Genomic DNA, 71,425 nt, shown 5'->3' with positions numbered 1-71,425 from the left:
TTTCTCCTTATAGGGGACCCAAGTTGTCTCACAAGAATTAAAACTATGCAACAAACACAAATTTTAAAAATGCTATTAAAATTATATTTTTTTAAAAACACAATTAAACATTTAACAATAGTAAACCCACAAATTAAAAATATTCAAAAAACTTTTTTTTTTTTTAAAAAAAAAGTTACCTATAAAGATATGAGTAAGGTAAAGGTAAAGGTTCCCCTTGACATTTAGTCCAGTCATGTCCAACTCTAGGGGGCGGTGCTCATCCCCGTCTCCAAGATAGAGCCAGCGTTTGTCCGAAGACAGTTTCCATGGTCATGTGGCCAGCACAACTAGACACAGGACGCTGTTACCTTCCCACCAAGGTGGTACCTATTTATCTACCTGCATTTAAATGCTTTTGAACTGCTAGGTTGGCGGGAGCTGGGACAAGCGATGGGTGCTCACTCCATTGCGTGGATTCAATCTTATTACTGCTGGTCTTCTGGCCTTGAAGCACAGAGGCTTCTACTGTTTAACCCGCAACACCATCATGTCCCCGGCACTGCCACCACGTCCCCATCTACTCGTAAAGATATGAGTAGATTTGCCCAAACTCTTGGTTTCGGTTCTGCCCCTAAACAAGGGGACATCACCATATAGGAACAGGGCTGGCTTGTTTATGACATTTGCTTCAGCCAGCAGTCATGAAACAGTTATAACTACTATGAACTTGATGTGGATGGGAAATTACAAGAATTTGTTGCTGTGCCTCAGGCCATTTAACATTTCCAAAGCTTATCCCGTGTATTCATCGGGACTTCTAGTAAGTATACTTAGCATTTACAGAATAAGTCTCCCCTCCTCATGGACTCCCTGCTGCAAGCAACATTAATATTTCTTTGTTTGTTTGTCTGTAATGAGCAATAATATGCATTTATCAATAAGAGCCAGGGCCAGAAATTAGTAAAACAAATACCACTTTGCTCTTTGAATTATTAGTGCCCAGGAGAGCACCAATATATTGTGCTGACAGCAGGATTCAGTGTTCCATAAGCCAATTCAAAAAAATAGGGTTGCACCAAATTTGAAAGGAATTGAGTCATTCATAGCTGTAATACACACTTTGAAAGCAGCAGTTTTAAAGTGATAAAAACTATGAGTTTGTGGGCTTTCTCTTATAAACTACCTGCATTCTAAACAGACTAAACTTTTTTACACTGCCATTCAGAAGGCCATTCAGTGACTGAAAGAAAACATTTAACTCCTTCCTGTGAAAATGTATGAAATATTTAAAATATTTTAAAATATATATTTTTAAAAACAGAATAATATTCAGAAGCCCACTCATTTAAGATGTGAAATTACTGGTGTTTTCTTTTTGTTTGTTTTATGGCTGGGGATTATCTTAAAGCAAGTGCTACCTGATTTACTAGTGAGTACGTTTACCTGGTTTACTCACAAGTAAGGAGATAACAGCCAAAGACAGCTGCAGTGTGAGGGAAGAACATTGGGGCGAACGTTAGGCAGACAGAAGGGACCCCTTCACTGCATTTTCTCTCAGACTTTATTCCAGAGCAGGGATGACTATATGCCATGGTAGACAGGCTCTGTATGAGTTACTGACTTCCAAAATGTCCTATCATGAACAGCTCTGCTCAGATCTTGCCAACCAATAGCATCTCACATTAGGTTATTCTCTACAGTACCTGCTGCCTCCCTTCTAGCAATATTGTCTTTTCCATTAAGTTCTGCTCAGATCTTGCAAACTAACAGTAGTACCTCCTTTATTTTTGAACAAAATAGTATCATAAAGCACTAGCTAATGTTTTTGTAATGACTTACCCTATCCACATAATTAGCCAGTTCAATGGTTTCCTTTTGTACAGCTTCCTCATCAGATTGTTTCATCACATACTGAAACAGTTCAAAATATAGGATGTTCTAATATTTGCAATTCAAACACTGTAGCAAAACATACTATAGTGAAAGAACAATTACCCTGTTTTTATCAACAACCATGTATAGTTCAACATATCTTTTCTCTGGAAGGACAGCTCGCCTTTTCTGTAAAATGGAAAATAGACCACATTACTTGCAGTTATTTACAAACATTACAGAAATTTATTTGAGTTCAGGCAAAGTATGGAAAATTACTTTTTTGGATTACATTCTATAACGATATTGAGAATCTTTCAGGCTGCTGAGGGAGCAGTCCAGAAGAGTAATTTTTCACCCAGCCATTTTTGCATTTTATCATCCATTATCCCTTATTCTTGGCATTATTTAAAACACATAAATGAAATAAGATAAACAAAGAAATAAAGATGAAATAAATACGGGCTCCCCTTGTCCATGGAATTAGTATCCACTGATTCACTTATCCATGGTCTGAAAATATTAAAAATATTAAAAGAAAAATCCCCATATAGATAAAACTATCAAGTTACCAGAACTGGCCAGTAAAGGGAGCCAGAGACCATACTACATAAAGCATTCTTTATTATAATAGTGTTCATTATACAGTACTCCACTTTTTTCAGCATCCACGGGGGACTTGAAACTGAACCCATGAGGATACAGGACTCCTACTGATTTTTTTTAAAATATTCATTGCAGAGTGCAAGAACAGATAGATTCATCATGGTATATAATTTTTGAGAAACAAGGTAGAAATGTATTTACCCTTAGAAGTGTACCCTTACTGAAGTGACTATAGTTTATAGTTGAGTATCTGGAAAAAATGTCCATGCTCTGCTCATGGAACAAGTCACCATCTGGCACACCACATACAAAGGTCTGTTGGTTAGAATTTTCTAATACATAGAAAAAGTGTTCAAATTGATTTGATCCATTGATTGGTTCGATGCCATAACGTCTCCCGTTAATATGGACAATTCCCCTAAGAACAGAAATTCAGATGTTATATGGTCAAAGCCCAACTACATGAATAAAGGTTGTTGTGGGTTTTTCGGGCTCTTATACATGAATATACATAACACCAGCATGTACTGCTAAACAGTTCACAGCAATAGCATTTGTAAACCTGTATGTCAAATCTGTTGGTTCCTCAACAGGTGAATAAACAATTAAAATTATAAATATATGAGTCAAAATCCAGTTTTGAGTCACAACTAGAAGAGATTCATTAAATGAATACGAATTATGTAAATCTAATTGATTCAATGGGTCTGCTGCCCACTGATTCAAATGTCTACATTATGGATGGGCAACACGTGGCTATCCAGCTGTTGTTGGCCCCCCAACACTGGCTATGCTGATTAAGGCTGACAAATCTATACAAACATACATTTTGAAGGACCCAAACCCGAAAAGTATATGCCATGATTTTATACTTACAAAGGATAAACAGAATAGCAAGAGGATGTAATGTACTGCCTTATGGTCAAGCCAGGCTCCTGCACTTGCAGTCAATATTCAAATGTAATAGTACTACACATATTAGCCGAATCTCTAGCCACACTGGTAAACAGAACACTACTCATCTCAAAGTAAGAGATAGAATGAAAAGAAGGTACATACCTAAGGCCATCACAAGTACTGAGAGCAAGCTGAGAGTCTGTAATGCCTTCAACTACTCCATGATAATAACAGTGGGTCTGAAACCAAATAATAATTATTGCTTTCTTATAGAAATGACAAATTTGCCCTCTAATTTTACAGAAACAGCAGTACCATGCTAACTCAAACAACCATTGTATTCTTAAATACAGTTGTTACGTGGTTCAGTGGATTTTTATGCAATATACATTTCTATATCACTGCACACAGCATGGAAATCATAAGGCGTGATCTAACCCTATAGAAGCAAAGCAGTAAGGAAACTAAAATGGGATACACTGAAATCTGCCTTTGCCTTTTTGTCCCCAACTCACACACAGAAACATGTCCACAAAGTGTGCATCACAAAAGGGTGTACACACCACATCCCGACAACTATTGCTTGAAAAGGAAGTCCAATATATATGTTGTTCCCATATATATAACCACCCTTGTCATTCCCAGAGTCTCTAGTTACTCTGAATATTGATCATACCCAACATTTAAATTACTCAATTAAAGATGATAATGCAACTAGAGTTTACCATAGCAATTGTTCACTTTGTTTTATCTTATACAGTACAGTGAATACATAAAATTCCATGTTATCATTCAGTCCAGTTAAAACATGAGAGTTTTGTAACCCTTTTTTAATATAAAACATACAATCCCGTGAAGCACTCACATCTTGTTTCAAACCCTGATAACTTGGCCACCCTAACAAGGTTACGTAAGATCTGACCACAGTTTTCCTAAAAAGTGCGGTATGTAGATGTTGACAACAGACCCTTATATATATTTTCCCTCCTCCAAGATGAAGGAGGTATCCTGCCTTGCAGGAGAAACAATATGATGGGTGTCAGCAAGATACCTCTGTCGAACAGTTCTGACAGAGAACACCTCCCATCTGAATAGGTAAAAGTGTGAGTTAAACAGGATGGCCAAACTCTCCTCCGGTGAGTTGTTTGCAGCACTATCTTTCACATTCATACAAACCACAAATGTTTCATTTTAAAAATGGCATAAAGTTTGGTTTTTTGGACCAAGGCTGCAAGCAACACAACCAGTAATAAGAGATTATGAGACAGTCTAAAGCAGTGGTTCCCAAGCTTGGGTAACCCGGGCATTCTTGGACTGCAACGCCCAGAAGCCTTCACCACCAGCTGTGCTGCCTGGGATTTTCTGAGAACTGCAGTCTAAAAACCACTGGGTTACCCAAAGTTGGGAATCACTGACCTAAATCATCTAGAAGGCCAAACAGTCTCTGGGCGCCCCCCCCCCATGTATAAAGACTTATCTGTAATCTTCTACTTGCTTTTGGAGTAGAATTCTCCCAGCCTTGCAATACCCTTTCCTTTCGGGGCTACTAATCTTGCAGAGCTTCTTGGTACTTGGACAATGCGTGCCATATCATGCCAACATAAATGATTTATTTTGAACAAAGGAATTTGTCCTTCAAAATATGGAAGTAACTGTTTATTTATAAATTACCTGTAATTAATTTTCATTTAATTACGAAGGCATAGTTATAAGCATTATAATGGCCAAAACCCTGGCAGTGTTTACATAAGGGTTGCATAGCTTGCTGTGATTAAATGTGGCTAATTAACAAGGTGCAGGGGCACATATCAGTTGCACATCTGGTAGCACATCCAGCCAACTTCCAAGGAATATGATGATGTCTGGACCAATGACAGACACAGTCCAACAAATCTGGAGGGCAGTGAATTAGAGAATACTCCTCTAAGGTAGGAGTGGAGTAAGGACTATGTGCAATTTAGAGCTCACCAGTTCATTGAGGATATAGGAAAAAAAATACATCTCCATGGGTCATATATGGACACCATACCTTAGTTTCAAAAGGAGTGGTCTTTAATGTACCATCTTTGCTGTAGGTATGTATAATGAAATGTTCACCAATAAGGTTTCTGAAAGTAAAACAATATATGTACTATAAATGTCATACAATTCACATATAATTAATATACTAATATATTTCACTGTATGCAACTAAATATGTTGTTCCAGAAACAGTATTATTCAGTAAGCCACAAATGAATTCACATCTATTCAGTATTTTAGGCAGATATGCCATTTGAACTGAAGCAGCAGCTAATGGAATAACCATTCAGAAGCAGAAAAATTAAAGCCAGACTGGCATGCATCTTTTCACACTACACCTTGGTGTAGCACTCTTACTACTTAGAATGCAGTTCTAGGATATAATGTCCCTCAATAATCCTGAGATTGTATCCTAATTAACAGAAGGGAGTCAGAGATGGCAAAAGGATTGGATGGTGGTGGTTGTTTTTGGAATACAACTGGCCACTCTAGCCAAGATGTTTTGGAATTTGTAGTCCCCAAAAAAGTAACCTGTCCCATCTCTGGAAAAAACACCACTAACATAATCCAAGAACACTGCCAAGTAAAATTTTGACACAGTGTTGCAGAATTGTTACTGTATATTCAGACAACCTGCCTCCATTTCATGGAATATCGTACTTTCTTCCCCTTTGCATTCTGTCAGTCAAAGTGCTTGTTCAAATGAGGTTTTGTAGAAAACATAATATGAACTAAAGAGACAACTAGAAATGTCTTAGAACCCTATTTTACATACGTATTTTTCTTTAATTTCAGAATATGTGTTCTATTTCCAGTCTTAATCAGGTAGGACAGTTGATTATCTAAATGTTTCTGAAAAACAAATCACATACATTTTTAAAATATTTTTTTAATTTGTTGAAAAATCCACACAATCTCTTATCATAAACAGACTACGTACTACATATTCCATTGGCTCCCTCTTCTCAACAGAAAACAAATCCAGAGAGTAGTAACCAAATACTACTCCACTCTCCACCAAAATTCTTGCCAAACATACAATAGACCCTCTCCATAAATAGTGTGGGTGAAGAAAGTTGCATGTTTGACTGCTAGACCTTGTAGCTGCTGCACAACAGTTTGTCCTGACAGTGCTAGAGCAGAACCCTCTGCAAAGAATGGCGAGTCCATTCAGCTTAGCAGCCTGTCACCTAAAATTCTATTGTGGAAGATGTACTGTAGGTGGCTCAGTAAACCCATTCAAACTGTAAGCAGCTAGCCTTCATTAATTTATATTTTATTCAGTAAGGCTACAGATCATGAGCAGAGTATGGCATTCAGCAAAATGGACAGATGACTTGTTAAAATTAGCTACTGTTGTGTCACACACAGCATCACACACTGATTGTGATTGGGAACTCTGTGTGAAATGTTACCGATAGTGACAGGCTGGTTTGGCCTCTCTTTCACCCAATCCTAGATTCTGCCAGTACAGCAGGGATGAGATTGGATCTTTCGTCAAAAGTCTGACCACTTCATTTACAGACATTGCTGAATATAAAGAAATCGTTTGGACCGCATTAAAGTGGAAAAAGAAAATCTGAGAGAGTAACAAACCTCATAAGAATGTGTCCATCGCTCCTCCCTCTCTGCCAATCTTTGAGGGATTACAATCTCATATGTGTAATGCTCAGAGCTCTGATGAACATGCAGGCCTAAAAAAACAAATGGTGGTTTTTTCCTATTTTTTTTCTAGAAGATTTTCCAGTTGGTTCATATATAAATTCATTTGATATGGTGCAACAACAACAACAACCCAACTTAGAATTTTCATTCTAAATGCTTAGAATGAATAGTGTTAAAAGAAACCACAAAACCTAATGTGCTTAACAGCTCAACGGGGATTTTCATCAAACTAGACTTTTGATGAATCAGGCCTGTCAGCAAAGTTATTCATTCGTTTATTCCTTTCAGTGTATAGCTTGCTTATAACCTTATGGCCCCAGGGCAAAGTACTTACATAACAATAAAGCAACAATGACATCACAGTTACAGCATAAACTGTCTATAGCTACATCAGCAGAGTACTGATTAAAACCTAGCATACCTCTGGTATGAAGGACTACATGCCTACAGTCTGAACACCAGCAGAAGGTTGGCCACTGTATGACAATCCAGTCACAGGAACTATGAACAAAATGATGGGGTGAAATAATTTTCATCTGCCTTGGTGGATATCCATACTGATAAAAATCCTGGATATTTGATGTATTCAAGACAATTTCAAAAATAGGAAATTGGGAATTAGTGAGAGTTGCAGGCCAAAAATACGTTATTTTTTCCCCAAGCTCTGCCGATCAGTTACCGGGCACAATTCAAAGTGCTGTTTTTAACCTATCAAGCCCTAAATGGCCTGGCTCCAAGCTGTCTCAAAGACCATAAATCCCATTATGAGCCAGCTTGAGTGTTAAGATAATCAGGAGAGGCCTTTCTCTTGGTCCTGCCACCATCACAGGTGTGTCTGATGGGGACACAGGAGAGAGCCTCCTCTGTTGCTGAACCCAGACTTTGGAACTCCTTCCCACAAGAGTCCAGGCTGGCTCCATCTTTGCTGTCCTTCCAAAAGCAGGTGAAGACCTTTCTCTTCAGGGAAGCCTTCCTTCAGTAACCAGCTACCAGTGTGTGATTTCTAGATAGACTGTTATGCGTTACTGTTTTGACTGGATATTTAGTACTACTCGTGTTTTCCATTTTTGTGTTTTCCATTTCTTAGACTGACATTTTAAAATGTTTATATACTTACTGTATTGATCTTTGCCTTAATATTGCCTGTTAATGCTGTAAGATGCCTCCTTATTCGTATTTTTAAAAAACATTGTCTTCTAATTATGTCAACTACTGTTGTATACTCATTGTTTTCAACTTTATATACTGTTTTCCATTGTTGTAAGCCATCTTGGGTCCTTTCCAAGGAGAAAGTGTGAGACAAGAAGCGAGAGGGTAGAAGCTCTTGCTGGAGTGTCGTCCTCCCTCAAAAAAAGAACAAGAGGCACAGACAGACCTGCCTACACCACCCATCAAGACTATACAGCGGGGAGTTGATACCCAGGAATTAGAGCGGGAACTGTCAAAGATGACAGTAGCTACTCAGATGGGGAGTGAGTTGGTGGGAAGAGAAGAAAGAGGGAGGTCCGTCCTGGAGGCGGGAATGGGAGATATAAAAGGAGAGGTGGACATAATACCAGGGGGGTGGGAAATGATATGGGTAGAACACCCATGAACAGGAAAACGGGAGAAGGTGTGGGTCCCTAGGGAAGAAGCTGATTACAGATGAAGGAGGGGGCTGCCACCGCGTCCTTCCTACTGAGGTGAGTCAGAAGCCAGAGAGTGCTGCAGGCAGCTCAAGGAAGAGAAGGAGGCAGTAGAAAGGGAGGAAAAGGAATGTAGGTTATGGCATCTGGAGGAAGCCCAGAGGAGGGGATACCTGATAGACCGTGGACCCCTCTTCGAGGAGAGGAAGACCCTTATGAGTTGGAGAGACGAGATGAAGAGACCACCCCATTACTAAACCCTGAGGCAGGAGCTGCTGAGATGGAAAGCACTAACCCGTTTGCGAAGGGACCTTTGAATGACTCAAACTGTAACCCCTTTAATAAAGACATTTGGATGCCCTTGTGGGACCCGTTGGTGACGAGAGACAATACAGAAGTTGAGTTTGGCATTGTAGTGTTAAACCCTATTATGTTAAGTAGTCATTAGTATTCATGTTGCAGTCTAATGTTGCTAGGAGGCGGAGCCAAGATATATGTAATAAAGAGGCAGAGTCAGAGAGCAAACAGTCAGAGTCAGTGAGTCAGAGAGATAGAGTGTGGCATTTGGGAGATCTGAGGTGTGCTTAGAGTGAAAAGTGAAAAAGACCTGTAATGACAAATAGAAGGTTGAGATTGATGATAATAGAAGTTACCTATGATTAATATTCAGACATCTGTAATCAATAAAAATGTTTTATTTAAAAGACAGTGTAGTTTGGACCTGCATCTTCATCCTTCCATAATGTTGATTTAGTGACCAACTGGTGGCAGCGGGGTAAAAAGGAGTGTTAGTTTGCCTTCGTGTGCTCTGTGTCAGGATGGTCAGGTAAGGGGCAGGAGGGGCGAATGCCACAATTGGTGTGCAGAGGTGGGATACGAAGAAAATTCAGTCAAGCCTGAGTTTAAAAAGACAGGGGTCTGTGGCAAAGAAGTTTGGTTCCTCACTAGAGCTTTTGGGAAAAGCTTAGTGGTGGGGGATTCTGAACCCAGATCTGGGGTGTGTGTGTCTAAGATAGGGAATGACTCAGAGAGATAATTCCTGTGTATTTTTGCCTCAAGATTTGAAGGCCCAGTGGGGTAGTTTAAGAGACAAGGCTCTAAGAGTTTAGAGAGCGCTTGTGAAAAAAAGCAGAAGCCAAGGATCAGAGCAGATCTGAGGGAAGAGAAGAAAAAGCCTTTGCTTAAAATAGAAATCATTTCAGTGACTGGAAGTAAAAGAAGAAAGACAAGTCCATTATAAAATCTGTAGAAACACACTCTAGAAAAACTAACTCAGATAAATATGCCTCCCAAAGGAACTAAAAGACCAGTAACAGTGGAAACTGAGTTTCAAGAGGCATAAAGTTTAGTACCTCAGAAATGGAGGGAAATGGAGACCCTTTAACTTCAGGAGAACAGTTAGAGACTGAGGAAATTCCTCAGAAAGACCAGGTGTCCTAAGCTCCCTAGATTTTCAAAAAAGGAAATTACAACAGGAATTTCAATTGAAATAATTGGAAATCAGAGAGAGAACCGGGGAATTAGAAATTAGAGAAAAAGCTCAGGAATTACAGCTCAAGGCTGAGCAAGAGGCCAGACAAATAGCATTTGAGCAAGAGGCCAGACAAATGGCATTTGAGCAAGAGGCCAGACAAATGGAATTAAGACAAAAAGAGATGGATTTTCAAATACAAATGAAACAATGGTTGTTGTGGGTTTTTCAGGTTCTTTGGCCGTGTCCCGAAGGTTGTTCTTCCTAATGTTTCGCCAGTCTCTGTGGCCGTCATCTTCAGAGGACAGCACTCTGAAGATGCCGGCCACAGAGACTGGTGAAATGTTAGGAAGAACAACCTTCAGAACACGGCCAAAGAGCCCAAAAAAACCCCACAACAACCATTAGATCCCGGCCGTGAAAGCCTTCGTGAATACAAATGAGACAATTAGAAATAACCTCTCAAAATAACAACCATGATAACAGCTCCAATGAAGGAATTCTGGCTAAAATTGATCTTAAGAAATTTACCCAATATATGAAAGGGGACTGTCCTGAATCTTTTCTTATCGCTTTTGAGCGCACGTGCTCGGACTTTAATATCTGAGATAGTGAAAGGATGATTGTTTTGAGGTCACAAATCAGTGGTGAATTGCTGGAGATTTATTCTCAGATTCCCCTAGAACAGGCTAGAGATTTTGAAGCCTATAGAAAAATAGTATTTTCCAGATATTGCATAAATGCAGAACATCTCAGGCGAAAATTTCATGCCCTTACTAAAAGATTTGAAGAATCGTATGCTCAAGTGGTGTCTAAGTTACACCAATATATGAACAAATGGATGACACGTGAAAAAGTTACTTCTCTAGAAGAGATGAAAATTGTGATAGGCTTAGAACAATTTTACTCTATTTTACCTGGGGAATTCCGCTATCTAGTTAGGGACATCATCATCATCATCATCATCATCATCATCATCATCATCATCATCATCATCATCATCATCATCATCATATCATCCCACCTATCTGGTCGGATCAGGACCACTCTAGGTGGCTAACAACATAAAAATAACACAATACATATATATAAAACGATTTTTACATAACAGAAACATTAAACAAGATGGGAAAAACAATAGGAAAGGGAAAGAAAAAGGGCATCAGGAGTTATCTGATGGGAAGGCCTGCTGAAACATCCATGTTTTTAATTGATTTTTAAAGATACCCAGCGAGGGAGCCATGCAAATGTCAGGGGGAAGGTTATTCCAGAGGCGAGGAGCCACTGCCGAGAAGGCCCGATTTCTTGTCTTTTCCTTCCGGACCTCCCTCGGCATTAGGCTTCTCAGCCTCACCTCCTGGCTCGCACAAGTGATACGGGTAGATCTTGGTGGGAGAAGGCGTTCCACCAAGTATTGAGGCCCTAAACCGTTTAGGGCTTTGTACGTAAGCATCAACACTTTGAACTCGATGCGGAACTGGATGGGTAGCCAATGCAATGTGGCCAGAGTGGGCAAAATATGTTGGTATTTTTTCACTCCACTAAGTAGTCTGGCCGCCGCGTTCTGCACCACCTGTAGTTTCTGCAACAATTTCAAAGGTAGCCCCACGTAGAGCGCATTACAGTGGTCTAATCTTGAGATTACGAGCGCATGCACCAAGGTAGTGAGCGCCCCAAAATCAAGGTAGGGCTGCAGCTGGGCTATCCGCCTGAGATGAAAAAAGGCAGTACGGACCACCGACGCCACCTGAGATTCCATAGTAAGTGCTGGGTCCAGATGGATTCCCAAGCTGTGGACCCCATCCTTGGCGGGCAGAGTCACCCCCCAAAAAGAGAGGGAGTTTCCCAAATCCCCAACTGTGGGGGCGCCCACCCTCAGTACCTCCGTCTTGTCCGGGTTCAGCCTCAGCCCGTTCTCCTGCATCCATTGCAGTACAGTCCCCAGGCAGTGCTGAGGGACAGAACGGCATCTCCTGCAGTTGGTGAAAAGGAGATGTAGAGCTGAGTGTCACCGGCATACTGATGACACAAGGCTCCACACCCCCTGGTGACCTCACCCAGCGGCCTCATGTAGATGTTAAACAGCATTGGGGAGATAATCGACCCCTGTGGAACCCCACAATTGAGACACCATGGGGCCGAGACACTCTCCCCAAGCTGTACTCTCTGGGAATGGTCCTCCAAGAAGGAGCGGAGCCAGGCCAATGGCAGGCCACCTATTCCCAACTCAGAGAGCCTCCCCAGAAGGATACTGTGGTCAATGGTATCAAAGGCTGCTGAGATATCGAGGAGGACCAGCAGGGACACTTTGCCCCTGTCAGCCTCCCTCAATAGGTCATCACACAGGGTGACCAATGCCATTTCTGCACCATGGCGCGGCCTGAAGCCCGACTGAAATGGATCCAGGGCATCTGTTTCATCCAAGAGCGCCTGAAGCTGATCGGCCACCACACTCTCGACCGCCTTGCTTAAGAAAGAAACATTGGCGACGGGCCTATAATTGCCAGTTTCGTCTGCCGCCAAACTAGGTTTCTTCCTAATGGGCCTAATGAGTGTGTCCTTGAGGGCAGATGGAAATCTGCCCTCAAGGAAAGACTCATTAATTATTGCAGTGGCCCATTCCGTTGTTGTAGGCCTAGCTGCTTTGATTAGCCAGGCCGGGCAAGGGTCAAGGGAGGAGGTGGTGGCACGACAGTGGTCAGGCGCCCTGGCCACAGTCAGGCGTGACAGGCTGAAAGGAGTAAAAAATCACCGGGCAGGATGGAGTGCTGGACATCTCTGCTTGACTCACTGTATTCAAAAAAGGAGAGAGGTCCTGGCGGATGGCCTCCACTTTCAATTTTAAAAATGCTGCAAATTGGTCTGGTGAAAAACTAGGGGGAAGCCCATCACTCAGACCAATTTTGGATAGGTCGTGTACTATACGGAATAGTTCCGCCTGCTGGTTGGACGCTTCGCTTATCTGGTTAGCCAAGTATGCTTGACTGGCAGCCTTTACCTTGGCCAGGTAAAGGTTAGTAGCAACCTTGACAGCTATCCAATTATAATCCGTTGGGTCCTTCCTCTATTTACGCTCTAGCCATCTCCTGACCCGCTTCAACGCCCGGAGATCCTGGTTAAACCAGGGCGCCGGGCGGTCTCTGCGACGGAGAGGCCATTTAGGAGTGATTGTGTCTACAGCCCTAGCTGTGGTGGTGAACCAACCATCAACCAGAGCCTCGACAAGGAGCATCAGTCAGGTCAGCCGTTATACCTCTCATGGCCTCCTGGAATCCAACTGGATCCAGTAGCCTTCAAGGATGGACCATAACAATAGGTCCCTGCTCCCTGCGAGGGGGGAGAGCCATTTTGAGGGTACATTTTATTAGGCGGTGATCTGACCATGACAAGGGTACCAACTCAAGGTCAGTCACCATCGGACCACTCTCGCTCCCATTGGTGGAGAAAACCAGATCCAGTGTATGGCCACCCACGTGGGTGGGGCCGTTGACATGTTGGGACATGTTTAAGAAGGCCATGGTCTCCAAGAACTCAAGAGCTGGCCCAGAGGTCTCTGCCCCCGCATGCACGTTGAAATCCCCCAGGACCAATAGGTTCGGGGATCCCAACAGTGCCGTGGAGACAAAGTCCGCCAGTTCCAGTAGGGAAATGGCTGGGTCGCGGGGAGCACGGTAACCCAGCAAGATCCCAATACCGTCCCTGGCCCCAATCGACACGTGGAGAGCCTCAAGTCCCGGCTTTACCACCGAGGAGCGCCTAGCAACCTCCAAGATGGATTTATAGACAATGGCTACTCCCCTCCCCCAGCCCTCCAGTCTGCCCTGGTGTTGGACAGCATAACCGGGCAGACAGATGAATGCTAGGGGGGACCCCCCTCTCCACCAATCCACAAAAATCCTAAAACTCTAATAGAAATTGGTGAACTGGCAGATCATATTAGAGAGTACAAAGACCCCAGACTCTCAGAGGTAAATTTTAACAACAGAAGTGGGGCGACAATTAGAAGCCCTTTAATAAAAATTACCTCAGCAAAACAACAGGGAATGAAGGCCAGGGTGGTGCCTCAGCTAAATTAGTATGGCCTAGTTCTCAGAACCAAATGAATCTTTAGGAAAAGTTTAATGCATCTCCTCGGGATGAGAGAAGGAATTACGGATGCTGCAAATGTGGCGAGCCTGGTCATTTACAATTCAATTGTACAAAAAAATAAACCTAAAAATGTGGAGAATAATGGCCAGAACAAGAAAGTATACTGCTTGGGAACTGTGGAAGCCTCTGAGGGAAACTGTGGCCAAGGTTCTGACTCCATGGCAACCACAGCAACTGAACAAGAAAACATTCTTATAGCCCCTATGGTCCAGTGTTTTAATCTCAAAAATGACAATACCCTTCTCAAAAACACTGGTGAAGAGATATTAGTGGGAGGAAAGAAATACATTGCTATAAGGGACACAGGATCTCAAATTTCTATACAGTGGGGTCTCTACTTAAGAACGTCTCTACTTAAGAACAATCCAACTTAAGAACAGCTCCATTTGCTAAATTTTGCTTCTACTTGAGAACAGAAATCCAAGATAAGAACAGGAAAAAAAACCTTTCCTGCTCTTATTTTAACCTTAGGTCATCTTAGGTTAAAAAAAATAAGTCTCCCCCTAGTGGTAGACTACATATTAACCAGCTTTGCATTAGTTCCTATGGGAATTAATGCTTCAATGTACGAACGCACCTCTACATAACAAAAAAACAGCCAGAACGGATTAATTGGTTTTCAGTCCATTCCTATGGGAAATTTTGCTTCAACTTAAGAACGTTTCAACTGAAGAACACCATTCCAAAACGGATTAAGTTCTTAAGTAGAGGTTCCACTGTAGTTTCTATGGACGGAAAAGAGCAGATACGGATTAAATGGTTTTCAATGCATTCCTATGGGAAATGCAGATTCAACATAAGAACTTTTCAACTTGAGAACCACCTTCCAATACGGATTAAGTTCTTAAGTAGAGACCCCACTGTAGTACATTCTGATTTGATAGCCCAGGATGTCATAATTCCAGGCAGAACTATGACCTTAAAAGGAATTGGGAAAGAATCTGTAGTGCTGAAAGTGACAGAGGTTCAGATAAACTATGGGAATTCGCCTGGAAAGTGGCAGGTGGCAGATTCAGGCAAAATACCAGCTGCTTTTCTAATTGGTTGGGACTTAATACAGCATGTCAAGAGTGCTTTTGTACTTACACACTCAAAGGGGGGGCAAACACTACCCACTGCAGCAGAATTGGATACAGTAGCAGGGGAAGGCCTGGAGAGAGAGAGTCCCTTGAATAATCAGATTAATAGTGGTGCTGAAGCTGATTTCATGCTTTTGAAGAATCTCAATAAACATTATTTTGCCCAGGAGCAGAGGGAGGACATTAGCTTGGGTGTTTGCTTTGAAGCAGCCAGAACGCCATTGTATTGTCTCCTGAATGCCCTGAGAGATTTTGCATGGAAAAAGACCTTTTGTATAGGGAAACTTTAGCCACCCCATGCAGAGGAAAAGGAGAACCCCAAAGGCAATTAGTGGTCCCAAGTAAATACAGGGAGATAGCTGGAAAGAACCTAAAGGCTGCCCATACCAAGCAGAAAACCTGGTATGACAGGAAAGGCCAGGAAAGAACTTTTGGGCCAGAAGATGAAGTACTTTTACTTAAGCCAGTCAAGGGTCACAAGCTACAATTAGCTTGGGAGGGTCCCAATAAAGTAGCGTCAAAATTGAACAAGGGAAATTATGTGATTCAGAAGGAGGAAGATGTAAGCCCTGATACCTTAAAGAGGGATGCATCTAAAGGTGTTCAGGAGGAGGAGAGGGAACTGCCTACCCTTTTCCCACCTGAGAAAGTGAAGCCCCGAGCCAGACTTAAAGCAGACTTCACTATAAAACGACCAGCAGACGACATCCAGTGGTCAGCTGAGTGACTGATAACCACCAGTCGATGGAAAAGGTTGCAGACGAAAGAGCCAGTGATCAACAGAGCGATTCCTGAGTGCCAGCAGATGGGTGTCCAGCTGAAGGAGGTGATAACAACCGGACCAGTCCACAGCGTGCCAGACTACAACAGGAAGGTGAAAGACTTGGACTTTGCAAATTTGAACTTTGCAACAGAGACTCAGATCGTGCCTCAAAAACCCACAACATTGTTGCAGATGCGGTTTCCAGGAGGCTAGATGAATGATGCAAGGACTTTTATAATAAACTGAAATGGACTATGATTTGCTGAGTATTTATTTATGCAAAAGTTTCCTGATTGTGATATTTCTGTATGGTTGAAAATGTTAAATGTAAATGATAAGGTAAAGTATATTACTGAATAGTAGTGAAATGTTTAGTGTATAACAGGGGTCAGGGAACTTTTTTAACTTTTACCCCCTAAAAATCTATATACGCCAACATTACCCTCTTGATTTGAAAGGAGGGAAATCATACATTATTTGAATTCAAAATTTTATTGAATCTACACAGGCTGTGTACTGAACAAGCAGGATATATCATCAGTATCAATGGCTGCCAGGCTATGTACTGAACTAGCAGGATGCACACATTTAATAAATATGTGCACTATTTTTGCTGGAACACATTACACACAAGCCACGGGATGGTATAGGGACTAGTAAGGTGTCCAATGTGCCTAGCAAGTTGCATTAAATTTTTGCTAGCTCGCAGAGGATTTAATCATCATCAATGGCTCCAAGAGTCAAGAGTGGTGATAGCAATGACATGCTTGCTAGAGACAGCCAAGGCAGAGTTGGGGGGGGGGGCGGCTTTTCCTACCACTTTAATCATTCTATGTGTGATGTGCAAAAAGGAACAAACCAGGCTAAAGGTCATGTCACCCACCCTGTTGCCACAGCCCAGTATCAAAGGACCAGTGCACTATTTTTTTAAAATCATCAATGGAAAACTCAGCAGTGGCCAGAGGATTGGAAAAAATCAGTCTACATCCCAATCCCAAAGAAGGGAAGTGTCAAAGAATGCTCCAACTACTGTACAATTGCACTCATTTCACATGCTAGCAAGGTTATGCTCAAAATCCTGGATTTCGAATGGGCAGAGGAACTAGAGACCAAATTGCTAACATGTGCTGGATTATGGAGAAAGCCAAAGAGTTCCAGAAAAAAACATCTACTTCTGCTTCATTGACTATGCAAAAGCATGGCAGAAAGTGAGGAGGAATTAAAGAACCTCTTAATGAGGGTGAAAGAGAAGAGCACAAAAAATGGTCTGAAGCTCAACATAAAAAAACAAAAACAAAAACAAGAACATGGCCACTGGTCCCATCACCTCCTGGCAAACAGAAAGGGAAAATATGGAGGCAGTGAGAGATTTTACTTTCTTGGGCTCAATGATCACTGCAGATGGTGACAGCAGCCACGAAATTCAAAGACGCCTGCTTCTTGGGAGGAAAGCAATGACAAATGTAGACAGCATCTTAAAAAGCCACCCTTTCCCCCTGCCTTAATTCAAGCTGTTTTGCTTAATTCAATTCTGTTTTGCTTGCCTGTTATTTTTCATAGTTTTGAGTCTCTCTCTCTCTTTCTTTCTTTCACACACACACACACACACACACACACACACACACACACACACACACACACACACACACACACACATATCCACCTTCCCTCCATTTTCTTGTTTAAGCCCTAAAGACGTTTGGATGCCCTTGTGGGACCCGTTGGCGACGAGAGACAATACAGAAGTTGAATTTGGGCATACGGACTTGCTGTTACATCGTCCAGTAAAACATAGCTATGCTTTTCCAAAGCGAGTATCCTCAATGTCTCTGTTAAAACCAGAGGAGGTAAAATTTGAACCCTCACAGAAAGGCAGGGTAAAAATATTTTAAATATATACAGTAGATAAATAATGAAAGCATTAAATGCACCCTGGAAATGGAAAAAAGCCTCTACAGAAAAGACCCTTCCATTTATCACCATCCCATTAACATATGAGGGAAGGTCCTACTGATAACAGGCCCTCTCCTGGTCATTTCAGGAGCTAGCCTGATCTACAGGAGAAGAGGTGCTCTTGCAAAAACCTGGGGCCCAACTTGTTATAGTTTTATATGCTGAAGTCAACAACTTAAACTGGTAAACAGAAAATAAGGTGGAAGAAAAAGATCATGTGTTCAAGATCAGACCCTAATGTTGGTGCCTAGGCCCAATCTCATTAGATACTCCTCCCACACCTTTTGGCGAGTAGACAGGGAGCGACCGTCATGCCACCACTCTTGGATACGTCCTGTAACAAAGTTGAATGAAATATTCTAAACCAAGCAAGTGGGAAGAACTCTTGCATCCTGCAGACGTTGGGCCCTCTGGGACCCTGAACTCCCAGAGGAAAGGGGGTCTGTACCTGGTGGGAAAGTTGGACCACCTCCCAGCTCATGAGAATACTGCAGGATAAAGGAACAAGACCCCCCCCCCCCATGCAAAGCGTTTGGCTGCAAGGAAAGAGCCCTAACTGACCAAGTACTTACAGCTGAGCTATATAAACCTCAGGCTGTAACTGGGGCACTATTGGAGACAACGTTTCTTGCCCCCTGAGCTTGTCTACCTTGTATCTTATTTATTTATTTATTTATTTATTTATTTATTTATTTATTTATTTATTTATACCCCGCCCCTCTAGACCATGTCTACTCTTAAACTTTGTTGCTGATTTCTTGCTGTGTATGATTTTAGAATGGCTTCACATCACCTCTTAAATTCTTCCTGTTTGTTTGCTGACAGGACTGGTGTGGCTTGACTTTTGGACCATTCAAGGACTTCGGCTTCAGATCTCTCTCCACCTTAGCTAACCTGACTCACCAGCAGGACTCCTTTTTTTCTTTTTTCTTTGGTTAGAGTTCTGATTATTGCCACAGGTGTCATGGCCTGCACAGACTTTGCCCCGGGGGCCACCTTGCCTAGAAGTAGGGCAGTGAGTTTCATCTGAAGGTAATAGCAGGGAGTGAGAACTGTAGGAACACCTGTTTCCTTTGGACCAGAAAAGGAGCTTATGCTGTAAATTAAAAAGGTTTGGGAGCACAGCTTTCATGAACAGACAAGCAATCAATTTCCCAGGGATATTGATGCAATTACTGTAATCCTGCCCCAAGGGTCCACTCAGCCCTTAGTCTTGTAGCTCACAAACCAGGAAAGCTAACCACCTCCTTACTTCCCTCAGCTGCCTGCTAGTCCACCATAGGTCATTTGTGAACATGAGATGTCAGTGGGAGGGGGGGGAACTCTTTCCTGGAGTCCACAGAATCCTGCAGTTGGTCCTATAAAGTAAAATACATTTTCTCATCTCTCTTTAAGGACAGAACCTGATACAGTTGAGACAACATTAGAAGCAGAAAACAACAATGCAGAAGCTCCTAGTCTGATGAGGCCTTATATGGGTCAAAAGCTAGCTTTTTTATTTTAGTGCTCTAGTAAAGGTATAGCATGCTCTTGCTTTTGAATTATGTAAGTCAGCCTCAGTCTTGCAGAATGTATTGACAACCAAACAAAATGGGCCTGCATTAAACCAATCATAGAATCATAGAAAACTGAAGTTGGAAGGGGCCTACAAGGTCATCATGTCCAACCTCCTGCTCAACGCAGGGATACAATCAAAGCATATCTGCCAGGTGATTATCCAATTTTTTCGTGAATGCCTCCAGTGTTGGAGCCCTCACCAACCCCTGAGGTAACTGGTTCTGCTGTCATACTGCTCTAACAGTTAGAAATTTTTTCCTGATATTCAACTGAAATCTGGCTTCCTTTAACTCAAGCCCATTGTTGCATGTCCTGCACTCTGGGATGATTGAGAACAGATCTTGCCCCTCTTCTGTATGACAGCCTTTCAAATATTTGAAAAGTGCTATCATATCACCTCTCAGTCTTCTTTTCTCAAGTTCTTTCAGCCTTTCCTCATAAGTCTTGGTATCCAGCCTCCTGATCATCCTTGTCACCCTCCTCTGAACTTGTTCCAATTTGTTAGCATCCTTCTTGAAGTGTGGTGTCCAGAATTGGACACAATACTCAAAGTGAGGCCTAACCAGTGCTGAATAGAGGTGGACTAGCACCTCACGGAAACTATACTATTAACGCAGCCTAAAATAGCATTTGCCTTTTTTGTAGCCACATTACATATTTAGCTTGTGACCTACGACAATTCCAAGATCGTTCTTGCTTGTAGTTTTGCTGAGCCAGGTATCCCCCCATCTTGTAACTGTGCAATTGGTTTCTTTTTCTGAGGTGCAGTACTTTGCACTTATCCCTGCTGAATTTCATTCTCTTGCTTTCAGCCCAGTGCTCCATCAAGGTCATTTTGAATTTTGTTTCTGTCTTTTAGGGTATTAGCTATTCTGCCCAATTTTGTATCATCTGCAAATTTGACAAGCATTCCCTGCATTCCCTCATCTGGCCTGCAGTGATAGTCTTGAAGATTCCAGCCATTCCAATCCCCAACTCCCAACTTTCCATTTCCTTTCAGGCATTCCATGACCTGTGATCACATGGAAGCCTCCCAAGGAAAAGCATCCACAGGACTTTTTTCCCAGGGTGTGTGGGCAAAGCTGGGTAGTGGTATGTTAATGCTGTTCACAACACATTGTGTTTCTCTGTGCATATTAAAATAATAAATAAATGTAGTGTTCAAGGTCAAGTGAATCCCCACAGATCTCCATGTCCTAAGATTATTGGGGGGGCTGCCCCCTTACTTTGCTATTTTTTAATGTATTTATTTTGCTCTTGCAGACTTTGCTTATTGAGATGTACTTCACCAATGCCAGTCACTTGCTGATACCTCTCTGTTTTGTACAGTTGGTACCATTTTGGCTACTTATTGTAAACTTCAAAAAAAAAGGATAATATAAAACAAGGCTCTTGCCTTCTTTTTTGTTTTCTGTCTTCTGTGGGAATGTTTACAAAACCAACTTCAAAAGAATTGAACACTAAGCATAAATTACTGCATGTGTGAGATGCAACCATACACCATTGACTCTTACAGCTGGAATGAAGGTACTAGTCCCCCTCTATTTTTACTTATGAACTTATTTTACTCCAGACTTATTTTACTCTGTTAAGTCCGGAGAAATGGACATATCCATGAAAGCTCATATTAAAAAGTGCCATAAATGGGAAAAACATTTTTAAACAACATAGTCTACTGCAATTTAGGCATATACTTTTTCTTCTTCCTAAAAACCTATCACTGGAAATACAAATGCCACTGTGGAACTTTTCTGAAAACCACCTCACATTTGCAGATTACCAAAATATTGAAGGGAGGGAGAGAAGGAAGGAAGGAGGGAGGGAGGGGAAAGGAAAACAGGGAAGAAAGAAAAGAAAGCTTCCTCTGATTCACTGGAAATTTAATGTTTTTATTCTGGTTTTCAGAAGGATTTCGTATTACAGTGGACCCTCAACTTACAGATGGCTCGACTTACAGACTTCTCTGGCTGCAAAATTTAGGTTCGACTTGCAGCCGGAGAATTGACCTACAGACCAGAAAAAACTCAAAATGGAACAAAAACGGAACAAAAACGGCCAGTTACGAATTAATCAGTTTTCAATGCATTGTAGGTCAATGGAGACTCGACCTACAGACTTTTCGACCTGCAGCCACCATTCCAATATGGATTAATTCCGTACGTAGAGGGTCCACTGTACAACAGAACTGGTCATGGCAACTGACTGGGGAGTTGTTATGTGCTTTCAAGTTGGATCTGACTTATAGTGACCATGGTGCAAACAGTTTCACTCTTCCAGTAAGATTCCATGACCAAGTTAGGATTCAAACCCTGTTCTACAGAGTCCTAGTCTGTCACTCTATCCACTATACCACAGAAGATGAGCCAACTAGATATCATTGTGGTTGCCTAGGAGACTTGTCTTAGCCCAAATCCAAAAAGATGACACTGCTGGGACCAGGTGGACCACACTGAGGTGAGCATTCCATGGATAGATAGGGAGCCACAACACCCTTGTTGACACCAACCTCTGAAACCTGTTTTGGAGAAGTAATTAAAGCAATATCTCAGATGATGATCTTAGGCTACAGGTAGAGTAATGGTTAGATAGGCACTGCATCAGTTATTGGTGCCTCAAGCTATACAAAACTTTATAGGTTAAAGCCAGTATTCTGATTTGGGCCTGGAAACAAATTGGCTGATAATATAGCTGGGCCAGAACAGAACTATATCTATAATCTATATCCAGGTATATAAAAGCAGTCCTGTTGCACTAATTGCAAGATGTTTCTAAGCAATTATTCTGCCATAAATGCCTTGTTGTACATGAAAGAAATAAAACATCTCCTGAAAATAAGCCCTAATGTGTTTTTTTGGAGCAAAAATTAATATAAGATCCTGTCTTATTTTCGGGGAAATGCGGTAACCTCTGCCAAATATGGGCACAATCGGTGTCATTCCTAATTTCTTTCCAAAGAGACAAGAAAGAAAACAAAGTCAAAACTCACCCACAGCCAGCATTTGCTTTCCAACGCCTATTATTCCCAACGTAACGAAATACAGGTAATATTCGGTCATGGTCTGCTCCTCCGACTCCACTTGCAAAAGTTTTCCAAGCAGAAATGGGGCAACAAGCTCATCTAAAGGTTATTAAAAACAGAACTGAGTCTTAGGTAGGCGGGTGACAGACATAGCAGCAATGGAATTCAGATAACACTCCCTAAGGAAAAGGAAGTGCTCTTTGTCCCACCCAGTCCAAGCCACCCTCAAAAAGCAAAACTGGTTAGACAACTTGCAGACTCACATGCCTGCCTGTCTGGGAAATTGCCACATGCAAGCGGTGGGGACAGGCGGTCTGCTGACCTGCTTGTGAAGGAGATTGACAGAGCAGAGCCAGATTCCTCTCAGGCTATGTTAGCAGACCTTAAGGAGGCCTTTCATAAATCAGACTCAAACACTGGCTTGCACTCTTGTCACTTGTGGGTGCCACAAGCACAGGGCAACAGGTGGAAAAGAGCCATTTGAATAGATAAATGTCCCTAGCAAACATCTGTTTCAAAATGGAGTGATTCAGAGACTAGAAATAGGGGAGGGGGCCTCTGTTGAGAAATTCCAGCTATTCTTGTTTTAATGGGAAGTGGTTAAGTAAACAAGACGTTACAGCAATATTATTGCTTAAGTCCCTGTAAACTATTTGTATCAGATATGCCTAACTGAGTAGGAACCACTCAAAACAATTTCTCCACTATATGCCAGCTTCCACTGCCACACTAAAAAGTTTTTGCTGATTTTTGGAAAGCACGATTAGCTCCTGGAGAACATGTATCTATAATGTCCAGATACCTGGCCATGGATGAACTAAGGGTTTGGCCAGAGGCAAAGAAAGAAGGCGTTTCCAAGGCTCCCGCTGGTATGTAGGCTAAAAGTCTGGTTTAACATTCACAGAAAAGAACTTGAGAAAAAAAAAGTATCCATTTGTAACCCATATTGCTAGGAAATGTCTTGGAGATTTATTTGAGATTCGCTGAGGACATTTCAGAGATTACTTCATGGGAAGACTGATAATGGCCGGTGTGTGGCCTGAGGATGAGCTGTTTGCTGTTACCAACATGAACCCAGAGGCAAGCTGCACGGCATGCACTCTATGGTATACTCTCATTTCACACCACTGCCCACTGGCCCAGCAACCTGTCCGGAACCCTTTGATTTATCAGAGTATTAAAAGAGTAATAAAAGAGTATTAAAACAAGGCTCACAGTCCTTCCACACAAAAATCCATGCTGGGAAATGGACAATTCCTTTAGTGATTTAATACAGATAACTAAGATTTTTTTTTAACCTGGTTTTGTACACTTAGTTCAAGACTAAGTGTCTGGATCTCAGTTTATTGTACAACTATCAGCCAGTCTCAAATATTCCATTTCTGGGCAAGACACTGGACTGTGCACTGGTTCCTCGGATCCAAGGATTCCTGGAGGAAGCAGATTGCCTAGACCCATTTCAGTCTTGTTCCAGACCTAGCTATGGGATGAAGCCTGCTTTGGTCACTTTGGTTGATGACCAATTGTATTTTAATTAGCAGTTTAATTGTTTATTTAAAATATTTAACCTGTGTTTTTAATTCTATTCTTTTTTTTAATATTGTGTGCCACCTTGGGTCCCCTTATTGGGAGAAAGATGGCCTATAAACAAAACAAACAAGCAAACAAACAAACAAATATAAAGACTTTGAAACTTTGTCACAAAGGTGTGCTTCCTGGATACTTTCTGAATTGTACTGGGACTGCACCAGTTTATTTTTGCTAGCAGAAATAAGTTTTCTTCTGGTTTTGGAGCCCAGTCTGCTACTTCCTTCCAGGCTTCACTGGAGGAAATTAAATCTATGTGGTTTTTAACAACAGCATCTCCCCTGGCCACTTGAAATGGAAGGTGGCTGTATGGTACTGATGGACAAAGTAACATAGAGTGAAATGCTATAACTGCCACAACAGAAGCATATAAAATAACAAGGAAATGATTAACCTAATCTCCAATTGAGGAATCATGAAATCACAAGCAAATATCTATTAATGGAATATCGCCTTAATCCAACATAAAAAACCCCAGAAAAACAAGCCCCAGGTGCTGATCTAAACACATGGCAAAATATCCTTGGCTGAAAATATGTGATTTCCCACTCACTGTTATGTTACTGAAACTCCAGACATTTGAATATAATCACTTTCTTTATTATTATTTTTAAGATTTTATGATTCCCAAACAGAAATTCACTTCTTAGTATTTTATATTCTTCTGTTGTGCCATTTATAACATTTCATTCTATGTTACTCATTGTAAGAATTCACTTTGAAAAAAAACTGAAATTAAAAAAGACATGAGGAAAATGAACAAGTGCCTGTACTTCATGCTTGCTCCATGCTTTCTTCATTTTAGCTGTATTATTTATTTATTTATTTATTTATTTATTTATTTATTTATTTATTTATTTATTTATTTATTTATTTATTTATTTATTTATTTGATTTATACCCCGCCTATCTGGTCTACTCGACCACTCTAGTGGTACAGGACATTCATTTTGTTGTTGCTATTGTTGAACAACTGGGAGTCCATTTCAGTCTGGCTTCATGCCAGGTTACGGAACAGAGATGGCTTGAATGCTTCGGTGGATGGCCTACACCAGGCACTGGGCAGGGGGAGTGTGTCCCTGTTGGTTCTGCTGGACCTCTCAGTAGCTCTTGATACCATCAACCGCGGTATCTTTCTCAGGTGGCTTTCTGGGATGTGCCTTGGAGGTACTACTTCACAGTCATTCCAATCCTTCCTGGTTGGCTGAACTGAGAAGGTGGTGTTGGGGGAATCTCGTCCTTCAGGCTTCGATGTGGTCCTGGACTTAATCCTGAACTTGGATGCACAGGTTTCAGATGTGGCCAGGAGTGCATTTACACAGTTAAAACTGCTGTGCCAGCGGCAACCATTCCTTGAAATGTCTGATCTGGCCAGAGTGACAAATCCCTTAGTTACATCCTGTTTGGATTACAGTATTGCAACTGACTCTATATGGAGCTGCCTTTGAAGAAGGTTTGGAAATTTCAATTGGTTCAGAACGTTGCATCTAGACTTCTGACTGGTTCTGGATACAGGGAGCATATAAATCACTTATTACAACACTTTTATTGGCTACCAATATGTTTCCAGGCCTAGTTCAAAGTGCTGGTTATTACCTATAAAGCTCAGTATGACTTGGGTCCAAGCTATTTGAAGGATTGTATCACCCCACATGAGCCTTCATGGCTTTTAGGATCTTCTGTGGAGGCACTTCTCTTCAGAAGCTGATCATAATCCAAATATTGCATCTTAGTATGTTTGCAAATTGTGGCAACCTTTGGCATACCAACTGACAACGCTAACACAGCAAAATAACTCAACCATTTGAACTGGTTTAGGTCTCTGGCTGTGAAGCCAGAAATTGGGAGTCCAATTCCCCTCTATGCCTCCTTGATAGTGGCTGGACTCGATGATCCATAGGGTCTCTTCCAGCTCTTCAGTTCTACAACTATTACTAAGGTAACTGGAATTCACAAACCAGACACATTGGTATACTTACTAATGCTTCCAGATGGATAGTGCTGCTCTGTATGATACTACATGTGTAGCTTTTCCACCTTTCTGTTCTCACTGGATTCTCTGTGGTACGGAGAATGACAGAAGATGTGGGGAGAAAACATGATAGGGTTACAAATAGAAGCTCTGGGATCTCCCTTCTACAAAAGAGACAGCAGGATTCCACATTACTAGTATTGCCTGTACCAGCAACTCTTGGTCTAAACTGGGGGAGCACAGCACTGGGACTCATCTGAGAACATCCAGAGTGAAGCTTAGACCTGACTCCTTCATTGACCAGTTTCCTGTTGATAGTCCCAACTAGAATAGACCTATTGAATGACTTGCTGAGTTTTAAGTCAATGCTTAACGGAAGTATCACTGAGTTCTGCTCTCATTGGAAATAGCAAATAGAATATTGGCCAGTGTTTCTTTGAAGAGCAGTATGTTCTCATGTTGCTGAATATTATTGGGATCCATTAAGATCAACAGGATTGCTTTTGTTTTTCTGGCTTCAGCAACAGAAATTTATCGACAAAGCAAAAATTGTACTGGCCTTGTTTTCTTTTCTTTTTTGCTTGGTGAAAAGCACACTTGCAATTTGTCCGTTCTGAAATAACTCCTAGTGAGTTGAGTGCAAATTAATTCCAGGCAAGTATAGGGAAACAATGGATAGCTTTATCTCTGTTGTCAACAGTCAAATGGGTGAGGTAAACAAATATATAATTCATTGTGACATTATTGAATGAAGCATTCACAGTGAGCTGCTTCATAATTGTTCTGATACATAATAAATCATAAGAAATGATGAGACATGCTGTTTTTCAAGCAATCATATGTTCAGGATTATTGAATTCATATACTTCTACAAAACACCTAGATTTTTAATCTTCACACACAGCTAGAAAGAAGTTGTGTCAGAGACAATAGTGTCAATAACTCACTTTAGATTTGACATTTTTCATATGCAGGTTCAGATGTGTAGAGAAAATGTACTCTTCCCCTTTTAAAATACTGGGCCTATTATGCTTTGAGTGATACTGGGTGGTACATGCAATGATAATATTGTCTTCCTACATACAGTACAATCTTACATAAAAGTGTGTGTGTAAATAATAATAATAATAATAATAATAATAATAATTTATTGTCATTGTAAGTATATACACATAAAGATGTCCAAAATAAAAATGCATGAAAAACTGAAGGTCAACTAGTTAGACTTGACTTGTCAACTGCATACAAATATCTTTGAATCAGTTTTGTCATGTTATATAAATGGAAATATATTAAACCAGTTCAATGCTGGTTTACATTGACTACAGAGCAAGTCTGTATGAAGCACACAAGTCAGTTCTCCCTGTTCTCCATTCATCAGTAGCTACTGCTTCAAGCAACTGTATCATTATGCTTAGCACAAGGCTAAGATGTCTCTGTAAATGAGTACTGTATTAACTTGGGCAGATACGGGAATAGAGATTGCAGTTTAGCTAAATGCATTATCATTGTTATTACTGGAGAGAGTGTTCAAGGGGGGTGGAGGTCTCAGTTACTGTACAATTTGTTTTCAATGTGGCTGATTATTTCAAATTATTTACAGTTTAATATCCAATGCACATTGACTCAGGCAGAAGTAGTTCCTTGAGTTCAGTAGGACTTGGTGCTGGGAAAATACATGCATAAAATTACAGCCTTACAGTTCAAACCTAACCCAGATACACCACCTGTAAGTTTTAGGAATAGGCAGTGTAAGATATGATCTCTAGATTGTATAGCACCTCCCTCCCCTTGGCGAGTGGGGGTAGCTCTCTAGGTAGATTTGGTTGCTATAATAGAGGCATCAGTTTTGTGTCTAAAGGATATCCTAGCTGTTTTGTTTCTGTTCAGCACCTACTTCATTGTCTGTTAAGATTTTGGAGACATCCTATTTTTTTATTAACCTCTGGCCTTAATATGAACTAATTACTATTCATCTGTCACAATCAATATCTTCCTCAATGCCCACAGAAAGTGAGAAACAATTACAACAGGTAGAAGACCCTTCTGCTGCTTGAGTATTTGTCATCAAGAGGAGCAAAGGATGATGATCATCATCATCATCATCTTGGAACTGCAGAACTGCTAGAGACCCTATGGATCAACAAGTCCAGCCCCTGACAATGGAGAATTGAACTCCTACCCTCTAGCTCTGCAGCCATATGCCTAAGGCACTGGATCTGAGTTAGGACAGATCCAAACTTCCTCCTGCCCATGGACAAAGCTAGTTCAATCTAGGTAACAGCAGCCCAGAGGAATTTTCACCAGCCCTTGACTGGGAAAGGCAAAACCTCAGTTTGCCTTTAGTCATCTTGTCCAGTTAGAATTGCACTGTATTACAGTGAATATGTTTCTCGGTGATTATACATTCTGGAAAAAAAGAACAAGCAGACAACAGGCTTTTGAGATTTTATTGTAGTTAGATCCTGAAAAATTGCTCCCAACGTCTGGCGAGCCTTTGGACTGGTGACCTCCGAAAGCCATGATCACGATTTGGAAAAGGAGATTTCATCATAGAATCTTAAGCCACTATCCATCAGCCTCATGTTCCACCTGAAATATGGAGACTGGCCACATTTCAAACAAGATGGACATTTTAAAGTAGTTTGCTTTACATGGTTGTCCTAAACTGTCTTCTCTTTCTCCATCTTTCTCTCTCACACCTGCAAAATGGGAATAAAGTGTATTATACTGTACGTTCATATCACAGGGTTGTTGTTCATTGCTCTTCACACCCAACCAGCAACACGCTCCCCCCTCCCATGTGCAATAGGGGACCAGTAATATTGCACATTTTTCCCCTTCCCCCCTCTGCCGTACACGAAGCGTTTCAAAGCAACAGTATTTAAATATGCCATAATAAAAAGGTAGCACACAAATCACGCTCAAACAAGAAGACCTGAGTTTGAAACACCATGGACTTCTGCCTTTGCTTCTACTTTGGGGGAGTGGAAGGGGGAGGTGGGGATACGCCGCTGTAAAATCACTTCAGCAAATAAGTCCTGAATTTCTCCGTTGTCTCTTAATGAGACAGTGTCCTCGTTTCACCGTCTCCTCTCGAACGAAAGAGAGCCGTGATGTCCAAAGAAACCAGGAAATGCGGACTGTAGACAGAGTATACAATATAGTCACTTCTTCATTTTTGATGCCTATGGAACAAATATATTAAGTCTATGGTTGACACGGGACAGCCGGAAGTTCCGACACGGAATGGTGTCCGGCGATATAACGTACTCCCTCGAAGCCACGTTCCGCCCTCCACGGTATTCCCGCGGGCGCTGGTGGCCGTCGCTTGGTCCGGGCCAGGGCCGGCTTCGAACCAGTCTCCTTGCCATGGCGAGCAGCGCTAGTCTGATGGCGGCACATCGCGAGGGACAAACCCGAGCCGCCGGCGACGCCCTCCCTGACAGCGCCCGTATCTCAGCCGCTTGCTCCTGGGAGTGCCGGACGGACCTGGCGAGTGTCCTGCGGCTCGTCCCGGAGGGGGAATTGGGCGCCTGGGAGGCGGTGGGACCCCCGCAGAACGGGTGAGGGAGATGGCGGGTAGGGAAGGGAAGGGAAGGGAGGTTGAGAGGCTGGGCGCCGCTCCGTAATCGGGGCCTACCTTGCTGCGGGGCGAGGGGGAAGATGTCTGGGGAAAGGCCGGGAGGTGGGCGCTGGCTGGGCTCTTCCTTGGCGTGGGTGGTAGACTTTGGGTGCCTTGGACCCCCGTGGCTGCGCTGCGAAGAGCCAGCAGAAGGATCCCCCTTCTCTAGTCTCTCGCTCCCACTTTATGACAGGTGTGAAGCAAATAGAGTCATAGGAGTCCATGACCCCCTCAAAGTCTAATACTGTATTTCTTAGGCTGCACTCTTGAGGATACATTGAACGAAAAGGACGGTCCGCTAGGTTCCTATAGGTACTTAGGGGCTCTTCTACTCCTGCTCTGGTTTTTCAGATTGATTTTTTAAAAAGTAGCATCACAGGGTTATATAATGTTTTAAGAGAGAGAGAGAGAGAGAGAGAGAGAGAGAGAGCAACCTTTCCAGGTAGACCAAGAACTCCCAGAAGTACAAGCTGGATTTCGAAGGGGCAGAGGAACTACCCTGTTTTCCCGAAAATAAGACAGAGTCTTATATTAGGTCTGCTCCAAAAATGCATTAGGGCTTATTTTCAGGGGACTTTTTTTCATGTACAACAATCTACATTTATTCAAATACAGTCATACCATCTTCTGATTCCTGCATGATGGTGGAATGGTGGAGGGTGGGGTTTCACTTAACTAGGGCTTATTTTTGGGGTAGGGTTTATATTATGAGCATCCTGAAAAATCAAACTAGGGCTTATTTTCAGGTTAGGTCTTATTTTCAGGGAAACAGGATAGAGACCAAATTGCTAACATGCGCTGGGTTATGGAGAAAGCCAGAGAAAAGTAGATGTTCCAGAAAAACATCTGCTTCTCTTCATTGACTACGCAAAAGCCTTTGATTGTGTGGACCACAACTAACTATGGTGAGTTCTTAAAGAAATGGGAGTGCTTGACCACCTTATCTATCTCCTGAGAAATCTATATGTGTGACAGGAAGCAACAGTTAGAACTGGATATGGAACAACTGGTTGGTTCAAAATTGGGAAAGGAGTACAACAAGGCTGTATATTGTCTCCCTACTTATTTAACTTGTATGCAGAATACATCACGCGAAAGGCTGGACTGGATGAATCCCAAACTGGAATTAAGATTGCCAGAAGAAATACCAACAACCTCAGATACAGATGTGTCAAATGTTTATTGGAAGTGTGAAGCACATGAGGGATGTTTTTATCATATGTGGTGGACTTGCAGAGCAGTGAAACAATATTAGATAAAAGTGCATACTTTGTTACAAAAAATATTGCTTTGTAAGGTTCCACTAACCCCAAAATTGTTTCGATTGAGTATGATACCAGATACATAGATAAGACAAAGAAGTGCCTAGTTATATATATAGTCACTGCAGCCAGAATTCTTTATGCCAAAAATTGGAAGAGACCTGTGATACAGAAACAAGAGGAACTTAATTGAGAAGATACGGGAAGCGGCAGAAATTGACATTTTATCAGAAGTGTTGAAAGACTGTCCAATACAAAATGCAACTGAACGATGGGATTTATTTTATAAATGTTTCGAGTCACCAGATAGTGTTTGAATAATATAGATCTAAACTAGGATGTAAACATGAGTTAAAACCTGGAGGGCAGCCAATAGTAGAAAAGGGGAAAGTTTGATTTTGATATTGCAATATGAATAGAATGGATGTCAGTATATTTTGTGTTTCTCCTCCTCTTCCTTCCCCCCCTTACATCCCCCTTTACCCTCTGTATCCCATACTTTATCCCAAGTTATTAAATAAATAAATAAACAACCTCAGATATGCAGACGATACCACTCTGATGGCAGAAAGTGAGGAGGAATTAATCTCTTAATGAGGGTGAAAGAGGAGAGTGCCAGAAATGGCCTGAAGCTCAACATAAAAAAAAAACCCCAAGATCATGGCTACCGGTCCCATCACCTCCTGGCAAATCGAAGGGAAAGATATGGAGGCAGTGACAGATTTTACTTTCTTGGGCTCCATGATCACTGAAGGTGGTGACAGCAGCCATGAAATTTAAAGACGTCTGCTTCTTGGGAGGAAAGTGATGACAAACCTAGACAACATCTTAAAAAGCAGAGACATCACCTTGCTGACAAAGGTCTGCATAGTCAAAGCTATGGTTTTTCCAGTAGTGATGTATGGAAGTGAGAGCTGGACCATAAAGAAGGCTGACTGCCAAAGAATTGCTGCTTTTAAATTGTGGTGCTGGAGGAGACTCTTGAGGGTCCTCTGGACTGCAAAGAACAAACCTAACCATTTTGAAGGAAATCAAACATTGAGTGCTCACTGGAAGGACAGATCCTGAAGCTGAGGCTCCAATACTTTGGCCATCTCATGAGAAGAGAAGACTCCCTGGAAAAGTGTTAGGAAAGTGTGAAGGCAAGAGGAGAAGGGGACAGCAGAGGACAAAATGGTGGGACAGTGTCATTGAAGCTACCAAGATGAATTTGACCAAACTCCAAGAGGCAGTGGAAGACAGGAGGGCCTGGCATGCTCTGGTCCATGGGGTCACAAAGAGTCGGACATGACTTAACAACTAAACAACAAAAAACAACAACAACCTTTCCAAGCATCACCAAGAATTACCTTGCAAAAATGAGAGGGAATGGAAATTCTAGATCCATCACTTCTATAGATGGAGTCAGAGAGGGATTTTTGGAGTGTATGAATGTAGCACCACAACTCTCCTTGATTTAAATGGTAGTTTGAGAGTATTTACCTACCTGTTTCTTCCCCAGGTCTTTTACAGTAAATGCATTGTCTGGAAGCAGCCCTGGCTCCTAGAAATTCAGGCATCATTAGGAGGCCAATAGAATTTTGTTTAGATGTGTCTTGAACCTATTTAAAGTCACTTTTGTTCATAAGTTGGGCTCTCACATGTGCTGAAGTACCATATTTTTCGCACCATAAGACACACTTTCCCCCCACAAAACGGGGGGGTGGAAAGTCTGCTTCTTAAGGAGCAAAGAAAACAGATTATATTTTCCTGTTTTCTTCTCCTAAAAATGGTGTGTCTTATGGAAAGGTGTGTCTTATGGAGCGAAAAATATGGTATTTGCAGACTCAGTATGTTTGTAGGTCTCCACAAACTTATATGAGTATATGTAATAGTCATAGATACTCCACCCATATGACAGATGCTATAATATGTTGTAACATCAGTAAGGATCTCCTGTATGGAGCATTAATGCAGGGAAATCGCCCCAGAGGGAGATCACAGCTGCGATACAAGGATATATGCAAGCAGGATCTGAAGGCCGTAGGAATAGACCTCAACAGATGGGAAACCCTGACATCTGAGCATTCAGCCTGGAAGCAGGTGTTGCATCACAACCTCTCCCATTTTGAAGAGACCCTTGTCCAGCAGGCCGAGGCAAAGAGGAAGTCACAAAAGCAGCAAAACCAGGGAGCTGGACAGGGGACAGATTGGATTTGTCTTCAGTGTGGAAGAGATTGTCACTCTTGAATTGGCCTCCTCAGCCACACTAGACGCTGTTCCAAGTCCTCCATACAGAGCACGTTACCATAGTCTTTCAAGACTGAAGGATGCCTAACTTAACCTAAGTAAGCATTATTACTTGAAAAATCACAGGGACAGATGGAGTGATTTAAGAACTGTTACCATTCTCTTTGTTTTGAAATTGAACGCTCATTCTGTGAAAGTGATTAATTACTTAAAACACACCCTTTATGTTTTCAGTCAGGCTTAGTTTAGATGGGAAGTACAGATCTCAGATTAAAATCAACATTTATCAACAATTGACATTGGGAAAACACATATTTTCTCTAAGCCTCTAGCCAGATAATGGAAATATTATTTGTCTTTTTACTATAATTCCCAGCTGACTGAGGAATTCAAATAGTTGTAATCCAAAAGGTAATGTTCCCAACCTCTGCCTTTAGCTGTATAATATTATCTGTTTTTCAGACTGTTGTCACATATAATTTATTGTGAATTATGTTTAACTGTTAGTTTTTCCAAAATCATTGGCTCTTCAGAGTGCTTAACCTAAATTGACCTTTCCTTTCTTCTAGTGAGGACAGTGTGGTTCTTGAAGGCCGATTAAATAATGACAGCATTGCCCCATGTTTACTGTACTTGCATTGTGATGCCCATGGATCTGAAGAAATTATCGGTCTTGGTGTTGTGAGTGAAGCACGAAATATGGAAGTCTACATAGGAGAAGAATACTGTAGAACTGCAAAGGGAGAAAAAATCTTCTCTACTGAGCATGATAGGTCAGTAGTTTTGTTCTTTGAAGTTTCTGAATCAGTCTATCAATCAATCAGACCTTTATTGGCATAGACAAGACAACGTATAAAAGGAAAGTTAAAAGAGGAGTACAGTTTGCTGGTCTTTGTTACACAGGATTGTAACATAGTGTAGAAAGGATGCTACACTCGCAGATACATCCTGTAAAGAGTCACTCAACATAAAATAAACTTTGTCAGCTTCAGAGAGGCCTGATTTGTTTTTTAAAATTGGTTCTAAAAGTTGGATACGAGGGGCAGTATACTTGGGACACCCTAATAGGATATGGGAAATTGAATCGATACAGTTTTGTTTGCATGAACAAAGCCTATCTGCGTGGGGGGTCCTTAAAAATCTGCCCGTCAGGACTGCAGATGGCATCACATTAAACCGGGCCAATGAGAACGCCCTCCGGTGCTGGGGGTTACTTAGTGCAGAGAGGTATGAAGCTATATGTCCAAATTTGCAAGGAAGAGACAATTTCACTGGTGAACAAGTCTTGTTAGCCGCATTGTAAAGGTTTTGTTGCTCAATGTCCAGGACTCTTTGTTTAATTATTTGAAACGTTTCAGAAGCAGACAGCATGTAGAAGGAGTCCAAGCATAGACCCAAAGCACTAATTTTTTTCTCGATGATGGCAAGCCAGTTGGAGGAGGATGAATCTTGAAGTAGTTGAAAAATGAGACTATTTGGATCAGGGTCGTTATGAAGTCTCAGCCAGTATTTGAAGGTAATCAACCAGGCTCTAGATTCGATTGAAGTCTGTCCGGTTTCCAGGCAAAGAGCAGCGTATGGGACGCAATTAGGCAGCCCTAATATTTTGCGAAGAAATTTTGACTGGATACACTCAATAGAATGGTCGAATGAGCTGATCCATATAGGGCAACCGTATAGAATTTGGGCCTGAACTTTAGCGTTAAAAACCTTTATGGCTGCAGGGATGAATTGGTTGCCAGTATTGTAGAAAAACCGGGAGACTGCAAGGGTGCTGGAAGTGGCTAGATTTGTAACAGAATTACGGTGTTGTGTCCAAAATAAGTTATATTGAAAGTTGATACCAAGGTATTTGAAATGCTTAACCTGTTCTATTGTGTTTCCATTGATTACCCATTTTAATCAGTCTAAAAATCAGAGATGGGATATGCAGCTTAACAATTAAATCTCCAGATTTTATTAGCTCTCATACTTTGCTAACCTGCCCAGATGTTATTTTTCTGTGACATGCTGAAACCCTGGAAGAAATAGATAATGTGTGTTTTAGTTCTAATTTAAAAATAATAATTACTACTGCCGCTGCTAACGTACGCTTTGCTGTTGACTCTAGGATATTTTCTGCTAGTACAGTGAAACTCACAGCAGTTTTTTGGGTACTGTTGAGACCCTCAGTTCCTTCCTGTGTCAGAAGGCATGCAGTCTTCCAGCAGAAAGAAAAAGCTAGATATGTGTCACTGGATATAGCAGATGAAATATTAGGGACTGGACTCTGTGGATTGAGCTTGTGAGAGCAACAGTCCTTATTACACCAAAAGGAAGAGTTATTGATAGAATAGTAAATGGAGTAGGCAGAGCTCAACCAGGTGGGCTTCCAGATGTGCATCCAGAAATGACATGAAAAACGGAGCTTGAATAGGTCTCTAGGCTGGAGATAGCTGTTACAAATGTTGTCTAAAATATGCCTTTGTAAGTTTATTTCTGAATTCCTCTGCTAAGAAAGTGAATTTGTTTTATAATAGTATTTCTGTAAATGTTTCTGACATAAATAATATGAACTTGAGTGAGCCTTAATATTGTAAGCAAGATGAGATCCAGGCAGTTGTGTGTGCATTTTGGGAGTTCTCCTCATTGTGCCTCTTAGTGGTCTTACTGCTTTAAAATGGCTTGAAAAGGTCAGAACACTCTCCAGAAGAGAATTCAGTTGTGAAAGAAGAAGAACAAGCAAAGGGAAAGGGGATGGGACATATTACTGGACAGGGAAACAAACAACCTCCAGACTTTGCATCCATGTAAGTGGTTTCCATGTATACAGTTTTCTCTCACTTGTGGACTAGGTGTGCCATTCTTTATAATGTGTTTTTGTCACTGATGAGTGTCAACAAATCATTGTGAAGACGTCAGAATGATTTAAAGCTTCAGGTGTTTGTAAATGCAGTAATGTTTCCTTTTACTAGATTGTGATGAGTTGAGACAGACTAAGTATACTTCCCTGATATTTGCTTATTTGTTTTGTTTTTGTTTTGTATGTGTGGAAAACTTTTAAGCTGTGACATTGTTGCATAGACTTCTCACAGTTCATTTATTTTATTTTCTAGCAAAAACAACCCTATTATGTTGTACAAAAAGTATCTAAAATTGGATTGCTCCACAGCCTCTTGTAAGATAAAGGTAGGAAGCAAAATAACATATTTCTGACATGTTCGTACGTATTTTGTTAAAGGAAGATAAATGGAAACACTGCTTTGTGCTATGTTCAGTTTTGACTAATGAAATAAATAAAAATAGGGAATTCTGACTTGCAAAGTAAATTAAAAAATGCTTCCTAGCAATCGAATTCTCATCTCAACTAATACAAATGTCTTCTCTGTAGAATAGTGTTTTAATGAGCTATTCTATAAACGGAAGAATTTAAGGCACATCAAGTAGTAGTTTCAGTAAATCAGGCCAGCAAGATAATATAAGGAAAAACTAGATACTCTTCCAACAAATCAGTAGTTGCAGTGCATATTTCTTTCTACAAAAATGTGGATCAAACACAGGTTATTAAACTCATAGTTTTATAAAAATAAAAATAAAAGGGCAATTTGCTTTCTGCTTGACAATCCTTGCTCAATTATCTGGTCACTAACACTTAGCTATAGCTTCTGAGGTTAATTAATTGGAATTAACCAGAGTTGAAATCAGTCCTCCTTGGTACCCTTCTCATGTTTTACTGTAACCCCCATCACCTCTGATCTCTGATCATACTGACTTTGACTGAAGGGATTTGTAATCCAAAGTAAGTGGAGGGCATCCAATTTTGGGATTTTGATTAAGATTAACTAGCTTTGGAGATACTTTTAACTCCTCTTCCCAAGCACACAGAAGGAGAAGAGGGAAGGGGAACATAGGACCCCAGGGTTGATTATGGCTTATTCCTGTACAGTCTTGTTGTGCTAAAGTGTAGTTTGGCATGGCATGTAAAAATTGCCATACACCATAATAGTAGAGAAAGTATTTAGTTTAGATCTGCTGTTTATGATATTTTGGTGAACTAATCATCACATTAACATGTGTATTTCACAGCTTGCATGTATGTCTTTTCTTCACTAGCTGCTCTCCATCGGTGAAAAACAGAGAGTACTCATCAGTAAAATATTAGTACAAGTCAAAACAGTTACTATGAAATCTGTGTCAGACTTTGCTGCTCTGGGATCAGGAATAGACATACGCAAAGTTCAAACTATAGTGGAATCTGTGGGATCAAAGTTATCGCCTGGGGCTCAACAGCTCATGGATATGGTTCGGTTTCAACAGAAGGTGAGTTATTCTTTATAAAATGGTGTGGCAGACTCAGGGAAATTTTAGTCAGCAGGGGGTGGCAGACTGAGTATTAGAGATGGGGGTATTCATATTGTATCCACGGCAGATCGGTGAGTGGACTGTTCGGCCCCATGGGGCTAGACCCTTGTTAACACCACCTGTGCAGGGATATTCATATATGAATAACCCCATCTCTGCTGTGTATCTTTAGTACAGAGAACTTTTGCTTTCCCCCCATTTCAGCCTGATTCTTCCAATTTAGTTATGCATTTGGCAACATAAGCAGCCCCTATCTGTTTAGATTGTTCTCCCAGTCTACAAATGTCAAGGATAAGCATCCATATTGTACAGGTGTGTAAGAATGCTGAGTCATGCTGACTCATGGATGCTGACCCATGGATGATGTAACATCTAATGTGATCGGTCACATGCAGATGTATATATATATATTTGAAACTGTACAGAAGATGTATTCCTGATTTGTGATGAATGCTATCATGTTATGCTGCCAGACTGAACTGCTGTATATATCCTGTAAATACACATTGGTGTTGGGAGAAGTTGCCTGTGTATGCATGAGTTATTTGAACTACCTGGACTGATCAATACACTGCTGAATTTCTGCAGATTTTGCGCTAACAACAAAATCGTTTTACATTGACATAGTTAAAGAGAAGCATATTTTATTATTTCTTTGAAACACTTGTAAAATTTGCAACAAGTAGATTATGAAGAAAATCACAATGAAAATACTGCATTGTTTCATTAATCCTAGTTGCCCCCTTTTTTATTTTGCCTGATTAATCCCTCATTCAAAGTAATTTTTATCTTCATTTTCCATTTACTGTTGCCTGGGAACTCCTATGTTTCCCTGTGTTACTTCTTAGATTGAAGGATAAATAGCATTTTTTTTTGTAAGCAGCAATAGTATATCATTGTTTTTAGTAACAAAGCTTGGCAGGAACAAACAAACAGGTCATTTGGAAGGTACTAAGCAAACAAAGTATTTGTCAAGTGGTCTTCTGGACCGAAAGGGTGGTGTAAGGGTAAGAGAAATAAATGAGCTTGAACCTTAGGCTCTCAGTTCAAAATGGTTTCATCCAAAAAGATACCTATTACTGTTGGGTCTTCATACATTTACTTGCTTGGGCTTCATGTATAGCTTGTAACTATGTCCATGTATTTTATTTCCATCAGAATGGACATGCTTATGGAGAGAAGTTACAAAATATCTTTGGAAGAAATGGATATATGCTTGGAAGCAATCATACTGTTGATGGATCAAAAGAAGTAACTGATCTTGGAGGACTGGGTCATTTGCACAATGGACCTTCTCTTCTGAAAGCTACATTGATGGCTGAAAAGGTTGCAGAAGACATGAACATCAATAGGAACAGGCAGGTTCCAAGTACGGGAAATATTTCTGAGTGTCCAGGACTTCAGGCTCCAAAGCCCAGTGATATAGTTTCCCAAAATGATTTTAGAGGGTTGGTATCATCATTTTTACAAGAGCAAGGAAATGAAAACCCCGATATTCCCAATGGCACTCGGCTGCTTCCACTTCTTCAAACGGTATGTGGCCAAGTGAATCGTCTACGACTAGATGAAAGGAACAAACACTGTGAGAATAACTCTGTATCTGAAGATTGTATTCATACCGTTGGGTGAGTTCTAGTTTGGTTATTTTATAAAATTTTATCCAGAGAATAGTTATGAGTGTGAGGAACTGGACTTCTGGCTACTCTTAGCAGGGTAATGGGACCAGCTTCTGAGAGTCCACAAAGTGCTCACAGTTCAGTAGCTGTTTCTGCAGTCATGTCGTGCTTGTGGGCTTCTTTAAGATTAGCTGATTGGCAACTGTGGGAAACAGGCTAGATATGCTTTTAATTTGATCCAGCAGAGCTTTTCTTATGCTCTTATGTTTTTTCATTCTGATATGAGCTCATAGAGTATATGCCTTAGTGGATTTTGTTACTGAAAAAAATAAAGAGTTATGATTTCTAAGTCACCCTTATTTAACTATTCAGAGTATCAAGTAGCATGAGGTTTTCCATTATTCTCAACTTGGTTTGTCAGTGTTGTACTTTTTACTGAGGTATTTTAAAATTCTGACTAATTATTAAGTACATATTTACATTTTTGGTATTTTGGCTTATGTTTCCATTTCTTGTAGTCTAGAGCAGCAGCCTGTTTACATGTACTTGGAAAAACTCATCTCTAAAAACATGGAACTGATGGAGAAGAGATTAATGGACTATATTGATGTGCGTATGCAGAAACTTCAGGAACATGTAGATAATAAAATTGCTGCAGTAAAGGATTTGGTTCAGGATTGCAATAATGTGTTACCAGAAAATGGGGATCTGAGAGAAGGACACTTGACTGGCAAGAGGTAGGCATTTAAAAAAAAATAAAAAAAATAGAGGGCCTCAATGTATTTTCCAAGTGCAAGTATTTATTTTACAAGCTTTTCAAAGCTTTATGCTTCCAACTTTGTAATTATTTAAAACTTCAGAATTTGTACTTGTTATTATACGTTTCTCAGTGTTGTACACTACTCTTAGTGTTTGAGTATCTGTAATGTGCAAAAAAGATTTTTTTACAGTTCAGAAAATATTTTTACATTGATTTATGACTTATTTATTCATACACATTTCAAAAAAGTTACTTTTTTGGATGTTTGTCGTTGTGTTGAGCAATGGAAAAACACTCTAAATAAAACAATTTGCAGCTTTATTAATATTCTCCTTGTTGCTTTAATTTTTAATCCAGACAGTCAAGAATTGAACTTTATCCAGTTATATTTGGTTTCGTACATAAAGAATCATTTCTTTGGAGGATGCATATGTGTTATGAGGAAAAATGGGTACGTTTTAGTGAGTGACACATGTCAATTTTGCTAGACTTGTCCACTACATGGTATGCCTAGATACCCTTTTAGATTGCATTTCCATTTCTTCCCTCATCTGTCACCTCTCAGCACTGGGGTGCCATGCCGCATACTTAATATTGTACATTCTTTAAGTTTGTAAAATTCAGCAGGAACTAACAGAGTTTCTGATAGAATGGATGCTTTATTTCTTTGTATTTTGTTTCATAAGTTATAGGACACTTTGCTTAGAATATATAAATAAAAACATATCTTCCGAAAGCCCATCCTCGTATATAAAGGTGCAAAATGATAGCTTAATTCTTAAATTTGACTTAATGAAGTTCATGCAAATGAAATGTCCTGCCTTACTTACATCCCCTGGGGGCCCACTTGATCAATGTGAGGTGGTATACAGGCTGATTTGTGTTTAGGAGACTGGAAAGTTTCTTTCCTTGAAGTGAAGGAGCATTTTTTTAAAAATAGTTTCTTGCCCAGCTACCGTTTTGAATATGTTTCTCTTAAATCTGGTGACAGCCAGTATCTCTGCAGTATTCAGATATCCTGAAGTTTACCTGGTTTATTTGCGGTAAGTAACCATTTAAGTAAAGATTCATGAAAACCCAGTTTTTAAATGTATCTCTTCAAAACATGGCTTGGAGTGATGCCTGTAACCAAGAATATCTCTTAGTAGCTTTGCAGTTTCTGGTTTCTGTGTCCTGGTTTGCAACTGATGAGGTGTTTTGCTGCTAGACCAGCAAGGAGGACAGCATTTGTTACCAACACGACAAATGTAAGGGTGTTCATGCTCTTGGACTGTGCATTCTGGCTCTCTTCAGGATAGACTTGAATAGAAAAATCTGAATATAGAAACCAGAAGAGTAATGGAGTGTAAAAATCTTGTTCACAAATGACACAGCTGTATATCAATACAATGGTGCCCCGCATAGCGACGTTAATCCATTCCAGATTAATCGTCGCTATGAGGAAACATCGCTAAGCGGAATGGAAAACACCATAGGAACGCATTAAACTTCGGGCACGAAAATGGTTGCGGCGGCCATTTTGGAACCGCTGATCAGCTGTTTAAAAAAACATTGCAGTGCAAAGATCTGTAAGCGAAATGCTTACCGATCATCACAATGCAATGTTTTACCCATTAAAACATCGCAATGCGATCGCATTTGCGATCTCAAAAAAGAGATTGCTATGCGGATTCGTCATTAAACGGTGTGTTCGTTAAGCGAGGCACCACTGTATATACTTTTAAAAAAGAATGAGCAGTACAACTCCTTCACTTTCTTCAGCTTGCAGGAAGAGCAACTAACTGCAGTCTGATGGTGGTAAAGTTTTAACTTTCAAACTGTTTATAAATATTTCTCTCCAAATCATTGTTTATAAAATCAAAGACATCTGCAGTTGCAGTCTCACCAAAGTAACATAAGAAGTCATCGTTCTTGCAGCATACTAACCTGAGTGACCAATAGGGTTGTGGTCTCCTTTCAGACGGAGTGGTCCCACCATAGTTTTCCCTTTCCATTTGTACAAAGGCACTTCTCTCTTATGTCGAGAAATGCAGCCTTGAGTACAGCGTGAGTTACGGTTGCTGCTGTCACAGATTAACACCTCACAGTGCAGGTAAACAGATGGGAGACTCCGTAAGAACTTGAAGGAACTGAATCTGAATCGTCCGTAATGTTCAAGGAGTGGGTAAGCCACATAAGAACTGTCTTTGGCACAGCTGTAAGAGAATGTCCAGATTGTTTTACTGTCATCATATTTTGAATACAATACCTCTAAAACAGTCAGTCACAGACCTTTACCCTTTTCAGCAGTACATTTTATATAAAGTGCCTCTTCTTATTTCTTTGTCAAGACAGTATGGGGGGGAAAAGCTACCAGAGCTGTGAAGAGTATGTATGGTGGTTTAACACACGGGGGTGCAAGTGGGTGTGGGGGGAGAAGGCATAAGGCACACAGGTCGTATTTTGTTGATTTCTAATAAGGCCTAAGAATAACTTAATTTTATTTGGCTTTCCTTTTGGTTTCCAACAATTGCCTTTTTGAAAGTGTTGAACCTTTGCCAGATACATCACAATGGCTTCCATGTTTTCTTGCCTGAATATAATTCTCTTGAATATAGTTGGATGTTCAGTGAAATAAGCATAAGACCTATAAAATAGGCAATTTATTTCTTCACTATCAATGTAATCAATTCCTTGATTTTGCATACTATTCCAGGGAAATGAATTTGCATATAACCTTGGTTTTGCATATGCATGCCACCTCTTAGTTCATTTAGTAATATAGTAATGCAAAAAGAAGAGTTTAATTACTCACCCATTTGTGACCAAATCATATAGTGGAGATTCTGAATTGGGGTTTGGTGATGCTGTGCAGGTATCCACAAATACTAACAGGTTGGGATCTGTGGAATGCAAGCTGACTTGTGCATAGAGAGTTTGGTTCAGATCTACATAGTAGGGAGAATCAAGTATTTCTGTGGAGAAGGAACCTGATTCATAGAAGGACATGCTGAGGTTGTATCTACCTAGGGCACTTGTGTTATACTGAGATTCATTTTCGGTTATATATATGACTTCTACAGTTGAATTGTTTTCCATGATACACTGCACAGTAATCTCAATGTGTTTTTGCCGGGTGATTATGTCACCCATTGGTGAGGCAGCAATAGTGTTGCTATAAGAGATGGTGTGGCCGTCACTCTGTGCAAGACAAGAAAAAAAACAGTTTTATGAGAATGATACATGCTTTTTTTGGTCATTGAGACATGAAAAAACAACAACACAGTTTTATGAGACTGATACTGCTTTTTTTGTCATTGAAGGTGTCTTGTAACAACAAAGAGCACAGATTGGGCCATTTTCAGTTTCCAAGCATCGCAGTTAAACAAAATCTCACCAGAGTTTAGAAATGTTACTTTAGTTTGCTATGCTTCTCTGGGTGGCTACGCTGAAGGAGGCTAAAAAGCCTTCAACAAGAAATCAAGCCCTCTCTGCAGTGGCGCCAATTCTCCGGAACCACCTTCCGATGGAGCTTTGCCTGGCTCCGTCCCCCCCATTTTAAGAGGCTGCTGAAGACTCCCCTTTTCCCTGAGGCCTTCAGTGCCAGCCCCTTTTGAATTTACATGTCCTGTACCTCAGCTGAGATACACTGCACAGTCAGTCCTCAATGTCGGCTTGTTTTAGCTAGCTGCTGCCTGGTTCTAATTGGTTGGATTGCACATTTTTTTCTGTTTTATATGTACACTGTGCAGAACAGTGCTGTGCACTAGTGGGGTGGTATATGAATGTCAGTAGTAAATAAATGAGTACAGTTCTGGGAATACCTCAGGCCCCATAGCTAGTGACTACATTGGCTACGGATTCTGAGAGTTAAACATACTGATATTATATGCCAGTGTTATTTGGGCACATAATTTGAGAAATTACTTAAGAAAGGCCTAGCTTTTTGCAACTCAGCTGCTTTGATATTTTGCCAAGTCTGTATTTCAGAATGGAAGAACATCTTCTGCAAGTCAAGCATTGAAGCCTTTTACAACAATAAAAAGCACATTGAGGCATTCAGTGAAAAAAAACTTGCCAAAAATAAAAGCTCATTTGTAAACTAGTAATAATGTGACAAGTTTAAACTCTAGCATCAGGATTATAATTACATGGAATTAAGAGGGATTCTTGGGCATACAATTTAAGGTTCAACAGTGTCTTTTCAATATTGAGAGAAAGGAGTATTTCTTAGGCTTGTCTGTTCTGCACCATTTCCACACATCTGTTTCTGCTGATATTAAACAACTTATCCAAAAGCAGCCATGATGGGGTTGGGGGCAGGGAAGTGTGAAAATAAGTTGACAACATTTTTACTACATTGTCCATGAATGCCATTGGCAGATATAGCTCAGGTAAATCTTTTTTGGCTGGATCAGGTCAAAGAACAAAAGAATTCACCTTAAATCTGGAGTTAGATGGTTTTGTTGTACATTGCTTTTTTTACCTTTTTAAGTGTTCCACAGCCGTTGAGTGAAAAAGAAAATATCACTGGGTTTAATGCAATAGGTCTGCAAGCTGGGTCATTCAGGGTCAGATCATTTCCATTGTAGCCAAGTAACTCCAAGTGAGATTTGCTTAGAGTAATGGTCATTGTGTCTGAAGAACAGCTGAGGGATGCTGATAGTAATTAGAGTGGGGTTGGGGGGAGACAAAAGAATAAATGCAAATAATGCAAAATTATCTTGTCTGGATTAATGTTCCATTTATTTTTGTGGGGTCCAGCATTATCTTCCTTTTCATTGATAACAAAGAGCATTGTTAGAACCTCAGCGCAGCTTCAAAAGATATCCGGGCGAGCAAGGTGAGAGTAAGGCAGACAGAAAGGTAGTTGAACTACTTAAGTGTATAAATATATTAAAGCATGACTTCTAAAAGGAGTAATAAAACTGAAAAAGATGGAGAAGGGGGTTGTCAAAATGATCACAAGCAACTTCTCTGAGTACAAAGGCTTCAACATTTGGGGCTGTTTAGTTTAGAAAAGAAGTTAGTAAGGGATTCCCAGTGTGATGTAGTAGGTAGTCCTAACCCTAGGACTCTTCTGGAGAATAGAGTTTGAATCCCCACTCGGCCATAACTCACTTGGGGTGTGGAACTGGTAAAAACACACTTTAAAGATCTCACTTACCTTGAAAGGGGACGTGGTGGCACTGCGGGCTAAACCGCAGAAGCCTGTGCTGCAGGGTCAGAAGACCAAGCAGTCGTAAGATCAAATCCACGCGATGGAGTGAGCTCCCGTCACTTGTCCCAGCTCCCGCCAACCTAGCGGTTCAAAAGCATGCAAATGCAAGTAGATAAATAGGGACCACCTCGGTGGGAAGGTAACAGCGTTCCGTGTCTAAGTCGCACTGGCCATGTGACCACGGAAGATTGTCTTCGGACAAAATGCTGGCTCTATGGCTTGGAAACGGGGATGAGCACCGCCCCCTAGAGTCGAACACGACTGGACAAAAAAATTGTCAAGGGGAACCTTTACCTTTACCTTTACCTTGAAAACCTTGTTAGGGCGACTATAAGGCAGTTCCAACTTGACAGCATAAGACACACAAGCAAGTTTAATTCATGCTTAATGTGATGAAAATAAATACTGAAAAAAAGTTTTTCTTTTTACCTGACAATACTAATACTCAGGACTTGGGTCATTATATCTTGCTTGTGGCTTCCGAGAAGCATTTGAGGGTGACGGGGATTGGTGTGGAAAAGAGGGCGCTCATCGGTAAAGTCTAATGTGATCCATGTCTGTATTAAATCAGTAAGAGATTAGAATATGTGAAAGTCATTGATAATTTCCAAAATTGTTCAGATCGATAAAACAGGAAATATTCTATAGTGTTGTTTGTACAAACGAATAGCTTCCATTTTTAATTATTAGATCATCCTTCTAATATGTTGAATTCCTGTTGTTTAATTGATGTAACTAGGTAATGCCTTTCTCCCTCTTTGTTCATGGAAATTTCTCCCTATTATTTTTTTTCTCTGTTTTTCAAGATACCTTCATTCTGCTTCTCTTAAAATAAAACACATTTCATTCAGTGCATCTTTTAGAATCTTATCAATGACAAAAAATTGATTGCCATTTCTACATATAGCTTTGCTCAGTGTAAGAACAGCTTCTTATTTGTTTAATATCTTTTCTATTTTTTATAGCCAAAGATGTGAATTTGCTATTTTTTAAAAGTGTATATAAAGGTAAAGGTAAAGGTTCCCCTTGACAATTTGTCCAGTCGTGTCCAACTCTAGGGGGTGGTGCTCATCTCTGTTTCCAACCCATAGAGCTAGCTTTTGTCTGAAGACAATATTCCATGGTCACGTGGCCAGCGTGACTAGACACGGAACACTGTTACCTTTCCACTGTGGTGGTACCTATTTATCTACTCACATTTTGCATTTTGCATGCTTTTGAACCGGTAGGCTGGCAGGAGCTTGGACAAGCAGCGGGGGCTCACTCTGTTCTGTGGATTCGATCTTGCGACTGCAGGTCTTCTGACTTTGCAACACAGAGGTTTCTGCGGTTTAACCCACCACTTCCCTTACAAAAAAGTGTATATGCAAGCACTTAAATAGGTGATGGTGATACATCTGATAGCACAAATGGGTGCTTTAAAAACTCCAAGACTTCCAAGATAATGCAATATATGTGTCCATGGGGATATCACTTTATTTGTTATGTGCTTTCAAGTTGGAACCAACTTACAGTGATCTTAACGGGATTGTTAAGGTAAGTGAGATATTTTAGGAATGTTTTTACCGGTTCCACACCCCAGTGCATTTCCATGGCTGAGTGGAGATTCAAACTGAGGTCTCCTGAGTCCTAGTCCATTACTCTATCCACTGTATCACACTGGTATCCCTATTTATAACTTTATAAAGAACATAAAATCAGCCTAGAACACATTTTGTCTTCATCATAGTTTGACTATTATGCACAGGTGAAATGAAAATCTGGTACAATTATATCTATCTATCTATCTATCTATCTATCTATCTATCTATCTATCTATCTATCTATCTATCTATCTATCTATCTATCTATCTATCTATCTATCTATCTATCTATCTATCTATCTATCTATCTATCTATCTATACCCCACCCATCTAGACTGAAGTCTACCCTGGGTGGCTAACAATAATAGATAAAACAATACAATACAATAAAAAACAACAGTAGTAATATAGCTCAAGATGGGAAAATATTCAAGTGATGACAGGAGGGAAAGATTATGGTCATTATCCTTCCTACATGAGAATATTGTGCCTTCTTATAACATTCAGTATGATAAAAGATCATTTTATCAACAACCAGTCCATTTCACACCTTCACGAATTGCTGCCTTGTTGTGGCAAAGGGGCTTGAGTAATTCAGAGAAGCAGTGGGCTATGCCGTGCAGGGACACCCAAGATGGACAGGTCATAGTGGAGAGCTGACTAAATGCGATCCACCTGGAGCAGGAACTGGCAAGCCACTCCAGTATCTTTGCCAAGAAAATTCTACAGACAGAAGCGAAACACTAAAAGATACGACAATGGAAGATGAGCCCCTCAGGCTGGAGGGCATCCAACATGCTATTGAGGAAGAGCGGAGGAAAAGTACAAGTAGCTCCAGAGGTAATGAAGTGGTTGGGCCAAAGACAAGAGGACGCTCAGCTGTGGACATGCGTGGAAGTGAAAGAAAAGTCCGATGTTGCAAAGAAAAATACTGCATAGGAACCTGGAATGTAAGATCTATGTGCAAAGATGGACATGATAAAGGACAAAAATGGTAGGTACTTAACAGAAGCAGAAGACATCAAGAGGAAGTGGCAAGAATACATGAAGGAATTATACCAGAAAGATTTGGATGTCCCGGACAACCCAGATAGTGTGGTTACTAACCTTGAGCCAGACATCCTGGAGAGTGAAGTCAAGTGGGCCTTAGAAAGCATGGCTAACAACAAGGGCAGTGGAGGTGATGGCATTCCAGTTGAACTATTTAAAATCTTAAAAGATGAAACTGTTAAGGTGCTACATTCAATATGCCAGCAAGTTTGGAAAACTTAACGGTAGCCAGAGGACTGGAAAAGATCAGTCTACATCCCAATCCCAAAGAAGAGCAATGCCAAAGAATGCTCCAACTACTATACAATTGGACTCATTTCACATGCTAGCAAGGTTATGCTCAAAATCCTACAAGGTAAGCTTCAGCAATATGTGGACCAAGAACTCCAAGAAGTACAAGCTGGATTTTGACGGGGCAGAGGAACTAGAGACCAAATTGCTAACATGTTCTGGATTATGGAGAAAGCCAGAGAGTTCCAGAAAAGCATCTACGTCTGCTTCGTTGACTATGTAAAAGCCTTTGACTCTGTGGACCACGACAAACTATGGCGAGTCCTTAAAGAAATGGGAGTGTCTGACCACCTTATCTATCTTATCTAATCTCCTAATAAATCTATATGTGAAACAGGAAGCAACAGTTAGAACTGGATATGGAACAACTAATTGGTTCAAAATTGGGAAAGGAGTACGAAAAGGTTGTATATTGTCCCCCTGCTTATTTAACTTATATGCAGAATGATCATGCGAAAGGCACGACTGGATGAATCCCAAAATGGAATTAAGATTGTCGGAAGAAATAACAACCTCCGATATGCAGATGATCCCACTCTGATGGCAGAAAGTGAGGAGGAATTAAAGAACCTCTTAATGATGGTGGAAGAGTAGAGTGCCAGAAATTGTCTGAAGCTCAACATAAAAAAAACCCAAGATCATGGCCACTGGTCCCATCACCTCCTGGCATATCGAAGGGGAAGATATGGAGGCAGTCACAGATTTTACTTTCTTGGGCTCCATGATCACTGCAGATGGTGACAGCACCCACGAAATTAAAAGACACGTGCTTCTTGGGAGGAAAGCAATGACAAACCTAGACAGCATCTTTAACAGCAGAGACATCACCTTGCCGACAAAGGTCCGCATAGTCAAAGCTATGGTTTTTCCTGTAGCGATGTATGGAAGTGAGAAAAGGTAAAGGTAAAGGTTCCCCTTGACAATTTTTGTCCAGCTGTGTTCGACTCTAGGAACGGTGCTCATCACCGTTTCCAAGACATAGAGCCATAGTTTTGTCTGAAGACAATCTTCCGTGGTCACATGGCCAGTGCGACTTAGACACAGAACGCTGTTACCTTCCCACCGAGGTGGTCCCTGTTTACAGTGGTGCCTCGCATAACGATCGCTCCGTTTAGCGATGAAATCGCTTTGCGATGGACTTTTTTCCATCGGAAGAGCGATCTTTTGCGATGGCCCCTATGGGGAAAATTTGCTTTGTCATGATCGCGGGGGAGCACTCCCCCACGATCATCACAAAGGCCCTGCTGGTCAGCTGTTCTAAAAAACGGGCTTTGCGCTGCTCGCGGGGAAGTGCTTCCCCAGGAGCAGCCCTAAAGGCTCGCCTTTTGGAACAGCTGATGGGCGGGTCTTTGGGCTGCTCGCATGGAAGCGCTTCTCCGGGAGCAGCCCAAAAGTCCACCCCTCAGTTGTTCCAAAAGGGGAGCTTTTGGGCTGCTCGCAGGGAAACGCTTCTCCGGGAGCAGCCCAAAAGCCCGCCCCTCAGCTGTTCCAAAAGGCGGGCTTTTGGGCTGCTCGCAGGGAAGCGCTTCTCCGGGAGCAGCCCAAAAGCCCGCCCCTCAGCTGTTCCAAAAGGCGAGCTTTTTGGCGGCTCACAGGGAAGCGCTTCTCTGGGAGCAGCCCAAAGGCTCGCCTTTTGGAACAGCTGACGGGAGGGCCTTTGGGGGGGGAGCGGGGCGCTCCTGATTGGCGTCTGCCTCGGGAGGAGGGAGGGAAGGAGGGGCGAGGGGTCTGGCCCCAATCCCCGGGCGCACTCCTGGCCAGAGCACTGCAAAGGAGGAGGTGCCCACCCGGACCGGGGTCAGGGCGGCAGAGGCTGGGGTGGCCCGCACGCCAGAGACCTCCTCCTCGCCCCGTCTGCGCCCCGCCAAGGAGACCGGGTGTCTGGGGCTGGCTGGCTGGCGGTCAGGGGCGCGCCCCTTCCCGGCTGCCTGCCTCCGAGCCCTCGCTGGCTGGAGACAGCCACGCTCCCTCCCCCTCGCTCTCGCCCGGCCATAGAGACCAGGCGTCTGGGGCTGGCTGGCTGGCTGGCGGTCAGTGGCGCGCCCCTTCCCGGCTGCCTGCCTCCAAGCCCTCGCTGGCTGGAGACAGCCGCGCTCCCTCCCCCTCGCTCTCGCCCGGCCATGGAGACCAGGCTTCTGGGGCTGGCTAGCGGCGTTAGGCTGGAGCGCCCCTTCCCTCTCCTCCTCCCCACCCCGGGGGGGGGGCTTCCTCCCTCCAAGCCCTCACTCGCCGGCCTTAGCCGGGTGTCTCCCAGGCTAGCTGACTGGCTGGAGAGCGGTGGGTGGCCGGCGCGCCCCTTCCCACCCCCCTTTCCACCCCAGGTGGCTGCCTTCCTCCGAGCCCTCGCTCACCGGAGAAAGACCCTCCGGCCCACCCGTCTGTGCCTCGGGACAGCCCCGGCAAGGAGGCCGGGCGTCATCCGGGGCTGGCTGGCAGTGGAACTTCGCTTTGCTATGATCGGTTCCGATCATAGCAATGCTTTTACAACAGCTGACTGGCGGTTTCAAAATGGCCGCCCACTGTTTCTGGGATGGATTCCTCCCTTACCAAACAGCGAAAATGACCGCGCTATGGAGGATCTTCGCTGAACAGTGAGTTTGAAGCTCATAGGAACGCATTAATCACATTTTAATGCATTTCTATGGGCTTTTTTGCCCCGTATAGCGACAAATCCATATAGCGACGATTTTTCCGGAACGGATTATCGTCGCTATACGGGGCACCACTGTATCTACTTGCATTTGCATGCTTTCGAACCGCTAGGTTGGCGGGAGCTGGGACAAGCGACAGGAGCTCACTCCGTCGCGTGGATTCGATCTTACGACTGCCGGTCTTCTGACCCTGCAGCACAGAGGCTTCTGCCGTTTAACCCACAGCGTCACCACATCCCATGGAAGTGAGAGCTGGACCATAAAGAAGGCTGATTGCCGAAGAATTGATGCTTTTGAATTGTGGTGCTGGAGGAGACTCTTGAGAGTCCCCTGAACTGCAAGGAGATCAAACCTGTCCATTCTGAAGGAAATCAACCCTGAGTGCTCACTGGAAGGACAAATCCTGTAGCTAAGGCTCCAATATGTGGGCCATCTCATGAGAAGAGAAGACTCCCTCAAAGGACCCTGATGTTGGGAAAGTGTGAAGGCAAGAGAAGAAGGGGACGACAGAAGATTAGATGGATGGACAGTGTCATTGAAGCTACCACGATGAATTTGACCCAACTCCAGGAAACAGTGGAAGACAGGGGGGGCTGGCGTGCTCTGGTCCATGTGGTCACAAAGAGTCACACATAGGTCTTACTAGAACATAAATACCTGTACTCATACCACAGGTCCATGCCTTTGATTACAAGAAGAAACAATCCTTAAATGGTTAGGTATCCATGGTATATGTGGACACAGCTCTGTGACGCTCCAAATTGGAGGGACCATGTCATTGGTGATCTGGGCAAACACCTTTCCATGTTTTAGAGGCTAGGCAAGATGTAGTGGATTATTCTGTACAGTTTTTTTTAAAAAGCATATTACCTTGTTCAAATCATTGGTAGTTCTTCCATGTAACTGATTTTAGTTTCTATACATGCAGACAGTTGCCAAATATCATGCTAGTGAAATAAGACTTACTGTTAGGCTGTGATATTGGTATACTTCTATAGCTGGCAGAAAAGCCCCTGTATGAATTGGCATAGTCTGTAGACAGTGCAACAGTCATCACGTTGGAAGAAGATTCAAATGTTTGGGGCTGAAGGCCACACACTTGTTTAATTAAACCAGAGGACGTTGTTGGACCATCATAGATGGCAAGAAAATCAAACCTGCATTTATCATCCATTTCTAGACTGCAAACAAACAAACAAACAAAAAATATTATTACAGTATAGGTGTTTTGAAAACACACAAATATAATATTTGTCTTTCTTCCAATAACTGCATGATTAAAAGTGTATAAATATTGTAATCATAACAATAAGTGCAGACATGTTAAAAGTTACTTTCTGGACCTCATCCCTTAGCCAGGATGACACAGTAATGCACTTTATTCTGAAAATGACTGACTGGTTCAAGATCACCTGGTCATTTTTTCCAACAGAGCAGGACTCTGAATCCAGGTTTTCCTATTCCTAGGAATTTAAGCATTCTCCTTGTTTATGGAATCAGTTCATGAAATCAGGTATGAGTAGCATAGCTCCATTTTGCTCATGCAAATTTTGCTCATACCATGTAGTTTGGGAACTTCCATAAATACAGAAGGCTCCAAACATGTTCTTCCATTTTCCTCATGCAAGTTGGAGGCACATGTTTGGAGCCTTCTGTATTTGTGGAAGTTCCCAAACTACGTGGCATAGAAGTTTGTAAAATCTGGGTTCTGGTTCACATATGGAACCTAGAGAAATAGAAGACTTTTCCCTATAGATGATTATCCTCCATTTCATAGAAGGGGATGAGAAGTGGCTAGGATCGTATCCTTACCCCCCGCTTCACCCTGCATCTTGATTCTACAATGAAGTGAAATCAGTGAGGCTCTTCTTGAAAACATGGCCTCTTCTGTGACTAGAATTATTTAATGCTTACAAACTGCCCCATACTAGTTCATCTAAAAGTTGGTTTGGTTTAGATAGTCATATTACAAATGTTTTGTGCATTTCCATATAATAGCAAATTGCTAAGTTCGTGAAAAACAGTCTAAAGCCCTGTTGTTCAATGGGTCTTATGTTGAAAAGATCTTTGGATATAAGGAGAGCATACGATGGCAACTACCATGCAACTGTTGTTCTTAAATGCATTTCAGAAATTAGTTCAGAAATCTTAAGAGCACTCTCTAGATTCTCTTCAGTTCCACTGTTTTGGAAGACAAAACTGCATGGGATGTTAAATACGCCTTTGCATTTAGTATACACCGTTTCTGAGAGTGCAAGCAGCATCTTCTGGAGGGGGGGATGATAATTATTGGAATCATAGATGTGGAAGGAGAATTTAACCTTTTGGTCTCTTGTTGCAACCCGGAAGAAAAATGTTCTGCTGAAGTTAAGTTTTGCTTTGGACCATTAATACCACGAGAAGGAGTGTCACTGTCACCACCAACTGGGAGGAGAGCAAAAGGCAGCTGAGGGGAGAGTGTTCCTGAAGTCTGATGGAGTCTCTGACAGGAACACCAGCAAGGTATTCCTGATGTCAGAAGAGCAGAGGTGGATAGCTCCGCCTGCTGTTCACTTTGTTATAAAACCCTTCAAAAGCATTTTGAGATCCATTTGCTGAAATTCTATTTTATCTCTTTCTGACTTTAGCGGTTTGGAATCTCATCATGTAACACTATACACTTTTAATAACAAGATCAAAGAACTTCTTTGATGCCTTGTTGACCTGGGCAATTTTATTCAAAAACTGAAGTTGTCTGAAATGTGCAAAGATGCATAAACTAAAATATACTCACAAAATGTCACTGAAGGTTAAATGTATCGTGGAATGTTTTTCTGTCTCTATGTACCAGACACAATATGCAAATTCTGGATGCGACAGGGGGTAGTTGGGGCTGGTGAATGATCCATCTGGACCAGTAAGGTAACCTCCGCAACCCTTAATGTTAGCTTTAAGAGAACACAAGTTTAAGAAAGGCTAACTTAATTAGCAAAAACAGGAATTGCAATTGATTACAGATTTCTCAAAATGGTTTACTTGCACTCTCTACTCATCACCCTCCCATAAGCCTGCCTAGAGACCATGCCTTCAGCATCCTCCTTTTCAACTCTCAGGGTACAGGCTTCTGTACGAGATGAATAGAATGAGAGGATAAATTTGTTCCATCTTGTCATCAGCTGCATAACATGCTGCAAAACAATAGCATTCCAAACAACAGTAAATTGTGCACACTCAGCAGCCTCCCATAAGGATCAATGGTCTCAGGTATGTACCAGCAATTATGCTTAGAATGAATGTTAGTTTAAGAAAGCTAGAGCTGACACACAATCACTAAAATTCTTTCAACTTGCAGTTGCAGAATGTAAAAACCATTCAAACAGGTATGAAGTTCCCCCACACTTCAATTTCCAATGCTGTTGTTTATAATTTCTTAAACAGTTCTGTTTAATATATAAACTCTGGTGAGCATTAAAGTAATTTTCAATTGTTTCTACAACTATGACCCATGAGTACAATTGTGACTTCTCTTCCCTTAAGGAAGTTTATCTTGCGATTACTTACATGAGTCTGGTGTAATATAATAATAAAATGCAAAGATGTTGCGTACAAAATCTGTGGAATCAGTTGTAATGCGGAATGTTAAGGCTCCAGATGTTGCATGAAATACCGGAACGGATTCATGGCTGTTGCATACTCGTCCTAGAAAACGTGATAAAATTGTTGGGCCATCATATACTTCAATATTTTCTCTGTGGCATTCGGATGAGGGATTAAATCTAGGAGGAAAAAGACCCTATTTGTTATTGTATGTTCCATTAAACCAATGGATCTAACTTTCATTGATAAAATTATGTGTTACAGTGCAATCCTACATGCATGTATTCAAAGGCAATCCTCCTTTAGTTTCATAGGATTTATTTCCAGGTACATTATTTCCTGAGTGTAAAATGTTGTATACATGTAACAAGTGTAAACTTGTGGCACTGTTAGAAGAGAAAATCAGAGACCCGGAGCAGTGAGTAGCCACACTCAAGGTTATAAGGGAAGGTGAAGCTCACATTGATAGAACTCTTGAGCACCAGCAGCTGTCAGATGGGGCACTGCTGATGGAAGAAAACCAGAACATTGCAGTGGAGGAAAATGCTGTAGAGGCTACAAATATAGTGGAGGAACCACCATGGAAAAGAATCACAGGAGCAAAAGAAGGAGAAGACACTCTTCCCTGGTGGAACTACAAAATCCTTTTCAGTTACTTGAAGAAGAGTCCGTCAGATAGGACACAGAGGAGACCCCACAGGAGGACATGAGTAGGACTGAAGTGCAGCAGAATACAGTCACTGAACTCACACCCTACAAAAATAAGAAGAGGAGAGTAGTTGTAGTAGGGGATTCCCTGCTATGTGGAATAGAGACTGAAATATGCCGGGAGGATCCATGTCAGGTATGCTGTCTCTCTGGAGGACAGATAAAGGATGTAATGGAAGGATTGCCATCACTCATAGAACCTACAGAAACACATTCCTTTCTTCTTGTCTATGTGGGAACAAACGACACAACCAAGGGGAGCTACCAAGAAATCATGCCTGACTTTGAAGTTCTGGGAAGGAAACTCAAGAACTTTGGGACCCAGATAGTTTTTTCATCCATCCTACCAGTGCTCGGAAGAGGAATCAAAAGAGAAAGGAGGATCCTCTGGGTGAATGATTGGTTATGAAGGTGTTGACAAGAGGGATTTGGTTTTTGGGACCATGGGCTAAACTTCCTGGAAGAAGGACTGCTAGCAAGAGATGGACTGCATCTAACAAGGACTGGGAAGAATGTGTTTGCCCACAGCATGAAGAACTTCATCAGGAGGGCTTTAAACTGAATTGGATGAAGCCTTACACACAATAAGAGGAATGGACCAAGCTGATCAAAAGGGCATTAACAATAATAATCACAACAATAATCATAACAATCATTATCATCATAATATTCATAAAAATGTACAAAGATAAACAGGCCACAAATCACACAACCTCTGTATACAAATGCCATGAGTGTGTGAAGCAAACAAGAAAAACTGGAAATTTTAATTCTGGAGGCTAAGTATGACTTGATAGGAATAACTGAAACTTGGGACGACTCTCATGACTGGAATACAGCAATTGAGGGATATAAACTGATCAAAAAGAACAGAGAGAATAAAAAGGGAGGTGGAGTTGCAGTATATGTCAAAATACATATTCCTACACAGAAATACAGGAGGAGGAGATTGGCTGTCCTATTGAGAGCATCTGGATCAATCTAAAAAAACAAAAGGAACTTGGTAGTTGGAGTCTACTACTGATCACCCAAACAAAGAGAATAAGCAGATTAAACATTTGAAAAACAAATTGCAGGGTTTTCAAGCAGACGCAACGTAGTAGGGAGAATTCAATTATCCAGATATTGTCCAGAATTTGTTGGGAGGCAAATTCTGCCAAGTATGGCCCTTCCAAGAAATTCCTGGCTTGTGTGGCTGATAATTTTCTCCTACAAAAAGCAAGAATTTGTGACAATGAGACAGCCTCAGTAACATTATCTCCCTTATACCTGCATAATTTAAGCAACAGGATTTTGTACACTGACACCCTAAGGTCTTATTGTCTAATTCTGGTATGTGGTACAACCATGCATTATTCATACTTCAGATATGGAAGTTAAGGTATCACGTGAATGTTTGAATGGGAAAAAGTGTAGCTCCATGCACTGTGTTTATGTCATATCTACCTTTCAATCTTTGGAAGAGGCACAGTGGGGGAATCAAACTCCCATCCTCTGGCTCCACAGTCAGATACCTAAACCACTGAGCTATCTAGCCAGTTCAGTTGTATGAGATACAATGAAAAATTCTGCAGAATTAATGCAGAAAAGTTTCACTTCCACCTGGTGTTCTGTATTTGTGACTGCATAGCCTATAAAGATTTAAAAGGTCCCAAACTGTGTCAGTAATACAGTACAGTTGCTGAAAATACCTTTTTGTACACTAACAAATCTAGCACTATTAAAATCAACCCATTTTCTTTAACTTTCATACTTTTTAATCTCCAGTTGGATTCCTAAATCAGTTACAGTATTTCTAAGCACACATGTCCAAATCTCTTAACTATTTCAATATAAACTTTGAGGACGGTTTACATAATGAATTTTCCTTTGTACCTCAGGGTTTTTCCTTGAGAATTACTTCCTAACATATGCTTTGTTTGCAATTCATTTAAAGAATACTCACTCGAAAGAAGAGAAGATTAGCCGAATTTCTTGGCTCATCCCAGCTCCATTTGCCTCTCTCTTTATATACCAGATACAGCTCACATCTGCATTCACTTGAATTGGTAATGCTGCATACTCTCTTGTCTCTCTGCTTCCACATTTGCCTGTGTTTTCTTTTTAATTTAAAAAATATCCATAATAATTGCTTTATTTGGGTAGGATTATATGAAAGAATTTTGCTCTACAAGATTGAGAGACCATTCGCTAGTAACGGCTCAGGTAACTTTCAAGCAATCATGCATTCAATTACATACATTAACATTTATTGTCATAGACTAGAGCAGTGGTCCCCAACCTTGGGCCTCCAGATGTGCTTGGGCTACAATTCCCAGAAGCCTTCACCACCACATCTGCTGGCCAGGATTTCTGGGAGTTGAAGTCCAAGGACATATGGAGGCCCACGTTTGGGGACCACTGGACTAGAGAACATAATAGCAGTATATAGACTATGGCAGGCAAGCATTGTATAAGCTGTGTTTGGATGGTACAGCTGTGGTCTGCTTACTAATTTCCTTTGTTTTTTTGAAACATGGAAATAACTGACCCTGTGTAAAAATGCAGAAATAGAATTTCACCAATCTCAAGTAAACATCAAATTTTCATATATAGAAGAGCTACACAATTGGATATTTGTTTATCAATTACTCTTTTTACAATAGTTTAGGACGTAATCCTTCCAAACTGTACTTATATGCAAACATCTTACTCTGATGGAAAAGCAATAGTACGTGGCTTTCAATTCCTTTAAGAATTTTACTCTCATATTCCATACCTTGAAATGTTACCAGCTTATTTTCAGCAAGAGTCCAGCCAAAGAAAACCGCCAAGAAAATGCATTGTCTGGAAGCTTTCATCTTGGAGAATGTGAAATCATCACATTTTCTGACCCTTTTATATTTCTACCCACAGTGTAATTGTCCCTGTTCACATGGTTTTGTCTTAATTTGCATAATCTTTGGATATTTCTTCTCTGCTATGAGGGAGAGATACAGGTGAGAAAGTCACAGGTGGTTTTGCATGCTATTCTGTATGTGATGTATATTTGTTGAGTGCTGCAATTCAAAATTCAGAAGGCTAGTTTTTAATGTTTGTTCTGATAAACTAAAGTCTACAAGTGACCCAAGTTCCACAGATCAAATACTGTACTGGTGTGAAAATGGCTTTAGGATAAGGTTATGTCTTTGAAGGCCTCTTATATGGACGGTTCTGTCTGGTGCCATAATATTGATTTGTTCCAGGTGCTCTTTTCTGTTGTGGCAGTCCAGTAACAGAATGTTTTCCTAGATCTTACATAAATTTCCTTTTGGACTACAGCTCTACAGTTCATCAGCCAGCAAAACCCTCAGCCAGCTTTTCTGTTTTTTTCCCCCCAGTATTGGACTCTATTGTTTGAAACTGGTTTTAATGTGTGTGTTTTATATTCTTTCACATGAATGCATTGAAAGTTACAAAGAGAAGATTATGAATGCAGAGAACTTCATATGTGTACTGAAGAACACCTGCCTTAAATAATGTGGAATACTGGGAACTGCAGTCTAACAACATCTGGAAGCTTGCACATAACCCACCTCTGGAATTATGCAATTGACCACCATTTCGCATCCCTTCTTCACAAAGAAATTTGGCACTCACCACCACCATGTCCTATTTTTGTAGTACTTTGGCCGGCGTGCGCGAGGGGCGCTTTCGCGCCATTGAGCCCCGCGCATTGTTTGCTCCCGCGGCCCCGGCGATGACGCGGGCAACCGGAGGCCTCGCGATATTTGGGGCGAGACCCCAGCTTATTTAAGGGAGCGGCAAGCTCAGCCTGGGCCCCTTTCGCTTTTGGCAGCCTCCCGCCCGCCCGATTTCTAGTGTGCTTTTTGGGTCGCCTATTTTGGGGCCGGATAGGAATTTTTGACCCTCGTCCTGATTGGCCGTTGGAAGGGGGGATTTTTCGCCTATCCCACACTGGAATAGGGTTTGTTACGGGGAGATTTGGTGAGGTCTTTGGTGATCGGTCGCACGGGCAGGTAGTGCGGGAATAACTGATTGTCACGGTGTCTCCCTTTGGTAATTTGTATAAAATAAACAGCGCTCCAGTCCTGACGGCACTGAGGATCGTGCGGTCACAGGGCCGAAGGTGACTGAGACGCTTGACCCCTTACGGACCAAAAGGTTATCAAATGCGATGGCTGGAGGTCCGGGGGGTTAGTGAAGGCCTTATAGGTTCCTCCTGTCGTGGGATAGCAGGAACCTGGGGTCTGGGACTCGCCCATTGACTTATAAGGAAGGATTTGGCGTTATTTCCCCGCACTACTGCAGGCCCCTTCAAGTTTGGTATTGGTTAATCAAACTAAGTTGGTTAATAAAGTGTGGCCCATATTTAAATCCAACAATGGTTGTCTCGCGTCTTCATTTCGGGGCCTGGGGAGCAAACAGTTCTTTGAAATAATTGTTTTTTGTCTCTATTATTTATTTATTTATTTTATTTTATTTAAAATATTTCTACCCCACCTTTCTCCTTGAAAAAGATCCAAGGTGGCTTACAACACTGAAATACAATATTTGAAGTTGGAAACAATGAGTATGCAATGGTGGCTAACATCATTAAAAGATAACATTTAAAGCTAAGAACAATGAGTTAAAAAGCATCTTACATCATTAAAAGACAATATTAGAGCTGAAAATAATTATACATTTTTTTTAAAAAAAAAATGCCACTCTGAAGAATGGAAAATACAAAAACAGAAAACACAAGTAGTACTAAAAATCCAATCAAAGCAGTAATGCATAAAAATCCATCTTTAAAAAAATCACACAGAGATAGCTAGTTACTGTTGAAACATTTGCTTGAAGAGAAAGGTCTTTGCTTTCAGAAGGACAGCAAAGATGGGCCAGTCTGGCTTCCTGTGGGAGGGAGTTCCAAAGTCTAGGAGCAGGAACATAGAAGGCCCTCTCCTGTGTCTCCATCAGACGCACCTGTGAAGGTTTTGAGGCTGAGAGATGCGCCTCTCCTGATGATCTTAATACTCAAGTTGGCTCATAGTGGGAGATACAGATCGAGGCCATTTAAGGCTTAGTAAGTTAAAACCAGCACTTTGAACTGTGCCTGGTAACTGATCGGCACCCAATGGAGTTGCTGTACCAGAGAGATCATGTGATCCTTGTAACCAGCACCAATCAGCAATTTGGCTGCTGTATTTTGGACCTGCTGAAGTTTCCTGACACTTTCTATTGGCAGCCCCACATTGAGCACTGTAGCGGATAGCCCAGACGTCAACTGTCCATCACTGCGGAACCTTGACGGGAGAGCCAATAGAGAGACCGGAAGGCGGGGCCAGAGAGGAGTTGGAGGAGTTGGGAAGAAGGAGAGGAATGCTGGAACAAGGGTTAAAGAGCTGGAGGCTTGGGAATTGGACCAGGAGGGTCAGAGATTGGTAGAGAGAGTTAAAAGAGTGATTTGAATGAAATAAACCTTGTTTATTACTATGTGATTCGCTTCTTGTGATTTATACTGCAATTTCCAACTGATTATTAACCCCACCCTGTTCAATAAACGATTGTATTTGGCAGGATAAGTGTCCAGTACTTGATTGATGTTAAACAAATAACATCTGGTGGCAGCGTGAAGAGGAGGAAGGAGCGTGAGCCTTTGTGAGGACAAAATAAAACAGGGGCCACAAGGGCAAGCGCCACAAGCACATTACAGTAATCCAGATGGGAAGTAACTAGGGCATGTGTCACGGTGGCACAGATAAATGACCACAGATTTTCCACTGAAGTGAAATATGCTTTCGTCAGTGCAAGCCTCCATATAAACGGCATAATATTTGTAGGGTTCTCACACATGGGGAAAGGAAATTTCTACAGTACTGCTTACAATACTTTTGGCTATAGGTTAGCATGGCACTTTTTATGCACAAGTGACAAGGACTTTGCAAGAATCAAAATTACCCTTCAAGTTAATTTTTAAAGATAATAATTTAAGTTACAGTTCCAAGGGTCCCACAAAATAATTGCTATAATTATAATAAATAGTAACAATAATGGCAATAACGACTGACAGAATTTTCAAGTTTTAACAATAAAGAAAAAAACGAAAGGTGCTTGTGTTCCTTCTTTGTTTGTGTTCTTCGATATTCCCTCATTTGTTTAACCTTTCTTTCATCCTTTGTTTTTCAATCACCCACAAAAATGTCCATCCAATAGCACTGCATGGACTGTGGCCAGCAGCCAATCAGAATATCCAAAGTGGGCATTTTGAATCTGTTAAAGTACATGAAATGTCTGGAACCTTGCGCAAATGCTCCTTCTTTGTTTCACTTTTTCCTTATGGGTATACAAGCTGGTGGCACTCTCCATCTCGTCCTGCCTGTCTGCCTTCCTGGATACATGCTCTGTGCCTCTGTCTTCTTGTATCTTTTCCTTGTTTGGGTGTGTGTGTGTTTCCCTTTTCCTTTAGATGATTGTCGCTTCTACCACCAGGCAACTTGTCTGTGACAGTATGCCATATTGGCATTATTTTTAAATTTCTTTTGGGGATCACCCACCTTAGTCCTTTGCTGTTTTGGATTATTTTTACTACATGCTACTCTGATCGACTCAAAATAAAAAGAACAGAAGGCATCAAGGTGGGGGGAGGAAGAGAAATCTCCAAACATTCTAGCAGTTTTGGTTTGGGATATGCTATGTAGTGTATATGTTTCCATGCACACACACTTTATTTTGATATTTATTATCCTATGTGTATGTGCAGTGTGTGTGTGTGTGTGTGTGTTTGTGTGTATTGGTGTTGTCCTGCTTGACTGATTTTTAAAAACTTGTCATTTATTCATTTAGCATATATTTATTCTCTTAAGTGTGTGTGGATTTTTTTGACAGTTTTGTTTAGTGGTGGTTTGTAGCCTGCAGTTAGAATAGACTGATTTTCTGCTTCCTTGCCTCAGCTTTTTAAAAGTACTTTTTAAAGGCTCTTTAAGGTATTTTTGGACTAGCACCAGAAAATAAAACTGGGGTGGGGAACAAAAGGACCCAAAGAGGGAGTACTTTTTGTGATAAATGAAAGGAGTGGAGCATAAAAACTACTAAAAATGAAAGACTTTTCCCACAGCACCTGAAATGAAAGATTTCCTTCACGAGCCTCGCTGCAAGGTCGAAGACCGGCTTGCAGACCGCAAGCTCTGGAGTGATCGGAAGGGAACACAGAGCCTGCAGCAAGAGTGGAAGGTGAGTGGACAGTCCAGCCCCTGGGGGCTGGACCCTCGTTATGTCCAGTTTATGTCCTCATTAAACCTGTGCAGGGGTATTCGTATACGAAAACTTCCATCTCTAATTTTAACCAAGCAGCCTGGAGAGCACATTTGCCCTTGATTTTTGGACCTTTTGTATCTTTTTCTATACTACCTACAGTGTTGAGGTGCTCAGCTTGATGAAGATGTATATGGGGTTGGAAGCTAGTGTATGGTTATAATTTTTAGTGGTCTAAGAAAGGTACCACTCACCCTTGCCTTTGGAAGACTGCTGTAACACAACTCAACATGGTAATGATGTAAGCCACCTTGAGTCTTTTTTAAGGAGAAAAGCAGAACAAAACGATTTAAAATAAATAAATCATTAATGGCATGACCCAGCACATGAGCTAAGCATTTAGTAAGTCTGCAACTCCATAATGATAAAAGTTACTTTAAGAAAATTACATTTGCATGGCAAAAGGAGTTTTTTTACAATCATAACTTGGTTCCTTTTTCCAATAATGGAGGGATAACTAATGCAAGTAACTGCACCTAAACTGTGTGCAGGAGTTTGTTGATGTCAAGAAAAAATTTTAAAAGCAGGAGGAATATCAGGAGTGGGAAAAAATATTGTTACAACAGGAAAAGTCATCATTACAAATTACAGCAGTCACTGAATCTGCCAGTGCTGCAGCTGTCATGTTACCCAAGCTTTATGCTGCAGTACAGTAGATAACAGTGTGTATACGTATGCTTACACGTATGCTTGCGTGTATAGCACAAGCAGAGCATCAAGGTGATGTACATAATGTGAGAAGATTTTTGATTAAAAAAAATATGCACAGCTGTGTAAACATAAGCAGTGCACTAAAAAAAAAGACAGTCAACTCACCTACTGAGATACTACTAGAATGGCATTCTCTTTTATGGTGTCTCAGTTGGGAGGAGGAGAGGAAATCTATCTACAGCATGGTTGTTGTTGAAATGATTAAGAGCAAAGCTACACATGGGGATAAAAGGAACACAGCTCAGTAATGTAACTTCTGTTTTGCATGTTGGAAGTCCCAGGTCCAATCCCTGGCAGTGGTATCTCGGGTAGAATCCTGCTGCTCAGTTAATACCAACAGAAGCACAATGGCATAAAGCAGTGAAATGCCACTAGTTGTTGAGTTGCCACTTGCATCACTCACTGCACACCAAATCACATGACTGGCATATGGCAGGGGATGCAAATAGTGACTTAATTAATGCATGGGTGTTCACCTCTGTAGTTTACCTCTTTGCACTTATGGCAGCGTAATCACCTGTGGATTCTCGCCAATGTGTGGGGAAAAAATCATGTTTCTGTGACTATCAGATATGGGGGAAAATGGTACTGGGAGAACACTGCTACCAGAAATCTCAACTTTCATTTTAAAGTCATGCAAATGAAATAGTTTGTCAATGTTGTGGAATGTAATGAAATCTTATGGCTATTATTATTATTTTCTTATGTGAAAAATCCCAGTACTATTAGAAAGACAAATGACTTTTTGAAGTTATTCAGCTGTGAAAGTAAAAGCTGTGAGAGAAATATATTGTAAAACTGTGTTTCATGTTTCTGAAATACACAATAATTCTTGAGATACAAGTGCCTGATTACTTAATGGAACAAATTACAATAGAATTAATATTTCAGTCCCATACATATTTGTGTAAGAATAAATCCCGCTATGTTTAGTATTACTTCCTTCTAAGTTGGAGTCTTGTATGTGTTTACCTTAGACTAGGCCGTACTAAACAAGAAGGAACTCAATTTCAGGGTATATACACAGGGCTGTATAACATGCAGACAAAGATGATCTAACTATTTTTAAATCTAACGCATAAGTCCTTCTCAAGCAACTATTAGCTGCAGTCTGCAATTTTGTTTTTACACTTACTGGCTATTTTGGTTCAATCCAAAATATTTAATTTAATTGATTTTGATAATATTTAGGGGAGACATTGATTGATTTGCATATTTAGGAATTAGACTGCTAATTCTTGGTACCCCCTCTCAATTTTTAAGCACCTTTCCGAGGTCTGATCTCTACCTGTTATCTACTGCAATCTAAATTGTAAAAGTTAACTTCTACAAAACCAATTGGTGGATTTTGATGGGATTGACCTAGTAATAACCTTGATTTGTTTTGAGTTCTGTGCATATTTGTTCTCTTCGAATGTTTTCTAAATTTTGCAAATGAAATTTGAGAGAGAGAGAGAGATCACTATTTTTTGACTTGGTGAAGTGAATATCATGACCTGTATCTGCTCACAGTGGAAATATTTTTTCACTGCTCCATGTTTGGATGAAAACTAGTGACATTTACCACATCAGTACATCACCAGGATACAGCAAATCTCTCCGGGGAGGCACATTCAGAAGAACCCGAGACAACGGCTGATGAAAGTGACATTCATGTAACAAAAGTAATATGAGAACATTTTTCTGAGAAGTTTTTTTCAGCTAGTTTTATTTGTTTTGGTAAGTTACTGAACCAATTAATTGCAACAATGTCAAAAAAAAAAAAAAGATTTTACAGATCTTTCATAAGAATCAAAATACACCAGAGAAGAGGAATGAGAACGCAAAAAGAAAAGCTTATATTTTAGCATTTGACAGTGCCATTGTCTCTATGGAACTGTCTGCTTTGATGACTCTTTATTTGTGCAATTTGATAACAGAGAAATGCCACAAAGTGATTCAACACACAAATTTTCCCAATGTACTTGAGAGGGTTTGTTTTTTACATTCACGTGTTAGGGTCCACATCTTCAGGCTATGAAAGCTTAAGTGGCCCAAGAACTTGGGCATGTGTTTCCTCTGAACTTACTTCCCTCTTGTTCCTAGGTAGGCAGCCTTGGTAGCATCGTGAAAAATAATCATGAGCAGGACACACCACCATTTTGCACTGTAGGTAAAATGCTGAATATCTTCTGAAAAGCCTGGAGGGATTAAAACTAAAATGCAGAGCCCTCCTCTTGTGTGTGAAATAACTGGTGTAGGTACGATCTTGAACACAGCTAAAAGAAAAAAAAAGATGAGCAATTAACTTTTTGTCAAATGCGCTATATAAAAACAAGTGATTAACATTGTATTATACTAGCCATAATATGCTACGCAACAAACAAACCCGAACACTTATTGCCAAGTAATTTCTTCCTCCATGAAAAACAACTTATCACTCTGGATAATAAAATTGGCAGAACAAATGAAAGATGGGAAAGGATTTGTGAACAGGATTTTCCTTTTAGAAAATATTTTCTAAAAATATTTTAGAAATATTTTTAGATTTCTGACTGCTACAGAAACCCATGGGATATCTTTCAAGACATCAGGACAAAATAAGATTTTTTTTACAAGTTACAGAAGGTGCCTGACCCTCAACGAGGTATAGGAAGAAGTTTAAATCAGCCAACCACCATTCGAAGAAAGTGTGGTCCGACAGTTGGTTTTGAGTTCAAGGACTTCTCTCTTCTCACCTTTTCATGAGCTGAGACAGGTTGTATGGAAGTCATTGGTTCTCAGGATGGCCATAAAGACCTGCCTAGGAATTAGTTGCACTGAGAACTTGTGGAAATGGAGACCCTCTGCATAGACGAAGAACCAAAGGGGTCAGGGTGATAGAATCCAGAGGCAGTTTTTTATGGTGGGAAATGGGACACAAATAAACCTAAAAGTTTTTTGCATACCAAGGACAAAAGACAAACAAAAACAAAACCTTGAACAATGATCACAATGTTTGTATTTGAACTTTTTGAATGTTATTTAGAAACACTGATATCTTATGCTTATTTCCTTACCCGTTCTTTATTAGGACATATGCCTGTGTGGTGAAGTCATGAGCCCGAGGGGAAGCCACACATGTGTCTGTGAACAGTATCAGGTTTTGATAAAAGCTCTGAAGAGTGACTTCGACAAGAGATCCCTCATTTATGTCCATAAAATAGGGCAAATTATTCCATGGGTGCAAAAAGGAAGGCGAATCATAAAATAAAAACTGCAGATGTAATTGTCTACGTGGTCGCTTCTTGTATTCAAACCCATTCACGGTGTGTGTTACTTCTTTCATTTGCCTTGACTCCATTATGCAGGTGAAGCGAAACTCAAGATGCACGTCACCTCCTAAGCTCTTGACAGTATTGGTGAAGCTTCTAGTCCGTCCATCATTCTGTTAAAATATTTTTTTTAGAGTTACATTTTTACACAGCAAAAGAAAGGTTCAATGTCCAAGCTAACCAGGCTAATACATTGTGTGTTTTATTATAGGTGATGCTGCAAGAGGAATTTCATGCTTCCCAGAAAGAGCATCTGAAGTGATGTAAGATACTTCATTCTAGAACTCTGCATCAGCTTTGAACTTAATTAGTCCAATTTGTACCAATCTGCATAAGATCCAGAAAGCAGTAGAATGGCTATATTCAGTTCCAGGCTCAAGCAAGAGGGCCCAGAATGCTTCGGACAGACCCAGCGATTCCAGCATCTAAAGCATGAATTCCCAACATGGGGATCATGACCTCCAAGAGGGACACAAAGTATTTTTTTGGGGGGGGGATTCTCCAGGCTTAAATAAACCATAGGTTTCTATCTGTATGCCTGTAACAAATCCAATGGTTTACTAGTTGCTTCACTTTCTCACCAAGGTTTAAAGGCACTGAGCTGGCTTCCTAGAATGGAAGAAAGCTGAGGGACTGTGGAGTGGAGTATAAAGTCAAAAAAGTCCCTTCCTCTCTCTCTTTTTTCTTCCTCTGGAGAAAAGTGGCTTTTCTCCACACTAAGGACTATCTCTCTCTTCCAGAATCTGGGATTCCTTCCCTAGTTGTGCCTGAGTGATGTTTTTGAGTCCATACCATCTGGGCTGGAGGAGAGGCTAGGGAAACTGGAGAGTAGGGTGGGAGCAGGCAGAGTTCGAATTGCAAACCCAGTCAAGGGGACAAAAGAAGGTTCCCCTGCCCCAAAAAATCAGGCAGTAGATATTTTGTGGCAATGTTACGTGCTGTCAAATTTCTGCTACTTTTGGGGGCCCTGTGGATTAATCCTCCCCAATCTCCCCATACCCTCACGCATATAGTCAAAATCCCTGCTGCAGTCTTGTGAAACAAAGGCTGTGGTCCCTCTATTGAGTCAATCCATCTCAAGGTCCGTCTTCCTATTTTCCTAGCATGACTGTCTTTTCCAGAGAGGTTTGTCTTCTCAAAATAATTTACTCCATTATAAATGCCTCTTTAGTTCAAATGTGGTGGTGGTGGTGGATTGCAGGTTACGTGGCTATTATAAAAGTGAGTTGGAACTTGAAAAAGTTTAGGAAATACTGATCTATAATAAGGCAGCAAATGTTGTCTCTCAAAAGATATTATGTTCAGGAGGGGAGCTGGCTTTGCTCACTGACAGCTCCAACATGAAATCTGAGGCAAGAATCTTACTATCACTCTCCAGTCATGATGTTGTGGTGAGGGACTGTATTATTGAAATAATATATGCTGCTGTCCAAATAAGTAGCTACGCCAGTCTATCTCAGAAGGTTAGTGAAATTAAAGGGGGAAAGGGGGTGTTCGGGGAGGAAATAACCAGGACAAAATATTTTGGCTCTTTAAAGACTAATTTGTATTGGCATAAGCTTTGGATCAGAACCCACATGTCCAAGATACATGTCTGAAGACGCATAACTGAAGAGATAGATTTTGGTTCATGAAACCTCAGTTTGAAATGAATATGTTAGTCTGTCAACTGCTACAGACTAAGTTGGCTGGATAGCTCGGTGAGTTAGGTATTTGGTTGCAGAGCCAAAAGTTGGGAACTCAATTCTACACTGGGCATCCCATAAGAGCTAGCCTGCGTGACCTTGGGCAAGTTGCATGGTCCTAGGATGCCCCCAGAAGAAGGGAATGGTAAATCACTTCTTAGAAGATCCTGAAAAGGATTGCCATACGTTAGAATTGATGTGACAATTTTTATTTATTTAAACAGCTATAATATATTGCCTTTGGGTTTTTCTTTTTTCTTGTCCAATCTTAGTTTTTCCAAAAAAACTGTCTTTGGCTCCATAATTTTAATTTAATTTAGTTATACCTTTGTTCTTGCAAAAGGGAACTACAGTAGTTAGAATTAACGTGTTTGAAACAAGAAGCTTCCCAGTTCTGATCACTATTATTAATTTTGATTACAAAGTAATTTTCTAATGATTAATTTGTATCAGAATGACTGCTCTCTTAACTTGATTCTATGAATGTTCCACTACTATATATGCTCTGTCAGCCATTTTGAACATATCTTGGCTTAATGTGTCAAGGACTGCATGAGGGTAGTGGGTAAACAGACACATCCTTTTCCTTTTTTTGGGAGGAACAAATCACTAATTCTTTAGGTAAGCATAGCTTCCCTGTTTGAATGAAACAGGAAACTATGGTTAATTGAAATCTTTGTGACTAGTTCTCTTGATGATGTAAACAGGACCTGCATCTCCAAAAGGCTTGCTCATATATTACTTTTTAAAGCCAAAATGCCTGACTGTATGTAGATTTGTCTCAGGAGGAATAATTTCATGGATGTGTGATCTTTGAAATTAAGAAGAAACCTAGTCCAATTATATGTCTTACAATTAGGACTATACTTCCTTACCTCCTGTATCGTCCCACGGTCATCATATGGAATATAGAATATAATATGCTGTCTTGTAATGACAGGTGCATTGGTAGAGTCACTCAAATACAGCCTGCACTCAGAGCAGCCCTTTGAAGCAATATATTCTTTTTCAATAACTGCCTTCATGTATTGTGGCAGACATGAAAGGCTTACTAGACAAAGAAAAGAGAGAATCATTGTCAGAGGGTAGAAGCAAAGAACATAAAACTAATTAGATTTTGCTGCCATGCATATATGTTCATCAGCTGAAAGAACCATTCTCAAAGTATCCTAGATTAAGTTGAAATTACATTATATTGTTTTGTAATTGTAATGATTTATTGGATAAGTTTTACCTTTTTTGGCTTTTTGTATGTGGCCTTCAACACAAAGTAGCAGATAAAGGAGCTAGGCTAAATTCCTGTACAATCCTACTCAGAAACGTTGCTGAGGGTTCAGTGGGGTTCACTTCCAAGACAATTGACATAGGGTTGCATCTTTAAGGTGCAAGTTACCGAGACAATGAATTAATGCAGAGGTGTAAAATTCCATTTCTTCTTGGGCCGCATCGGCATTATGGTTGCCCTCAAAGGCCCACTATACAAAGAGTTGTATTTGTAAGACTATATAAATGTATCTACTCTTTATCATATTAAATAAAATCCTCCTCGTTCAGTTATCACTTTCTGACTCTTTGCTGCTTGGAATGCTGGGATTAGAAGTGCCGCTGGGTGGATTCCTAGCGTCCTTGTGGAGCATTCTCAGCAAGGCTTCAGGAGTTAACCTCGAGGCAAAATCCGGAGCTGGAGTCCCGAAGGCAGCATGTGTCGTTCTGCCAACTCCTGCAACATTGCTGGAACCAGTTGTATTGGCTCTTGCCTTTCCATTGGACCATTTCAGCAATGTGGAGAGGGGGGATCTGCTGCTTGGGTAACAGCCTATCCTCCATATTACCTTACCTGGGCTTCATGCTCTGGAGAGGACACTCCTCGATTCAGAGCATGTTACCATAGTCTCTCGAGACTGAAGGATGCCTATGCTATGTGGAGCATTATAGGTGACCAAGTAAGCATCTGCGTATTGTATACTACACAGTAGCATGCATATAAGGGTGACATGAAACAGCCCGGTGGACTGGATTCAGCCCACAGGCCTTGAGTTTGGCACATGTGAATTAATGGTTGCATGTTACAACTTCATTATTTTGATTTTCATGGTATTCAGCATCCTGTCGGTGGAATTCTAATTAAAGGGTAGGACAGCTCGGATCCTTCTGATGTTGTTGGAGTCCAAATCACATCAGCTGCAGTCAGCATTACTAATGGCAAAGACTGATGGGAGTCAGAGTTAAATTGGAGAGCCATTTCTTCTCTGCCCATATTTTAGAGAAACAACACAATTCTGTAGTCCTATTGATCTTTTTGGGTCCTTTCTTAATTGGAGATATGTTGTGTTAACTGGTTTGTTCTTCAGCTGGACTGTTGGTTTCAGTCAAGTGACTGCCACATGGATATGCACCTGATGTTAGATTACAAACTGATGATATGGGCCATTGGTAATATACTGCATGTAAGAGCACTGTTCTTTTACAGAGGGGAACCATTTCCTTCCTGGACCTCTGCTTTAGTAGCAAAACCTGGTCTCTAGCTGGGTATGTAACTGAGTTCTTGTTTTGAAAAGAAGGCACTGAAGACCTGCAAGCTAGCCGAAATCATTTTGCTTAGCATAGTAAGTTGTACTAGAGTAGGCCCATTGAATTAGTGAGGATTGGTAAGTCAACTGCTCCATAAGTTCCATTAATTGTATTGAGCCTACTCTACTTGTAACTTACTATGCCAAACTCACAGGGAGAGTAGAACTGAGAAAACCACTCCTTGAATATCTCACTTAATTTAAATATCCCCTGATTCCTATTAGGATCACTATACGTCAATTCCAACTTGATAGGACATAATGTATGTATGTATGTATGTATGTATGTATGTATGTATGTATGTATGTATGTATGTATGTATGTATGTATGTATGTATGTATGTATGTATGTATGTATGTATGTATGTATGTATGCACACATGTATGCATGTATATTTCCCATATATGTATCTGAAACATGCACTCAAAGCTGTGTGTCTTGGAAGAGTCTTCACAAAATGCATGTTTTGAGAGAAGGAAAGTTTGATCATCCATACACTGAGCAACAACAACAAAAATTACCAGGATCCGATTGTGTTTCATCAGGTGGGGCTAGAAATGAAAAAAAAAAATAGAAGACAACACTTAAAAGGCTTTCTGTTCACAACATGGTTTAAAGCAACATGTCATTCAGAGGAGTATTCCCTAATCAGCTCCTTAGCACAGATCTTATCTGTCCACCAGTGCAAGCAGACAGCCAAGCCTTGGCAAACACATGGCATTCCTAATTTCACGAGAGTGCTGAGCAACACTTCAAATATTTCCAGTTGCCTCCTCC

General features: G+C 41.0%; 3 protein-coding genes and 2 long non-coding RNA genes across 7 annotated transcripts in view; 1 reads left to right on the top strand and 4 right to left on the bottom strand.

Moving 5' to 3' along the window:
• The window catches only part of LOC110087231 (disintegrin and metalloproteinase domain-containing protein 9), a 42,202-nt gene extending 19,311 nt beyond the window's left edge, over positions 1-22,891 (bottom strand). Inside the window, exons 1-8 of the mRNA XM_020808759.3 lie at positions 22,628-22,891; positions 6,976-7,073; positions 6,155-6,231; positions 5,387-5,465; positions 3,520-3,596; positions 2,662-2,878; positions 1,978-2,043; positions 1,822-1,893 (exon numbers count right to left, since the gene is read on the bottom strand). Coding sequence (XP_020664418.3) covers positions 1,822-1,893; positions 1,978-2,043; positions 2,662-2,878; positions 3,520-3,596; positions 5,387-5,465; positions 6,155-6,231; positions 6,976-7,073; positions 22,628-22,697 — 756 coding nt within the window. The 5' untranslated portion in view covers positions 22,698-22,891. The remainder of the gene's footprint in view (positions 1-1,821; positions 1,894-1,977; positions 2,044-2,661; positions 2,879-3,519; positions 3,597-5,386; positions 5,466-6,154; positions 6,232-6,975; positions 7,074-22,627) is intronic.
• A 5,764-nt stretch (positions 22,892-28,655) lies between these two features.
• Positions 28,656-29,275, bottom strand: LOC140705948 (uncharacterized). Its single transcript, XR_012085584.2, has 2 exons — positions 29,158-29,275; positions 28,656-28,921 (listed from the first exon to the last, which is right to left on the bottom strand). It is a non-coding gene; the product is annotated as an uncharacterized LOC140705948 (long non-coding RNA).
• Positions 29,276-29,468: 193 nt separating this feature from the next.
• C3H10orf88 (chromosome 3 C10orf88 homolog) lies at positions 29,469-40,373 on the top strand. 3 transcript variants are annotated; one of them, XM_020808757.3, is made up of 7 exons: positions 29,469-29,785; positions 33,905-34,108; positions 36,008-36,124; positions 36,431-36,503; positions 37,428-37,634; positions 38,835-39,301; positions 39,811-40,373. In XM_020808757.3, exons 1-7 carry the CDS (start codon positions 29,469-29,471, stop codon positions 40,031-40,033), a joined length of 1,608 nt encoding a protein of 535 aa, XP_020664416.3. In that variant the 3' UTR covers positions 40,034-40,373. The 3 variants fall into 3 exon arrangements, with proteins under 3 accessions (XP_020664416.3, XP_020664417.3, XP_072851533.2); XM_072995432.2 differs by lacking the exon at positions 29,469-29,785 and adding an exon at positions 29,871-30,037; XM_020808758.3 differs by lacking the exon at positions 36,008-36,124.
• LOC110087215 (CUB and zona pellucida-like domain-containing protein 1) lies at positions 40,050-58,739 on the bottom strand. The gene is made up of 10 exons (XM_072993268.2): positions 58,667-58,739; positions 55,061-55,157; positions 54,369-54,583; positions 53,602-53,755; positions 51,795-52,009; positions 50,442-50,444; positions 44,518-44,690; positions 42,847-43,232; positions 41,979-42,247; positions 40,050-41,366 (listed from the first exon to the last, which is right to left on the bottom strand). Exons 1-10 carry the CDS (start codon positions 58,737-58,739, stop codon positions 41,194-41,196), a joined length of 1,758 nt encoding a protein of 585 aa, XP_072849369.2. The 3' UTR covers positions 40,050-41,193.
• Positions 58,740-65,071: 6,332 nt separating this feature from the next.
• LOC144588387 (uncharacterized) lies at positions 65,072-66,269 on the bottom strand. The gene is made up of 2 exons (XR_013543924.1): positions 66,137-66,269; positions 65,072-65,356 (listed from the first exon to the last, which is right to left on the bottom strand). It is a non-coding gene; the product is annotated as an uncharacterized LOC144588387 (long non-coding RNA).
• Positions 66,270-71,425: the final 5,156 nt, after the last annotated feature.

This window comes from Pogona vitticeps, chromosome 3 (genome assembly GCF_051106095.1).
Source record: "Pogona vitticeps strain Pit_001003342236 chromosome 3, PviZW2.1, whole genome shotgun sequence".
In the NCBI taxonomy this organism is placed as follows: domain Eukaryota; kingdom Metazoa; phylum Chordata; class Lepidosauria; order Squamata; family Agamidae; genus Pogona; species Pogona vitticeps.
The sequence above is the reverse complement of the archived record's forward strand: the minus strand, read 5'-3'. Positions and strand labels throughout refer to the sequence as shown.

Excerpts from the sequence above, each read along its gene's own strand:
- C3H10orf88 (XM_020808757.3), top strand. The coding sequence starts at position 29,469 with ATGGTGTCCGGCGATATAACGTACTCCCTCGAAGCCACGTTCCGCCCT. Across the intron at positions 36,125-36,430 it reads CCTCCAGACTTTGCATCCAT|CAAAAACAACCCTATTATGT; the intron begins GTAAGTGGTTTC and ends TTTATTTTCTAG. Across the intron at positions 36,504-37,427 it reads CAGCCTCTTGTAAGATAAAG|CTGCTCTCCATCGGTGAAAA; the intron begins GTAGGAAGCAAA and ends TTTCTTCACTAG.
- LOC110087215 (XM_072993268.2), bottom strand. The coding sequence starts at position 58,739 with ATGGTGGTGGTGAGTGCCAAATTTCTTTGTGAAGAAGGGATGCGAAAT. Across the intron at positions 54,584-55,060 it reads TCTGACGGACTCTTCTTCAA|ATTTAATCCCTCATCCGAAT; the intron begins GTAACTGAAAAG and ends TTTTCCTCCTAG. Across the intron at positions 42,248-42,846 it reads TATGATTTGGTCACAAATGG|CTGTGCCAAAGACAGTTCTT; the intron begins GTGAGTAATTAA and ends ATTCTCTTACAG.